The sequence below is a fragment of the Phyllobates terribilis genome, unplaced genomic scaffold, assembly GCF_046119375.1.
Source record: "Phyllobates terribilis strain yellow unplaced genomic scaffold, ASM4611937v1 Scaffold_3__8_contigs__length_932513732, whole genome shotgun sequence".
Classification (NCBI taxonomy): domain Eukaryota; kingdom Metazoa; phylum Chordata; class Amphibia; order Anura; family Dendrobatidae; genus Phyllobates; species Phyllobates terribilis.
In genome coordinates this window covers 640,672,540-640,744,628 of record NW_027362763.1, presented here as the reverse complement: position 1 = coordinate 640,744,628, position 72,089 = coordinate 640,672,540, and positions in this window count along the sequence as shown.

The window sequence follows — 72,089 nt, the reverse complement described above, 5'->3', positions numbered from 1 at the left end:
TGATCATGAGGCAATCCATCTCCTTAGCTTTCTGCTCCTTGGAATGCAAACGCATGTATGTAGTAGCAGCTAGGCCTGAGGTGGTCAGCGTTTTGGCGCATATCCTATCTCCTCCGAGGATTGCTGGATGTTTTCCTGCTACTATCCAAGTTCTATGACTCCCGTTAAAACAAAGCTTCAGGTGATGAATGATGGATGAGGTGGTGGCAAAGGAGAAAGAGCAGGAGGAGCAAGGGCCATTCCCATCAATATCAGACCAACCACACATGTCTTGTAGGATATGTTTCTGTAGCAAAAGGAGCGGTTCGGCTACACAGTTATAGGGCATACAGTGAGTGCAATGCTTACCAAAAATTTCGAGGCACTACAATGCCCCTTGGAAGTGACATGGAGGTCAGAGGGCCTTAACTAAACTGTTTTTTCCATTTATAGCAACTGGATCTCCTGTGCACTGTTGGCCTAAGCAGTAAATGGAAGGCTTTCCAAAAATTATGAGGAACTGCAATGCCCCTTGAAACAGACCTGGATTACAGCGTACTAAAAACCTTCTACCTATTATTTGGGAGTGGGTTTCACTTAGTGTTCGCCTATGCATTGAAAAGCAAAAGCTGACTAAAATTAGGAGGAAATGCAATGCCCGTTGGAAGAGTTGTGGAGGTAAGAGATAATTAAAAACAACATTTCAATGCCCCTTGGAAGAGCTGTGGAGTTCAGAGTGGTTTAACAAGATGGTTTTAATGCCCCTTGGAAGAGACGTGCAGGTCACAGTAGCTTAACAAGACGCTTTTAATGCCCCTTGGAAGAATGGTGAAGGTTACAGTGGAATAAAAACACAATATCAATGCCCCTTGGAAGAGACGTGGAGGTGACAGTAGCTTAACAAGACAGTTTTAATGCCCCTTGGAAGAGTGGTGAAGGTTACAGTGGAATAAAAAGACAATATAAATGCCCCGTGGAAGAGACGTGGAGGTGACAGTAGCTTAACAAGACAGTTTTAATGCCCCTTGGAAGAGTGGTGAAGGTTGCAGTGGAATAAAAAAACAATATCAATGCCCCTTGGAATAGACGTGGAGGTCACAGTAGCTTAACAAGATGGTTTTAATGCCCCTTGGAAGAGACGTGCAGGTCACAGTAGCTTAACAAGACGCTTTTAATGCCCCTTGGAAGAGTGGTGAAGGTTACAGTGGAATAATAAGACAATATCAATGCCCCTTGGAAGATATGTGGAGGTCGCAGTAGCTTAACAAGACGCTTTTAATGCCCCTTGGAAGAGTGGTGGAGGTCGCAGTGGAATAAAAAGACAATATCAATGCCCCGTGGAAGAGACGTGGAGGTCACAGTAGCTTAACAAGCTTTCTGGTTCAGCTCGTACCAGCGACTGCATAGCTGAGAAATGAGCCAAATTGCCAGACTGCAGCTGCTGGGCCACAAAGACAGCTACATCTGAATGCTTTTATACCAGCAAACATCATTGTAATCATCTGCTTTGGGCCCTGGAGCTTCAAGTTGAGTGCGTTGAGGTGTTCTGTGACATCTGTTAGAAACGCAAAGTCAGATAGAAAAGCTGGGAAGGAAAGTTGGAAAACGTCTTTATCTTTCAGTGCCATAAAAAGCGCAATCTCCTGTCTCAAAGCAAAAAATCTTTTCAACCCTCTTCCCCGTCTCAACCATCTGACCTCGGTATGATACAGCAAGTGTGATGAACCTGTAGCCGCCATCTTGGTAATGATAAATCATATCCAGGGATGGCCACACTTCAGCAGCCCCCACCCTTGGGACCTTCTGTTAAAACGTCAACTAGATAGTTTCCCCCCATCCAGGCTCCTGTAAGATAAGAAGCCTACTTAACACTTGAATGCTAGGAGCTTCAAAGACTTCGAGAGGAAACACAGCCAGCAGGGGGGGGTGCTTCGTCTATCTGTACCTGACCATTTGTCCCATAGGACTAGTTTCTTTGTCTGTCACAAGCATGGAGGCATAAGATATAGAAACATGAAAAGTACACGCATGTTGCGTGGGATGGGCCAATAAAAAAATATCACGGCGTCCCGGAGCCATTGCGCACACAAGCCTCCGCGGTAGACGTTTGTACGTGCTCTGGAAGCCAAGATATAGCGCTGAGCCATTCCTGAGGACCGTATGGTATCACAATTGATATCAAAAGGTCGGTTACGGCGACCCGAATCCATGGGAACCCCTGGGGGTATCATGAGACCATCCCAGAAGAAGTTATTGGGTTCCATAGAATTTGGGCTTCTGATCGAAGTTAGACCTGAGGGTGGAGACTGAGCCAGCTGACCTCACCAGCAGTGGGCGGGACGGGGCAGGTAAGATAGCAGGACAGACAAGAGACAAGTCAGTCTTGACCCAAGAGTGGTGTGCTGAACATCTGAGCACCAGCTGAGGCCACCAAGGGGAGGAGCAGTTTGACCATGCGGTGGTAGGCCTCAGCCTGTAACAAAGAACCGTGCCTGCGATCGCAGAATCCTCTCCCTGCGTCACAAGAGAATCAAGAAACCGGTAACTGATATGCTGTGGTGATTCTGTGTGTTGTATTCCATTGTTGTATAGTTTAGCCTGACCTTATACCTGTGTATATTTAGTTGTATATCGTGTATCTAGTGTATTATTATAATCAATTACCTCAAGTAATTGTGGGCCTGCCTTTTATTCTGCATAACGAACGCACGTCCGTGTGAGCTCGGCTCAAGCCAAAAACGCTACCCAGGGTTGGTTCCTGACCCGATATAGGCCCATTCACGGACTGGGCGTATATCTAAAATAGGGACTGGTGGCAGCATACCAACTGGGGATTGGGGAAGGCTGGTAGTGACGGTCGGAGGTTCAGATATATATATTCCTGGCGCGGCCAAGGAAGATATATATACCGCCCTCACTACAGAGGGCCCCGATACCCAGTAGGTTACAGGACAGTCTCCCTGGCGACCGCTTATCCTAGGTGCAGTTCCTTGACTGACCTGAGGCTAAGAGGGCGCTAGCGAGTTGTGCTGTGTAGTGACGTTACGGTTTAGTGACGTTGAAGGGATAACACACTACCGTGTTCCCTGCGCTGGTTGCAGCTACCTGGCACTACTTTCTCTAGGTGCAGTACCTTGACTGACCTGAGAGGTAAGGGGGCGCCAGAGAGCTGCACCCACCGGCCGGCTTTCATCACATTGGTGGCAGAGCGGTGGGATTGCAGAATAATAGTGTTGTGGGACCCCTACTCCCAGGCACTAAAGACTGCCAGTGGTAACTTCCACTGCTGGAGTCTTAAGGTCAGCCCAACGTTAGACGGTCAGGCTAAAAGTATAACAAGGTGTGTGCAAACTCAGGGTTGCAGCGGTGTCGGTTACCAAGATGGCAGACGGCACCAGGAGCAAGACCCTGCAAGAGGCTAATGCTACGGTCCGTGTGGCAGGAGGGGAGGACATTGTTACTCATGGCGAGGAGGAGTCCAGCCCGGGCACCTCAGGGAGCCAGTCCCCAGTATACGGTCCCGCAGTGGGCTGCCCACCACCTACCCAGCCCAGCCTGTCCAGATCACAAGCCCTTTTACAAGCGGCTATGGCAAGTCTCCAGTCTCATGGCGATGCCGTCTACAAAACCCTCCTGGCAGCATCAGAGAAGGCAGCGGAGGAGGAGCGTGCAGAGCGGGCTGCGGAGCGGGCTGCGGAGCGGGCTGCGGAGCGTGAAGCTGCAGAGCGCCGGGAGGTTGCGGAGCGTGCAGAGCGAGCTGCGGAGCGCCAGCACCAACTGGACCTGGCCCAGCGGGGGCTTCCGCTAGAGCAACCAACCCATCAGGAGACCGAGTCGTCCAAAGTCCGAGCTGAGGACTTCCCTCTACTGGAGAAGGATGGGGACCTGGACTCCTTTCTGGTGGCATTTGAACGGACCTGTCTTCAGCACCATCTGGCCCGGGATCAGTGGGCCAGATACCTGACCCCCCGTTTGAGGGGTAAGTCCCTGGATGCCTTGGGGGACTTACCTGCCGGGGAGGTACAGAACTACGACTGCATCAAGCGGGCCCTGATCCGGCAGTACAACCTCACTCCCGAGTCGTACCGCCAGAAGTTCCGGAGCCTGCTGCGTGGCCCCAAGGACACCTGGACCGATCATATGCGGGCGCTGTTGAGAGCCGCAGAGCACTGGACCTCGGGTCTAGCGCTTACTACCCGCCAGGAGGTCCAGGAACTGTTCGTCACGGAGCAGTTCTTGTGGAACTGCCCAGAGGACCTCCGACAGTTCCTCCGTGACCGAAAACCAACAGGGGCTTCTGCTACAGCCGCCCTGGCAGACGAGTATGCCAATAACAGGGCGCCTGAGCTGAAGAAGTCTGCCAGCAGCACCTGGAGAGGGGGTAAGCCCAGTCATGCCCCCGTTTCCCCGGCCCCTAGAACACAAGGGGTGTATCCCCCTGTTGCCCTCTCCAGGCAAGGACCAGACGTAAGACGTTGTCATCTATGCAACAAACCAGGACACTTTAGGGCTGAGTGTCCCCAGCGCCAAAAGACCCCATCCCAGTCCCAGAGAGCGCCCAATGTTTTGTGTGTGGGAGGGGGTGGTGGTAGGTCCCTGGACAACATCCAACCCGTCACCATAGGCCGTTCTGCGGTCATGGGACTGCGGGACACTGGCGCTGAACGAACACTGGTACGGCCTGAGGTGGTGTCCCCCCAGGACTTGGTACCAGGAAAGACTCTTTCCGTCTCCGGGGTTGGAGGCGTGGAGCCGGCACTTCCCGTTGCCATGGTGTATTTGGACTGGGGTGCCGGAAGGGGGATGCGGGAGGTGGGAGTAACGCCAAATATTCCCGCAAATGTTTTATTAGGGACCGACTTGGGGCGTCTAGTATCGCAGTATGTACCCTCTGAACCCCCAAGTTCGGCCCCCCAAGAGTGTATTGATTTGTCTGCTGCTAATGCCAACCATGTTGTATGTAGTGTGTGTCCTGCTGAGGAGGAGGGAGTGAAACCTGAGGGTAACACCTGCACAGACACAACACAAACAGGGTTAGTGAAAGCAGGTGGGGAGTGTGGGGATGCCCGCAGAGGTGCTCAGCCGGCGTGCCGTGACCTCTTGTCCTCCGGTGAGGGAGGGGGCGGGCAGGATTCTGTAGAGGGAAGCTCAGGGATGGAGAGGGGGGCAGCTACCGGCAGTGTAGGGCTCCCAGGGGTATCCAGGCTGCTGAGTATAGGCCCACTGCAGGGGGAGGAACAGGCCATGGGAGGTGGGGGTGTCCCAAGAGAGGAGCCGCCAGGTAAGACCCCAGGGCAGGAGTTCCCCACATCCGAGATGTCCAAAGGCCTAGGAAGCCTGCCTGATCGGGCGGCTTGGTCAGAAACAGAGGGGAAGCAGGCACTACCCACGGTCACAGCGGTCATAGCCGCTGTCACCAGGAGTGGGAGCGCCGGAGCCCAAGGAGCCTTGCAGAGGTCCGACGGCTTCCCCACTTCTGACCAAGTGTCTGCCGGGTCAGACAGCGGCCAGGTGACATGCCCGGAGGGGCTGACGGAGGATGTGGCAGTTTCGTCGATTCTGGCCACATCAAGTCAGGAATTTCAGGCTGCGTTGGAAGCAGACGACAGCCTGAAAGCTCTCAAGGAACAGGCGGCACAGCCTCCCATGGAGTCAGATTGCGAGCGTGTGGTCTGGGACCAGGGACGGCTGTACCGGGTAACGGTCCAGCAGGGTTCACCGGAGGCGTGGCCCAGGGACCGACAGTTAGTGGTACCCTATCCGTTCAGGGCGGAATTGTTGCGGATCGCACACGAGATTCCGATGGCCGGACACCTAGGGATCGCTAAAACCAAGGCCAGGATAGCTCAGCATTTCTACTGGCCTGGGATGGGAGCCGCGGTGGGTGCCTACTGCCGTTCGTGTGACACCTGTCAGAGGGTGGGGAAGGCGGGGCCGCGCCCCAAAGCCCCACTGGTAACTCTGCCAATCATCGAAGAGCCTTTCTCGAGGGTCGCTGTGGATCTTATTGGACCTCTGTCCACTCCCAGCCACTCCGGGAAATGCTTCATACTCACGGTAGTGGACTATGCCACCCGGTACCCGGAAGCGGTAGCTTTGTCGTCCATTCGGGCCGACAAGGTGGCTACCGCCTTACTGGAGATCTTCTCCAGAGTGGGTTTCCCCCAAGAAATGCTCACCGACCGAGGGACCCAGTTCATGTCGCGGCTGATGGAGTCCCTCTGTAAGCAAATGCAGGTGCAACATCTGGTGGCCAGCCCGTATCACCCACAGACTAATGGCCTGTGTGAGCGGTTCAATGGCACCTTAAAGCAGATGCTTAAGATGTTGGTCGACTCCCACGGGAGAGACTGGGAGCGTTACCTCCCACACCTCCTATTTGCTTACCGGGAGGTTCCGCAGGCCTCAACGGGGTTCTCCCCCTTTGAGCTCCTGTACGGGCGACGGGTACGGGGCCCCCTGGCTCTGGTGAAGGAAGCATGGGAAGGGGATTTGGCCACCCCCGAGGTGTCGGTCATCGAGTATGTCGTGCGCCACCGGGACAGGATGATGGCCTTGGCAAAGCTGGTGCAGGACAATATGGCCCAGGCCCAGGCCGACCAGAAGCGGTGGTACGACCAGAATGCTTGTGAGAGGACCTACCAGGTGGGTCAAAAGGTGTGGGTACTGGTCCCCGTACCACAGAACAAGCTTCAGGCAGCCTGGGAAGGTCCCTACTTCGTGCACCAGAAACTCAATGCCGTCACCTATCTGGTCACCCTGGATCACGCCCGTGGAAGGAGGAAGGCCTTCCACGTGAACATGATGAAGGCTCATCAGGAGCGGGAAGCGACTGCCCACCCAGTGTGCAACCTTCCCGAGGAAGGAGAGGTAGAAACCCTCCTGGATCTGCTCACCCAAGCCAAGGCGGGTGGGTCCATCGAGGATGTGGGGGTTGGCCACCAGCTCACGGAGGACCAACGGTCCCAGCTGGGGACCACCCTGCACCCCTTCCGGGGGCTGTTCAGCAGCCTGCCCGGAAGGACTGAGATGGCTGTCCACGACGTGGACACTGGCGATCACCCGCCGATCCGGCGTTCAGCATATCGGGTCTCTTTCGAGGTGCAGGGAAACATGCGCCAAGAGATAGACGAGATGCTGAAGCTGGGGGTGATCCAGGCATCCAGCAGCGCGTGGGCCTCGCCTGTAGTCCTCGTACCAAAGAAGGACCGAACTACACGGTTCTGCGTGGACTACCGGGGGCTCAACGCTGTAACGGCCACCGATGCGTTCCCCATACCACGCATCGATGACCTGCTCGATCGGATGGCCGGGGCTAAGTACCTGACCATCATGGATCTGAGCCGGGGGTACTGGCAGATTCCTCTGACCCCCGCGGCAAGGGAACGCTCTGCCTTTATCACCCCTTTTGGACTGTACGAGTCCACAGTGATGCCATTCGGCATGAAGAATGCCCCTGCCACTTTTCAGCGGATGGTCAATACGCTGCTTGAGGGACTTGAAGGGTACGCGGCTGCGTACTTGGACGATATTGCAGTCTTCAGTCCCACTTGGGAGGATCACCTAGAGCACCTGCGGCAGGTGCTCGGTCGGATCCACCGGGCAGGCTTGACCATCAAGCCGGAAAAGTGCCAGCTGGGCATGAGTGAGGTCCTCTACCTGGGTCACCGGGTAGGCGGGGGGGTTCTGAAGCCAGAACCGGGGAAAGTGGATGCCATCGCATCCTGGCCCACTCCTAGGACCAAAAAGCAGGTGATGTCCTTCTTGGGGACCGCCGGGTACTATAGGAGGTTCGTCCCACACTATAGCACCCTGGCCAAGCCCCTGACGGACCTCACCAAGAAGAAGCTGCCCGTCGCAGTCGACTGGACAGTCGCCTGCGAGACAGCTTTCGGGGCACTCAAGGCCGCCCTAAGTAGCTCCCCTGTACTGCAAGCTGCCGACTTCGACCGGCCGTTTGTGGTACAGACCGACGCCAGTGACTTTGGCCTCGGTGCTGTGCTAAGTCAGGTCAACACGACAGGCCAGGAACATCCTGTCTTGTACCTGAGCAGGAAGCTACTGCCCCGGGAGGTGGCTTACTCCACGGTGGAAAAAGAATGCCTGGCAATTGTATGGGCCCTGCAGCGTCTGCAGCCCTACTTGTACGGGAGCCATTTCACCGTGGAGACGGACCACAACCCCCTCAGCTGGTTACACACGGTCTCTGGGTCGAATGGCAGGTTGCTACGCTGGAGCCTCGCTCTCCAGCAGTACCACTTCTCCATTCGCCACAGAAGAGGCCGTGACCACGGTAACGCTGACGGGTTATCCCGGCAAGGGGAGGGTGCAGAAGGACGCACGGGGGAACACAGGAATGTGCTACCCCCTCGCGCCCTCGTATAGGGGGAGGTGTGATGAACCTGTAGCCGCCATCTTGGTAATGATAAATCATATCCAGGGATGGCCACACTTCAGCAGCCCCCACCCTTGGGACCTTCTGTTAAAACGTCAACTAGATAGTTTCCCCCCATCCAGGCTCCTGTAAGATAAGAAGCCTACTTAACACTTGAATGCTAGGAGCTTCAAAGACTTCGAGAGGAAACACAGCCAGCAGGGGGGGGTGCTTCGTCTATCTGTACCTGACCATTTGTCCCATAGGACTAGTTTCTTTGTCTGTCACAAGCATGGAGGCATAAGATATAGAAACATGAAAAGTACACGCATGTTGCGTGGGATGGGCCAATAAAAAAATATCACGGCGTCCCGGAGCCATTGCGCACACAAGCCTCCGCGGTAGACGTTTGTACGTGCTCTGGAAGCCAAGATATAGCGCTGAGCCATTCCTGAGGACCGTATGGTATCACAATTGATATCAAAAGGTCGGTTACGGCGACCCGAATCCATGGGAACCCCTGGGGGTATCATGAGACCATCCCAGAAGAAGTTATTGGGTTCCATAGAATTTGGGCTTCTGATCGAAGTTAGACCTGAGGGTGGAGACTGAGCCAGCTGACCTCACCAGCAGTGGGCGGGACGGGGCAGGTAAGATAGCAGGACAGACAAGAGACAAGTCAGTCTTGACCCAAGAGTGGTGTGCTGAACATCTGAGCACCAGCTGAGGCCACCAAGGGGAGGAGCAGTTTGACCATGCGGTGGTAGGCCTCAGCCTGTAACAAAGAACCGTGCCTGCGATCGCAGAATCCTCTCCCTGCGTCACAAGAGAATCAAGAAACCGGTAACTGATATGCTGTGGTGATTCTGTGTGTTGTATTCCATTGTTGTATAGTTTAGCCTGACCTTATACCTGTGTATATTTAGTTGTATATCGTGTATCTAGTGTATTATTATAATCAATTACCTCAAGTAATTGTGGGCCTGCCTTTTATTCTGCATAACGAACGCACGTCCGTGTGAGCTCGGCTCAAGCCAAAAACGCTACCCAGGGTTGGTTCCTGACCCGATATAGGCCCATTCACGGACTGGGCGTATATCTAAAATAGGGACTGGTGGCAGCATACCAACTGGGGATTGGGGAAGGCTGGTAGTGACGGTCGGAGGTTCAGATATATATATTCCTGGCGCGGCCAAGGAAGATATATATACCGCCCTCACTACAGAGGGCCCCGATACCCAGTAGGTTACAGGACAGTCTCCCTGGCGACCGCTTATCCTAGGTGCAGTTCCTTGACTGACCTGAGGCTAAGAGGGCGCTAGCGAGTTGTGCTGTGTAGTGACGTTACGGTTTAGTGACGTTGAAGGGATAACACACTACCGTGTTCCCTGCGCTGGTTGCAGCTACCTGGCACTACTTTCTCTAGGTGCAGTACCTTGACTGACCTGAGAGGTAAGGGGGCGCCAGAGAGCTGCACCCACCGGCCGGCTTTCATCACAGCAAGTCTCCATATTCACTGTCCATATCAGACAGGAATGAAGTGAACGGCCTATGGTTAAGACCTCTTGCCCGTATAAAGTTGCCAGTCTTAACCACAAAGTCCATAATTTCTTTAATTTGTAGACTTTTTCCGCACAGCGCCCCCTGATGCAGAATGCAGTGTATAGCACTAAAAGGACCTGACAATGAACGCTGGCCTCGTTTTGCTTTCAATAATCCCAATGTTTTCAGAACCCATTGCTGGTGCACCATCCGCTACCACAGACAGCAGTTTATCCCATGGCAGTCCTGCTGGGTTCATACAACCTTCAAGGTCTTTACAAATGTCACCACCGGTCGTTGTGCCTTTCATTGGTAATAAATCCAATAATTCCTGGGTTATGTTTAGGTTTTCATCACCCCCAGGAATGAACACAGCACAGTATGAAGCATCTGTTACCCCGGGGGTCTCGCCAAGCGCTATGGAAGATGCTTCAAAGCTTTGCGCTGCTGTAATCAGTTAGTGATGAGCGTCACTGGCAGAGTCACTGATTCTACTAGGAACAGGATTCGCCCACAAGCTTAGACCTTCAAACAGTTTCTTCTGTCCGGACAAATAATGTCACTTGCTTTTATAAAACAGTCTTTAATAAACCGGCCCTCAGTAAATGGTGGTGAATGTTTGGCTCTCATGTCAGACAATGTTATTTTGATGGCCTATCATTAGGACAGGTGATGGATATCTGATGGGTGGGATGTAACATCCAGCCCCCCCACTGATCAGCAGTTCCCGGTGCCCGTGGTATGTGCTCACTTGCAGAGGGAACTACACAGCTCCATCATCTGCATAGTGGCCACGGCCGGGCACTTCATAGCCACTCTTATTGAATAGGCCTAGATTTGCATTACCCAGTTGCAGCCATTATTAAGGATAGGCCATCAATATAAAAGCAATGGACAATCCCTTTAAGTCCTGCAGAATCTCTTTATGTAGTTTCTCACCATAGCAATACCATCCATGTCAATATTAAAGAGAACCTGTAATGTCAGAAAACGCTATTTACCTGGAGATATAGGGTCAATCTGCAGGTAAATATCTTTACAATGCTACATGGCCGTCTGACTGTAAGTGCGGCTACCAGGAAAGAAGTAACTTATTTCCTCCCGGGAGCTCTGGGCTTTCAGTCATAGGAGAAGTTACATTCATGGCTCACAGCGCTGCTCACTATACTGTGTGGCTGTAAGCACGCCCCAGAGAAGATTTCCTCCGCACAGATGCGCTGCACATTGAGCTGGCAATCCAAGTGCTGGAGCGTGCTTACAGCAACTACTCATAGTGGAGTAAGCCGGCTTAAGCAACTCCTTGCATGACTGAAAGCCCATGGCTCTTGGAAGAAATATAGTTTAGTTTCTGCCAGTAGCTGAACTTTTAGTAAAGTTCTAGTAAAGTTTTAGTAAAGTTTTAGTTAGCGCTGTTCCCAAAGGCTGGGTCTTGAATGCTGCCCTCATCATGGTTCCCTATCGCCGCTGCGATCAGCACCAGCAGGGACAATGATGAGGGTAGTAGTGTCTGATATCGCAGTGTCCACCTGTAAAAATAAGAATAAAAATAATCAAATTCATATACTCACCTCTCCTAGGTGTCCCCCGCTATAATCCTCTGACCGCTGATGCTGATAACCCGGGGAGAATGAGTGGCTCCGGAGCTGCGCTCAGTGAGTGACAGGACACGGCTCCTGAGCTCAGCTCCAGAGGCACTCATTCTCCCCGACTGCTCGGGTCAGAGGATTACACCGGGGGACATCTAGGAGAGGTGAGTGTATGGATATTATTATTTTATTCTTAGTTTTCCACAAGGACACAGCGGGAGCAGACACTACTACTACCCTCATCCTTGTCCCTGTTGGTGCTGATTGCAGAGAAGGAAAGGAATCATGATGAGGGCAGCGCTCACACCTGGCGCTTGGGAACAGCGCTAACTGTACGCTGATTCCCAGGAGCCAGTATGTGTGATCCTGATGCGGCACATGGGCCGCACACGGATGCAACATGTAAAACGCACACGGACACGGATATCTTCAGTAATGGAAATATATGTGAAACCGGCCTAAAGAACAGGTATTGTGCTGTTTTTTGGTGGAGATTATAGGAATCTACAGTACGTTTAATAAAGTCAGTTTTATTCATCAAAAAGCTGCAAAATCAGTGTTTTCCCACTTTCTTATTGCTATGGGTGAAAAACGCTGCAAAAACGCTTTTGTTCAATGCCCCCGTTGGGGCATACGTTTGAACCTACAAGAAAAAGGGATACGGATAAATGTGCCTACAGGGCCATAGACTGTAATGATGCCGGCAGAGCAAACGTGCGCTCTGCATAATTTTCGTGAGTGCACATGTGGCGCCCCTGATGGTTCAGTCGCCACAGGGGTACTGCACCTCAGATAGAGGTGTGGTATCTCCTCTTTCAGGTAAGGATGGAGTACTACCCAGGACCCCAACCACACACTCAGCACTACACCACTCCAGTTCTGTAGGGGGCCTAAATGCGCCATAGTGCCGCCCCGGTCCTGAATGGAGGAGTTGGGGGGAAACAAAGTGAGGGGGAACCAAGTAGTGAGTGAGGGTGGAGGAAGCACTTACTTAGCACATTAGCATTTTCTATATAACTGGAGGCCATCTTAAGTTCAAGGTCTTTGGTTGTGGGTCTTCAGTCGGGGTCCAGCTAAGCCTGTAGCTGGCTGAAGGTCCACGGTCCCTGGTCTCAAGCCTCGAGACAGGGAGCGGGGCAGAGTATTACTGGCTCTGTCTCAGGTCAGGGTCCATGCAAGAAGGCCCGCGAGGGGTGACCGGTCCCCGATTATCTGACTTTGCACTTCATGTCTTTGTCGGAAAAGTCCGGAGGCTTAGTGGATCCCAGGGGGACACGGACGGAGTGGAGTCGCCACCTGTATGCCCTAATCTGAATTTATCCAGAGGGAATCGACCTTACGCCACGTTCTCACCACAAGTCACCAAAAGGGCACCCAGTCGGTCCGGAAACTACACGTTACCCACTAGGGACATCGCAGTACCTACACGGGACTCAGTGGGGGACACAAGGCGGGAGAAGACGAGGGAGGAGAGGAACACACTAGAGAGGGGTCCTGACAGGTGCTCCTGATCTACTTGGAAAGTGCTGAACCCCTTCCTGGTGGCCGCAGCTCGCCGTGTGAAAGCAGAAAGAAGCTTTGCAGCTGATAAATCATCAAAGTGAGTAAAGACTCGGATGACTTCAACTACCGCCTCTGCCTATTCTTTCTTCCGCAGCACTGCACCCGCCATCGCTCTACATCTCACTACACTGCCCTGAGGCCCCGCTCCACCTGTGGGGAGCCGCACCAACTAAGCTGCCAGAACACCGGCCTCAGAGGACTGAAGCAGCACTGGTGATCCTCACCGGACACCACAGGTGGCGTAGTCGAACATTACAACCCCCCCTTTTTAGTGACAACCCTGGGCCACGGACCGGGCCACGGCCACGACGACATCACCCCACACCCTCTACTGGCCCAGCACCGAGTATTCCCCATTGTCCAGGGAGGGCGTCACACACGCCTACAGGAGGCGGACACTCAGAAATAATAGACTGCATCTGAAAGTCCGCTTCCAGTAAGTGTACACTTCCGAAAATAATGCCAGCAGAACGCACGTTCACTCTGTCAGCACCATTACAGTATATGGCCCCATAGGCACATATGTCTGATCCCGTTTTGTGGGGGGTCTGGACATATCCCCCGACGGGGACATTGAGCGTAATGTGAAAGCACAGTAAGCCAGGGATATGGTACAGATTTACAGTTTGGATCATTTCATATGGGAAGATACCACAAAGGTGTACTTTTTTTTTCACTTTAAAGTTTAGTAGCAGAATACTTTTATTTCATACTTTATTTAGATTTATTTTTTACGTAGCTTTAACTTTTACTTTACAGTCACTGATCTAATATCCTGCAATACTTCAGTACTGCAGAATATTAGGTCTGTCTGTTTTATATTGACAGTTCACATGTAGGACCCTGCATATTCCAGGCCCCAAAGATGGCTAACCTAAAGCCATTACTTGGCCTCAGGTTACCATAGGCTTAAGAGTAAGCCCTTCCCCTGCAATAGCCATCTAGATTCCGCTGTCACAATTGATGGCGGTATCTAAGGGGTTAAAAAGTATTGGTTATTACGCTGCATTGTGACATCATCACTTACCTTATATGGAAGCTGGCAGTGATGTCACACTGGTGAGTGATGTCACAATAGAGCGGAACCTATAAACATTCCGTCCCATCTCACACCGGTCAGACTTGGTATTTGTTCGTCTTCTGACAGCACTTACTTAGATCTTCTTCTTGTGGATTAGCGGTTTACTTGTGGATTAGCGAATTATTTGCGATTTCCTTGTGGATTAGCGGTTTACTTTTGGATTAGTGGATTACATCTGGATTATCGAACTACTTCTGGATTATCGGATTATTTCTGGATTTTCTTGAAGTCATTGACTGAGGACTTCTCCATCTCGAGGTAAATCTATTCTGTGCTGGTAATTATAAGACTGCTCGTTTTTATCCCATCATTATTTTTTCCATATTATTATTTCCAAGACCCGTAACGTTATCATTTTTCGGGATCTGGGGCCGGGTGAGGGATTATTTTTTGTGCACGGAGCGGTCATTTTTAATTATTTCGGGGGTAGATACAATGTTTTGATCGCCTCTAGTTGCATTTTATTGCAATATTTCGGTGGCCAAAATAACGTAATTCTGGAGTTTGGATTTTTTTCTCGTTTCGCCGTTTACTGATCTGATTACTTAATATTTTGATAGATTGAACATTTCTTAACGCGATGATACCAAATATGTGTATTTTTTTTTATGAGCCGGCGATCTCAGGAGATTCACAATGAAAGGCACGGGGGTCTTCTGCAGACTCCGGTTTGTCATGACAGCCCACTGATGCCCTGCGATCACGTGACAACATCGCTGATGTGAACGTTGATAGATAGATGGAGATTATAAGGTGGGAGGGGGGATAAAGAGCAAAAATGCCTTCATCTCTTGCTGTACTGTACGTATATATGTGAACCCGCTCCACATGTACAGCGCTCTGGAATTACCAGGGTGGTCCGCTCTACAAGTCTGCAGTCACTCTATGATTCTCCGCCAGTGGGCGAGTGACTAGTGCTGGACTAGTCTTGTCTCTGGCGATGGTTTCCCGCTCGCTCTTCATTGTACATAATGTACCTTGCAGCAATTGTGCTGGCAGACTGCAGTTCATGCTCCCGGGGTTTGGGCCGGAGAAATCAGGTGACAGGTTCCCTTTAGAAATAAAGAATAGTAATAATAATGGCAGCCAGCTATTTACTGTGTATGGGGCATGGCAAGCTGCTCAACGTATTATGACCCCATGTATTATAGCATCAATATATCTTCATCTCCTTCAGATCTTCCTCCTGACTCTGTCTGGTCAAGGACCACAGAGGGGACGTCAGTCACCACCGTGCATCAGCTGAGAAGAGACCTTCAGCGTGTACAGGACACAGCAGAGAGCCGGACATCTTTAGGGTGAGTGTCAGGGATGTACCCCATAGCAGAAGTTCTAATTGGGTCCCCCGCAACAAAAAAATAAATAATAATATTCGTCTGGGTCACAGAAGAGCATATCTCACAACTTTCCAGCCTGTACAAAGTACATTTCCTCCTACTAAAGACATATATACCCGTTTAATTGCACCCATAAGGTACGATACCCACAAAAGTGCCTCACAAACACTGTATGATATCCCCCACAGTGAAATCCACCACAGTACCCTCCACACACACAGTATGATGACCCTTCTGCACCCCTCCCCTCAAATACCCTGGAAAGGTATGGTGACCCCAACACAGTATGATCCCCCAACTGTGACCCTCACAGAGCCCTCCATGCAGTATAATGGGCCTACATACAGAATAATGGCCTCACACCTCACCACACTGTATAATGGCCCATACTATCCCTCCAAACAGTATAATGGCCCCCACACAGTATGATGAACCCCATACAAACCTTCCCACTGTGTAAATGCTAGCATACAGTATAATGGCTTCAACATAACCCTCCATAAAGTATAAATGCTCTCACATAGCCCTACAAATATTATAATGGCCCCACATAGCCCTCCAAATATTATAATGGCCCCCACATAGCCCTTCAAATAATATAATATTATAGCCCTGCATATAGTATAACCACTCGGCATAGTTATCATATGGTATTATGCACTCCCATACAGTATAATGCATACAGTATACCATCCATACAGTATAGTATCCCATACAGTATAAACCAATTCCCATAGTCCTCCATACAGTATAATACACTCCCCATAGTCCTCCATATATTATAATGCATTCTCCATATTCCTCCATACAGTATAATGCACTCCACATACTCATCCATATAGTATAATGCACCCCTCATAGTCCTCCATACAGTATAATGCACCCCATGGTCCTCCATACAGTATAATGCACCCCATAGTCCTCCATACAGTATAATGCACTCCTCATAGTCCTCCATACAGTATAGTCACTCTCCATATTCATCCATACAGTATAATACACTCTCCATAGTCCTCCATATAGTATAATAAACTCCTCACAGTCCCCCATACAGTATAATGCACTCCTCATAATCCTCCATATAGTGTAATGCTCTCCTCATAGTCCTCAATACAGAATAATGCACACCTCATAGTCCTCCATACAGTACAATGCACTCCTCATAGTCCTCCATACAGTGTAATTCACTCCTCATAGTCCTCCATATAGTATAATACACTCCCCATGGTCCTCCATACAGTATAATGCATTCCCAATAGTCCTCCATACAGTATAATGCCCTCCACATAGTCCTCCATACAGTATAATACACTCCCCATGGTCCTCCATATATTATAATACACTCCTCATAGTCCTCCACACAGTATAATTCATTCCTCATAGTCCTCCATACAGTATAATGCATTCCCCATAGTCCTCCATATAGTATAATGAACTCCTCATAGTCATCCATATAGTATAATGCCCTCCCCATAGTCCTCCATACAGTATAATGCACCCAATGGTCCTCCATACAGTATAATGCACTCCATAGTGCTCCATACAGTATAATGCACCCATGGTCCTCCATACAGTATAATGCACCCCATAGTCCTCCATACAGCATAATACACTCCCCATAGTCCTCCATACAGTATAATACACTCCCCATGGTCCTCCATACAGTATAATGCATTCCCCATGGTCCTACATACAGTATAATGCTCTCCTCATAGTCTTCCATACAGTGTAATGCACTCCCTATAGTCCTCCATACAGAATAATACACTACCCATAGAACTCCATACAGTATAATGCACCCGATGGTCCTCCATACAGTATAATGCACCCCATAGTGCTCCATACAGTATAATGCACCCCATGGTCCTCCATACAGTATAATGCACCCCATAGTCCTCCATACAGCATAATACACTCCCCATAGTCCTCCATACAGTATAATACACTCCCCATGGTCCTCCATACAGTATAATGCATTCCCCATGGTCCTCCATACAGTATAATACACTCCCCATATTCCTCCATATAGTATAATGAACTCCTCATAGTCATCCATATAGTATAATGCCCTCCCCATAGTCCTCCATACAGTATAATGCATTCCCCATAGTCCTCCATATAGTATAATGAACTCCTCATAGTCATCCATATAGTATAATGCCCTCCCCATAGTCCTCCATACAGTATAATGCACCCAATGGTCCTCCATACAGTATAATGCACTCCATAGTGCTCCATACAGTATAATGCACCCCATGGTCCTCCATACAGTATAATGCACCCCATAGTCCTCCATACAGCATAATACACTCCCCATAGTCCTCCATACAGTATAATACACTCCCCATGGTCCTCCATACAGTATAATGCATTCCCCATGGTCCTACATACAGTATAATGCTCTCCTCATAGTCTTCCATACAGTGTAATGCACTCCCTATAGTCCTCCATACAGAATAATGCACTACCCATAGAACTCCATACAGTATAATGCACCCGATGGTCCTCCATACAGTATAATGCACCCCATAGTGCTCCATACAGTATAATGCACCCCATGGTCCTCCATACAGTATAATGCACCCCATAGTCCTCCATACAGCATAATACACTCCCCATAGTCCTCCATACAGTATAATACACTCCCCATGGTCCTCCATACAGTATAATGCATTCCCCATGGTCCTCCATACAGTATAATACACTCCCCATATTCCTCCATATAGTATAATGCACTCCACATAGTCCTCCATACAGTATAATACACTCCTCATAGTTCTCCATATAGTATAATGCACTCACCATAGTCCTCCATAAAGTATAATAAAGTCCCCATAGTCCTCCATACAGTATAATACACTTCCAATAGTCCTCTATGTAGTATAATGCCCTCCACATAGTAGTCCATATAGTATAATGCATTCCCCATAGTCCTCCATACAGTATAACGCATCCCACATAGTCCTCCATATAGTATAATGAACCCTATAGTCCTCCAAACAGTATAATGAACTCCCCATAGTCCACCATACAGTATAATGAACTCCCCCTAGACCTCCACTTCAGTATAATGCACCCCCCATAGACCTCTATATAGTATAATGCATTCCCCATAGTCCTCCATATATTATAATGTGCCGCATAGTCCCCCATACAGTATACTGCTCTCCTCATAGTCCTCCATATCTCATTTTCACAAGGGTAACAGGAGCAACAGTACCCAACAATTAGTGGTACAATTTCTCCTGAGTGCAGTGATCTCCCATATGTGGGCAGAATCTACTCTATGGCCACGCGGCCGGGCTCCAGAGGGAAGGAGCACGATTTGACATTTGGACCTTGTTTTTAAATGGAATAGTTTGCAAAGTTCATTTGCAGATGCCCTAAGTGCCAGAACAGCAGAATCCCCCCTCATGTGACCCCATTAAGGACATTACACCCTTCTGGGAATTCATCTACAGTGTAGTGACAATTTTGACTCCATTGGTTCTTTTTCATAAACAAGAGCGTAGTGGATATTACACAACGTATTATGACCCCATGTATTATAGCATCAATATGTCTTCATCCCCTTCAGATCTTCCTCCTGACTCTGTCTGGTCAAGGACCACAGAGGGGACGTCAGTCACCACCGTGAATCAGCTGAGAAGAGACCTTCAGCGTGTACAGGACACAGCAGAGAGCCGGACATCTTTAGGGTGAGTATAATGGCGGAGGTGCTGGGCTCCTGTGTCCCTCTTACTTAGACTGATTAGATAAGTGGAGGAGGTCGGACCATGGCTGTTGGCACCAAGTATTATGGCACATGGTACCACTTATTGTGGTACATGACACCATTTGTTATGGCATGATGTAAAATGGCATCAATATGTCTTCATCTTCTTCAGATCTTCCTCCTGACTCTGTCTGGTCAAGGACCACAGAGGGGACGTCAGTCACCACCGTCCATCAGCTGAGAAGAGACCTTCAGCGTGTACAGGACACAGCAGAGAGCCGGACATCTTTAGGGTGAGTATAATGGCGGAGGTGCTGGCTGTTGGCACCGACCATTGATTTAGGCCAGGATTGTACAAGCCAACTTATGGCATTTAACGACTATCATTCGGTTACTTGTTGGCTGATTGTGTCACTTAATTGCCTATTTGAGCATTTCTTATTGCTGCAAAATACTGACCAAATACTGGACGTGTGAACGTGGCTTAAAGCTGACAATTATTTGGTTCAGATCTAAAATAAAACCTGTGTCAAGTTGTGTTTTGTGCTGATGGGGTCTACCATCGCTGTACACACAGGACTGGGGGAAATAAAATGGTAAAATCTAATCTGTGACTTGGATTATAGGTTGGAATAACACTCTACTGCTCGGAACTTATCACACTTTTCCTTCTGGAGCAGTGAAAACGCTACTTTAAAGTTTGTTTTTGGCTAAGAAACCTGATTTCCATTGTGGAATTCACCAGCTATTACTGTAAGTATTCTGAGGTTAATAGAACAAACATTTCCTGCTGAAAAATAAAAGAATAAAATCTGACCAATCTATTCTTCATTTTAGGGTGGATAAACTACTACAGAGCTGAAATCTTGACAAGAAGATCCCTGTCTATTACTAAGATATCAGCTGAATTCTTTATTGCTACTATTGACATCACATGTAAAAGTAGTTAAAGGGTAACTATAATATTGTGTAACATTTAAGCATAAGTGGCAATGTGTGCACTTGATGGGAGGAATAGCGCTCATTGATCATTTTACCACTGATTGATACAATTTGTTGAAGGTTCAGTTCCCATGTAAAGTAAATACTTTCTATATATTTGGCTGTTTCAGGTTGTCCTGCTTTATCTTCTCATCCCTGCTACTTATTTTGACTGTTACAAGGAACATATCTTGTTAGATGTAAGTGTTTTACTTTACTCAAATGTGAAATAAATCAAAGCCGAGCTGTAAAAATGCCATTGCCTTCTATTTCCAGACAATCTTTTCCTTATACAAGGTTTGGCCTATAACCAATACATGCATGCCTGGGTTTAAGAGGACCTGTTGATTATTTTAGCTTTTTTCTTGTTTTTATGGTGGGGGTGATGTAGGTGCCCTTTCAGACTTTTGCTATGGGCTCCATGATTTCTATGGACGCCCTTGCACATATCTACTTTACATTTGCATCATTCTTAAAAAAAATTCTTTGTTAGGAAGTTAGAAGGGTTAAAAGTTTAGCAGCAATTTTTCATTTTTTTAATGAAATTGACAAAACCTAGATTTTTCGGGACCATTTCACCTTTGAAGTAACTTAGAGGGGCCTATATGTCAGGAAAACCAGCAAACAAGACCCAATTTTAAAATCTGCACCCTTGATTGTATTCAACACCACATTCAGAAAGCTTGTTAACCCTTTAGAAAGAAATGAAAAATGACATTTTCTGTGTAACATAGATGTTGCTTTAGTCCTAAACTTCTCATTTTCACAAGGGTAACAGGAGAAACTGGAAGCCACAATGAGTGGTACAATTTCTCCTGAGTGCAGTGATCTCCCATATGTGGGCAGAATCTACTCTATGGTAACGCGGCCGGGCTCCAGAGGGAAGGAGCACGATGTGATTTTTGGAGCAGGTTTTCTACTGGAATAGTTTGCAGAGGCCCTAAGTGCCAGAACAGCAGAATCCTCCTTCAAGTGACCCCATTTAGACATTACACATCTCTAGAAATTCATCTACTGTGAAGAAACAACTTTGACTCTATGGGTTATTTTTCAGTGGATATTGCAGAGTAAAAATTGCAAATAGTGTTGTGCTGGTACATTGTAGCGCCCAATACATTGTATCCAGCTTGTGCTTCTGGAGACTCGCACTCCGTAAATTACCTGGGCTCCCCCCACTAGAGTAATGCCAAAAAGTGATAAACCGCGGATTAGTAACTACTGACGGGTTCTGATCTCTAATTACAATATGCAGATTGTTCTTTCCATATCATTAAGTCCAGTAAGTTTTGTGTTGTCCTCCCATAAGGAGGTGAACAGATCACTGTATCGGCATTAGTATCCTTGTACCGATCCTGCCAAAAACCAACATTACAAAAGGAGTCTGCTCTTAGCTCAAACTTCAGAAATGCCACATAGTGATGTGTAATGGAATAAGAAGGCCGAGGGCTTACCTTACCCTGCACGGTGAAGCCCCCTGTGCCAATGGGTAATGGATGTAACGAAAACCCACAGCATCCATTGGTTTTCAATATGGCGTTGGCTGCATCCTCATCTGTTCTCCAGCTGTAATGTGAAATATCATTTTATTATTTGCATTTATATTGTAGAAATAATGATAATTTACCTTCAATTAATGAATGTTAATTCCATTGATAATTTACATGACATTTCTTCTAACATAATATTCCTTTCTTGGCAGATTTCCTCTGATTACATGATGAAGCATTCCAGCATGGCATCCAGCGATCAACATAAAGACCTGTTGGCCTTGCTGGATCTGCTCGCTGTCCCACTCCTGGAGGACACTATTCCAGGCATTGTCACATCATATGAGCCTGAAGAAATGAAGACCATGACCAGCGTGCTTATAGAACATCTGCATGATCTGGATGGACAGGATTTGGTGAATGCCCTCCTGTTCTTGGCAACCGTAACATCTGCCAGAGCGGACGCTGAGAACTTTCTGACTGATGAGCTGATTGATGAGACCTACTGTCTCATGCTCAATGCAGAAAGTGAGAGACATCAGGGAATAACTGGTGCAGCTATGACGCTCCTGGCTAACATTGCTGTATACCGCTCTGAAGACATCATGGAGCTCTTGGAAATCGATGAGGAGCATCTACAGAGCAGCGAACTGAAAACACTGGATCTGATTTCCACCAAAACCATCAGAGTTTGGAATGAGATAAGTGCAGCGCAGAATATACTGACAGTGGATGACTTGATTGTCCATACACAACACCAAGCTGGACTATCTGACAGCTTTGATTTTTATTATCATCTTCTGCACCCTAGCTATGGGTTCATTAACCATCAGGATGACTCTCATGTCCTCCAAGACACAGACACAACCCAGGCTGCGATGTGTCGTTACATTACTTGTGTCTTAACTGATGAGGAAAGGAAAAAGGTCATCCATTACCTGCTTATAGCAATGAGATCGGCTGTAAGAACCAGCAAACTCATCAGCATCATGTTCTTCTCGGAGCTCCTACTTCATCCTGAGCTCCTGGAGGGAAAAATGGCAAAAGACTTGATCTTATTCATGGCTTCAAAGATGGACAGCTCGGACGAGCTTGAGGTCTGTCTTGCTGTAGAAGCCATGGGAAATGCTAGTATAGGTGCACCAAGACAGGTGCATCAACTGAAAGACGTCATCTATGGCTGCCTTTACAGTAAACTAACGGATCATAGGAAGCTAAAAGTTGTCATCAAAAGCTTACAAGCCCTATCAAAGTTTGTCATACTGCTGAAAAGATCAAAACTTGGCAGGAAATTTGGGAAGATTGTCAATCGTTGTACTGACTACCTAAACGCCCCAAACCCACTGATCCGCACATACTCTACTTCACTATTTGCAGATCTCGCCCAGAACTGCAACAGGGACAAGAGAGGCTTCAGTCACCACGTCAGGAGATGCCTGCCTGACTTACTGATAAAGTTACACAGCAAAGACCAGCAGGTTAAGGCATCCGGTATTGCAGCCTTGTTGCATTGTCTGCCTTACATCGGATGTAACAACGTAGAAGAACTGTTATGTGCTGATGGCGAAAAGTCCTGCAAAATATATGAGCAACTTGGGCAAAAAGAACCTGCCCTTCTGGTGAAGATGATGATCCACAGTACCGAAATGCTGTATATGGTAGACGAGGTAGACGCTGTCCTGAAACACCTCACTATGATCAGAGACGCGTTACCCTATGAAGAACTCTATCCGTCAAAATTAGAAGACGTGTTTAAAGGGTTGAGGAGACTCACAAGTCAAATCTATAATCCAGTGGTGCAGGAGGCAAGTAACCGTGCCGTGGACATCCTGGCCACCAAGTGGAAAAGTATTGGAACTGTTAAAGTAGTTAAAGTTGGAACACGCAGTAACGAGATCTATGAACCACTGAAAAGAGTGGAAGTCATATTTTACGAGACTTCAGTGTGAAACATCTATCAATGGACATCCTGTGCACAAAGTGGAGAAGTACTGGGACTGTAAGCAGGATGGAGAAAACTTGATAGTCCCCAAATGTATATTTTTTTAGATAAATATTATAAAAAATACTCTTTGTTTGTTTTATTGCTGATAGTAACTAGCTATGTCTTCTACATTTCGAAACTGTACCTATATCATAGAGATGAGCGAATAAATTGGAGTGGAATTCTACTTGAATTTTACAAAAATCCACATTCACCAAAATGTAGAGTGTTTGTAATTTGCTTCCAAGCGGATTCAGCAAAATTTATTTTCAGAAGCATAAAAGGCCATCAAAATGTAAAAAAATTAATACCGGCTCCTCCGCTCCTCATCGTAACCTGTCCGGTCGTCTTCAGATCACCGACGGTCTTCAGAGCGTGCACGCAAATCAGGAAATCAATTTCAGATCAGTTGTGGATCAGGCAACAGTCACCCTTGGAGATCCGATGTTAGCAGGTCCCTGGTAGCAGAATTTATTCAATGTATGGAGCTGGAACAGCACAACTCCATTGTGTAATGGTTGTTCAAATGCTGAGGGACCTGATAACCTAGCTCTATCACTAGCCCTATATCTGACCCTGTACCTTACCCTAACTCTAACCCAACCCTAGCTAGGGGTAGAAAAGGGGTGTGTGTGTAAGAACAGAAAATAATGAATACAGACGAGCAGATTACATTTACATTTACCAGCTTCACCAAACTTCTCCAAGACATTTGATTTCATCCAAATCAATGGCACTTCAAATCCCCTAGATGCCCTGATAAAACATCTATGACAGTCCTCACTATTCTCCTCCCAGCTGTGGTGTCACACACTATCTGTACAGTTTTTCAGTGTTTTATGGCTTTTTCTCCGTATCTGGATGGCTAGGCTGTGAGCTGTGATGTCTTCTCACTATGCATACGTCTTGTACGTACAGAAGTGTTGCACAACCAAGAAAACTTGTTGATTGCTGTGGATCCAACCTAACCATAAACCTAGATGGGTGGAAGAATAGCGAGTGAGGAAAGAGTGTCCTACAATCTGATGGCTAGTTACAATATGCAGATTGTTCTTGCCATATAATTAGGGCCAGTAAGTTTTGTGGTGTTGCCCTTCAATAAGGCAGTGAACAGCGCCCTGCACTGGCATTAGTATCCTCGTACGGATACTGCCGAAAACCAACACTAAAGTAGGTGTCTACACTTAGCTCTAACTTCAGCAATGCCACATAGTGATGTGTAATGGCATAAAAAGGCCAATCCACTTCAGGGCTTACCTTCCGGAGAAGCCCCCTATCTCACTAGAGATGGCAGACAAAGGTAAGCAGCAGCGTATTTCACAACACATTGCAGTATCAGACTTTTTAGGCTAACTAAATTGTTTCAACAGTCTAAAAATTATCCCTTTTTTGGGGGTTGGGGGGGAAGAAAAGATGCAGGTCTTGCTGTCGTTTATAGACAGGTGGTGAAACTGGAAGTGTCCGTGGCATTTTCACATCGTTGGCCTGCCAACCAGAAGTGAAAAATTGAAATTGATATATCACAAAAGAACAATAGTTACAGAGTATTTGACAAGCAATTGTATAATAGTGATATATGAATTAGAATACAATAAAATAATAAATCAGTTCGGAGTCTAAAGTGCAAACTGGTTCTAGTGGGGGGAAGGGGCAAGCACAGTATTGGCAGGAACACTCTCTGGAAATTGATGTGGCTTCCTGGGCGTTGACTTAGGCCACTGCTCCTTCTTGTTAGACGCACAACCCTCACAAAGTCTTTTAACGCTCTCTGGACTGCTCTTGTGTCGGGGGACCACCTCTGGTCTGCAGCCCTCCCTCTAACCATGCCTGGTACTGTATGTCTGTGCAGGAAGTGATGACCCATCTCACAAGTCTCCTTCAATCACTGCCCCATGTTAGAGTCTCTGACTGGGTGTTCTCAGGGCTTTTTGGTGCTTGACCATCGACGAGTGTCCCTTTGGTCCACACCGGTGGGGGCTGGTCTCAGACTGTTGACCGCCGTTGTCTGGGGTGGAAACCTTGACTGGCGTAGTTCAGGTCTTCAGTGCTTGACTGGCGTAGCTTTGGTCTTCAGTGCTTGACTGTTGTCGTCTAGGTCCGGGCCTGACTGGTACCCACTGCTGCGGCCTACTATCTCGGCCGCTGGAGCTGCAGCAAGAGCGTCTGCCACCTCTCTTGGTGCCAAATCTCCTTCCGATTTGGCACGATGACTTTTTATATCGAAGGCCGGTTTCGTCACTCACACCTGATAAATGGTACTGCCTAATTCTGTCACCTGTGCATCTCTTCTCTTTAGAAATAGTTCCGCAGGGTTTCTTCGAGTCCAGATGCTGCACGGTATATACTCCATTCTCCTACACAGGGACAAAAAAGAACCATCCCTATCTTTTAATAGTGCACATGTATGTGCCTTTCCTAAACCCACATAACAATTAAAGCAGGCCACTGGACATATAGTGGACCCTTCTCAACGCACCCAAAATGGGCCTTTTGTCATCTGCTCTTTTTTGACCTGGCACAACCAAAATCCAACAGAATCTACAATAAACAGAGCATCTTCACCCAATAGAACCCCCTATTTAACTGAAGATGGTGACACCAATTCCCTTTATGCTATGTTAATGAATTACCGATGATATCCTGGCTACATCACATCCTACCCATTCCAGAAATGAACTGAACACTTCAAACAAGGCACATGAAATTCAGCAGCCCTTTGGAAGACACCTACAGTATCCACAAAATAAGCATTGTTATGAGAAGATCAAGAAGCTCACTGGGTGAGGTGGATCCTCTAAGCCCAAGGTCCAGGTGGACACATGGGCCAATGGCATGGTGTAACATACCTGGCGGCGTCCTTGCATGGTGGTCCATCTCCCACTGTGCAAGAGCGCGCACTTGATCTCCAGTCCAGAATGTCTCTCTGGCTTCCCTCCATGCTGTCTGTTTGTGTCTGTTTCTGCTGCTTAAGGGCGGCGCCCGATCACTTCCTGCTTTTTGTACCTGCTGTGGGTCACACCCCTTGTGCGTCCTCAGCCTATTGCTGTCTGTCACCTGGTATATAGCTCAGCTGCTCCCATCTATCCCTGCCTGAGCATAGTGTTTCATTCAGTGTGTGCTTTCACTCTGAAGATGCCAGGTCCCGTTCTTTGTCTCCTGTCTTGCGGTATCAGTTCCCGTGTCTGAACTGAGTCCTGTCTATGTCTCCTGCCTTGCGGTATCAGTTCCCGTGTCTGAGCTGAGTCCTGTCTTTGTCTCTTGCCTTGCGGTATCAGTTCCCGTGTCTGAACTGAGTCCTGTCTGTGTACTCTTGCCTGCTGCCTTTCCTGGAGGCTGTATTTCCAGGCCTGTCTGAACACGCTCCTAGCCTGTTCCTCCCGCCTTCTAGGGGCCGATTACCTAGATCCGTTCCTGTATCTTGTCTGTCCTGTCTGAACACGCTCCTAGCCTGTTCCTCCCGCCTTCTAGGGGCCGATTACCTAGATCCGTTCCTGTATCTTGTCTGTCCTGTCTGAACACGCTCCTTGCCTGTTCGTCCCGCCTCTCTGGGGGCCGATTACCCAGACCTGCTCCTGTATCTTGTCTGTTCTGTCTGAACACGCTCCTTGCCTGTTCGTCCCGCCTCTCTGGGGGCCGTATTCCCAGACCCGCTCCTGTGTCCCGCTCCTGTGTCGGTCTCGTCCGTACACTCAGTTCCAGTCTGTACTCTCTCCTATCTTTCATCTGTCTTTTCTCTATGTCCGTTCCTTTCCTTTTTCTGCAGAGTCTGAACTCGTACTTAACTCCTGCCTGTTGTCTCTGTACTCCCGTTTGTGAGTTTGTGGTCCACTCGCTACTTCACTGCAAGTACCCTGTGGGTGTCTGGCTCTGCCTTTCCCTTCCTGTCTGTTCCGTGTGAACAGAGCCCTGTCCCCCCTACTCAGCCTTGCCTGCTCTGACTCCTTTGCTCACTGCTCCGGCGGTTCTAGCCTGCTCTGACTCCTTTGCTCATCGCTCCGGCGGTTCTAGCCTGCTCTGACTCCTTTGCTCACCGCTCCGGCGGTTCTAGTCTGCTCTGACTCCTTTGCTTACCGCTCCGGCGGTTCTAGCCTGCTCTGACTCCTTTGCTCACTGCTCCGGCAGCCTTGCTCCGCTCTGACCCTTTTGCTCGCTGCTCCGGCAGTCTCGCTCCACTCTTGCTCACCGCTCCAGGCGGCCTCGTCCTGCTTTACTCTTGCTCACTGCTCCAGCAGTCTCGCTCAGCTTTGATCCTTTGTTCACCGCTCCTGGCGGCCTTGTCCTGCTCTACTCTTGCTCACCACTCCAGGCGGCCTTGTCCTGCCCTGTTCTCGCTCACCTCTCTGGGCGGCCTCACTCTGCTGTGTTTGTCCGCCACATCTGTGGCTCTGTTCCTGAGTCCCAGTGTGTACTTGGTCCTATCCCGCCAGTGTCCCTACCTGCTAGTGCCTCCCTGTCTGCACTCTAGCTGTGCTTGCCTGTACCCCTCTGCCTGTATTGTTCCTGAGTCCCAGTGTGTACTGGGTCCTATCCCGCCTGTGTTCCTACCTGCTAGTGCCTCCCTGTCTGCACTCTAGCTGTGCTTGCCTATACCCCCCTGCCTGCTTACCCGCCTGCCTGCATACCAGTCGTGCCTGCCTATACCCACCAGTCTGTGTGCCAGCCTACCAGTCTGTTCCTGTATTCCCCTGTGTGGGTCAACAGCCGTGTCCGGGGTCTGTCCTGGAGTAGCACCTGGTCCCTTTGCTCGGTTCCTCCTTGGTGCACTGGCGTCGTATGCCGTCGTGCGACCCTGGTCGGATCCGGTGAATACCTAGTTAAGCCCCTCCAGGCATTCACTCTCCGGCACGGTCCAGTGGAATCACTACAATCACACGCACACGCCGCTCAGCCCGGGCGTGTGCATAACACATGGGTTCAGCATTTTAGTGAGTAGAGGGACTGGAAACAGTAGGTAGACAGGTGGAATGCTGGAAACCAAAGGCAAGCAGGAAACTGTAGACAGGAAACTGTAGGCAGGCAGGTGGCTGCCAAGAAACCGCAGACAGTCAGAGAGCGTCAGGTAAAAGCAGGAAGGCAGACAACAGGAAACCGCACACAGGTGGAGGACGTCAGGAAACTGCAGCGAGGTGATGTCAGGAAACCGCACACAGGCGGAGGACGTCAGGAAACTGCATGCAGGCGGAGGACATCAGAAAACCACAGTCAGGCAGGCGGATATCAGGAAACTGCAGGCAGGCGACGTACAGGAGACGATATGTAGCAAACCAAGTGTTAGAACCTTGCTCTTAGGTTTTTTCTATTGCTGGTCACATGACCTTGTTGGCCTATTTAATCCTGCTCCGCCCTTCTGGCTTTGCTGGACTTCATTGTATTACTACTCTTTAGCTAGCCTGTGCTCTGTATCTAACTCTGTTAGTTTGCTTGGTCTACGGACCTCTGTGTTCTATATATTTTGTTTGTTCGTCTGTCTGCTACTATTTCTGTTAGGAGGTGTCCCATTTTCCTCCCAGTCCTTAGTACTTGTAGGGATCCCTTCCCCACATCTATAGGTCTCCGTACAGACTAGCTTAGGACTTTAGCAGATCTGATCGCAGGATCAGGTCCCCTGTTACATCGTAGGGATAAAGCTGAGTTCTATCGTAGGGACAGATCTCCTCTCTTTCCTTAGCTCTGGTAGCAGAACATAACAGTAAGTCCAGCCTGCAAATTCTCTAAGGAAAGATTTTTCTGTTCCATCATGGTGTCGGTTCAGGATTTGGCTCATCGCCTGCAGGGACTCTCTCTGGAGGTGGCCGAGCTCCATCAGCACGTGAGTAACTGTACTGGAGCACATTTCTTGGAGCCTAAGGTACGTTTGCCGGATTTATTTTTTGGTGAACACCGAGAATTTTTTTCATTTAAAAATGCTTGCTTATTATATTTTTGTTTGAGACCCAAGTCCTCTGGGGATGAATCCCAGCGCATAGGGTTCATAATGTCACTTTTGCGCAAAGAGCCTCAGGAGTGGGCCTTTTCTTTGCAACCTAGTGATACATGCTTCAGATCAGTGGATAGTTTTTTTTCTGCTTTGGGGCTATTATATGATGATCCTGACCGTGTCTCATCAACTGAGACTGAGTTAAGACGTTTGAGACAGGGATCAGGTAATGTGGAAAAATATTGTACTCATTTCCGTCGGTGGTCTACTCAAACAGGGTGGAACGATTCTGCTCTGAAAAGTCTGTTTCTTGCTGGGCTCAATGAAAGGGTTAAAGACCTGCTAATTGCTTATCCTACACCTGAAGATTTGCAACAGGCTATGCAATTAGCTATACGGGTGGATAGGAGACTGCGTGCAAGGGTTAATGAGAGCAAATCCTCTGCTATGTCAGTTTCTGGTTATGAGAATGTGTGTACTAACAGTGGTGAATCGATGGAGATTGGAGCGATGGCACCTCGCTCTCAAGAAAAGGACCGCAGATTCTCTGAAGGCTTGTGTTTCTATTGCGGAAAATCTGGTCATTTGATTAAAGGCTGTGAGCTTCGTATGAAGAAAGAAAAAAAAATGGTCAGTCATGCCCGTATTGCCTGTTTAAATTCCAAGGGTGTATTTTTAGCTGCTTCCACGATTGCTCAGGAAAAATTAATGGAATTTCGGGTGTTTGTTGATTGTGGGTCTACTCTGAATGTAATTGATGGGGGATTCTTGGAAAGACTCAATTTAAAACCCGAACCTTTATCATCCCCCATTGCTGTGGTTTCTGTCGATGGCTCCCCTTTGAAGAATGTTACTCTCAAGGTCTGTGAATTTCCTCTCACTATTAATGGTGTTCACCATGAGAAATTGGATTTGGTAGTCTTGAATAACTTGCCTTCTCCGGTGGTCTTGGGATTGCCCTGGTTAAAATTGCACAATCCTGTACTGGATTGGTCTACCAATGAAATTAAATCCTGGAGCCATAAATGTTATGACAAGTGTTGTAACGGGCGTATTGCAGCTGTGGATAGGGGGGAATTGCCTGTTCCTATTCAGGATTTTTGGAGAGTTTTTTCTGAGAAGGAATCGCAGGTTTTGCTTCCCCATAGAGACTATGATTGTTCTATTAAATTTGTCCCTGGAGCGACTCTTCCTAAAAGTCGTTTATTTAACCTTACTATTCCTGAGAGGAAGGCTTTGGAGGAATACATACAGACAAGTTTGGCCGCCGGTCACATTAGGCCCTCTAAGTCTCCTGTGGCGGTTGGATTTTTTTTTGTAAAAAAAAAGGACGGCGGTTTACGTCCTTGTCTGGATTTTTGTGAGATTAACAAAATTACTGTACGCAATCCTTACCCACTGCCATTGATTCCTGATCTGTTTAACCAGTTAGTGGGGGCCAAGTGGTTCTCTAAAATTGACCTTCAGGGGGCATACAATCTGTAGCGCATGAAGGAGGGTGATGAATGGAAGACTGCTTTTAACACTCCTGTGGGTCATTTTGAGAATCTGGTTATGCCTTTTGGTCTTACTAATGCTCCTGCATTTTTTCAGAATCTTATTAATGACATCCTTAGACCTTTGATCGGCAAAAATGTGGTTGTGTATTTGGATGACATTTTGATTTATTCGCCGGATCTGGAGTCTCATTGGCGGAGCGTACGTGAGGTATTACAGTTATTAATGGACAATTCGCTTTTTGCTAAGCTGGAGAAATGTGAGTTCGCTGTACAGAGAATTAGTTTTTTGGGCTATATTATCTCCAGCGAAGGTTTTGAGATGGACCCGGTTAAAGTTCAAGCTGTGCAGGAATGGCCTAGGCCTATTGGTTTGAAATCGATACAGAGGTTTTTGGGTTTCGCCAATTATTACAGAAAATTCATAAAAAAAATTTCTATTATTGTCAAACCTCTGACCGATCTCACCAGGAAAGGTGCTGATGCGGTTCAGTGGTCTTCTGAGGCCATTGAAGCTTTTGTGTATCTCAAGGAGAGGTTCACCTCTGCTCCCATCCTTATGCAGCCTGATGTGACTAAGCCGTTTTTGGTTGAGGTTGATGCTTCCTCTGTGGGGGTTGGCGCAGTATTGTCTCAGGATAACGGGGATGGACTACATCCCTGTGCCTTTTTTTCAAAAAAAAATTTTTCGGAGACTGAACTGAATTACGATATTGGTAATCGGGAATTATTGGCTATTAAACTCGCATTTGAACACTGGCGCCACCTCTTGGAAGGTGCGGAATTTCCCGTTCAGGTTTTTACGGATCATAAAAATCTGATATATCTTGATGCTGCCAAGCGCCTGAATGCCCGTCAGGCTAGGTGGGCACTGTTTTTCTCGCGGTTTAATTTCTCTGTTACTTACATCCCAGGTACTAAGAATGTTAAGGCGGATGCCTTGTCTCGCAGTTTTTCTCCCATAGTCGGTGCTGAGAAAGAGGAGAACAATTTACAAGAAGGTGTTGTGATAGCTGCTTTGGACTCCGTTTTGGAAGATGAGATTCTTAAAGCACAGGAGAATGCCCCATCTAACACTCCTCACGGGAGGTTGTTTGTGCCTGGGACCTTTAGGAGAGATTTGTTTGTTGAGTGTCACGAATCTCGGTTGGCAGGTCATCCCGGAATCTCTGAGACCAAGAGACTGGTGGGTCGCAGTTTTTGGTGGCCTGGATGGCAGAAGGAAGTCATTAAGTGGGTGCGTCAATGTACTATATGTGCTAGATCTAAGTCCTCACATACTCCTGCTGCGGGGTTACTTTGTCCTTTGGAGGTTCCCAGTGCTCCTTGGACACATTTGGCTATGGACTTTATAACTGACCTTCCCCCCTCTGAGGGTTTTACTGTCATCTGGGTGGTCGTGGACCGTTTTAGCAAGATGTGTCACTTGGTTCCCTTCGTCAAACTGCCCTGCGCTAAAACTCTCGCTAAGGCCTTTGTCAAGGAAATTGTCAGACTTCATGGCGTTCCTACTGACATTGTTTCTGATAGGGGACCTCAGTTCGTGGCTCGTTTTTGGCGTGCCTTTTGTGACAGGTTGGGAGTTCATTTGTCGTTCTCATCCGGATATCATCCTGAATCTAATGGCCAGACAGAAAGGAAAAACCAGGATGTTGAGCAGTTCTTGCGTTGTTTTGTGGCAGACAATCAAGAGGGGTGGTCTGAGTTTCTGCCACTTGCTGAATTTGCTCTGAACAATCATACATCTTCTTCTGCTGGTTGTTCGCCTTTTTTTTGTTGTTCTGGGAGACATCCGTCGTTTGGGTCGTTCTCCAAGTTGGGATCTGCCGTGCCTGAGGAGGAGAATTTTTCCGGTGATTTGGAGAGAGTTTGGATGGATGTGCGTGGTAATCTTCAGGAGGCCAACAGAAAATCTAAAGACTACTTTGATAGGAAACGACAGGAGGTTTTGTTCGCTGTTGGTGACATGGTTTGGTTGTCCTCTAGGAATCTGCGGTTGAGGATTCCTTCTAAGAAATTGGGTCCCAAGTTTGTAGGGCCCTTTAAGGTGCTTCAGGTTGTCAACCAATCTGCTGTTAGGTTGGAGGTTCCTACCTCCTGGAGAATTAATCCGGTGTTTCATGTCTCTCTGTTGAAAAAAGCTGTTGTATCGGATTGTGACGCCTCTGCCTCTGTTCCTCCGGTGGTGGAGGACGGGGAATATGAAATTTCTCGCATCCTTAACTCTAGACGGTATAGAGGTAGTTTGCAGTATCTCGTGGCCTGGAAAGGTTTCGGACCCGAGGATAACTCTTGGGTGAGGTCGGATGATGTTTCCGCATCCAGACTTATCAGAGCGTTTCACAGGAGATTTCCTGATAAGCCCGGGCCTAGGGGATCCGGAGGATCCTCTTAGAAGAGGGGGTACTGTTAGAACCTTGCTCTTAGGTTTTTTCTATTGCTGGTCACATGACCTTGTTGGCCTATTTAATCCTGCTCCGCCCTTCTGGCTTTGCTGGACTTCATTGTATTACTACTCTTTAGCTAGCCTGTGCTCTGTATCTAACTCTGTTAGTTTGCTTGGTCTATGGACCTCTGTGTTCTATATATTTTGTTTGTTCGTCTGTCTGCTACTATTTCTGTTAGGAGGTGTCCCATTTTCCTCCCAGTCCTTAGTACTTGTAGGGATCCCTTCCCCACATCTATAGGTCTCCGTACAGACTAGCTTAGGACTTTAGCAGGTCTGATCGCAGGATCAGGTCCCCTGTTACATCGTAGGGATAAAGCTGAGTTCTATCGTAGGGACAGATCTCCTCTCTTTCCTTAGCTCTGGTAGCAGAACATAACACCAAGGTCCAGCAACACAGAAGTCTTAATGCAGTACTGACTCGCCCCCTGGGCCATGTGGGGAACCCGGAACCGGACCTTTTGTGGGATGCTGGGGGTTGTAGTCTCCACGTGGCGGTGACCCGGTCCCGTGGCTCAGGGTGGTCAAACCAAATGGGAGTCTATTTATGGTGTTTGTTATTATTTATAAATTGTCCGACTACGCCACCCGTGGATTGCGGTCAGGATGAACCGCCGCTCAGGGCAGACCGCTGAGGCTGGTGTTGTGGGTGCAGCAGAGTGTAGTACAACTCCCCACGGGAGGAGTGTAGCCTCAGGGCAGTGTATGCGGAGGATGGGGGTGATGGTGCAGGAGTAGCAGTGACGACACAGAGTCAGTGATGCAGTCCAGGGTCTTTACTCACAGTTCTTATTATCCAGACCACTTCTGCAGGTAACGGCTGCCCACGTCGTACTGTGCTCACCAGGTGAGGGGCCCGGCCGACTCCCAGGTATCTCCGGAGTGTTTCACAGGACCCCCTTTGTGTGTCTTTTCTCTAGCCTGTCATACCCCGCCAGTGACATCGCTTCTGTCCAGCTGCCTCGGGCCTTCTCGGGCAAACGCAGGTGCCGTTTCCCTGACCCTATGTGGTGCCTTCCTAGCGGGTGTAGCGAGGGGCTGCGCCACTTGAAATGTTGCATCCTCCGGTTTCTAGCTGAGGTTAGTTCCCCGCCTCCAGTAGTTTCGGGGACCGGTCTCCCCCTTGGCCTGACCCCTCTACACAGGTAGATACGGGCGTATGGTAGCTACCAGCCGGTCCACACCCCTTGGGTCCCTTCTTTCCTCTGTGTTCCTGGAGCCTCTTCCGCTCCCCTTCCTTCTTCCCTCCTCCTTCAGGCCCAGTCCTCCTGACAGAGCCTGCCTGTGGAGCAGAGCACATGCAAGAGCCCTGCTCCCTGTCTTCTCTCGGTCTTGGGCCTCTCAGGCTAGGCCCGCCTCCTGGAGCAGAGCTCCACAGAACCCTGCTCCTGCTCTTTTCCTCCTCTGACTGGCTACCCTCCTAAGATGGCCCCCACCTTTTATCTGCTTCTCTGTGTCTGAGCTCAGGTGACCTGCACCCAATGAGCTCCTTCCTGTGCTCCCAGAAACCGCCCCCTTACTGCTCCTACACCACTGGGTTCTCTTCCCCCTCCCCACTCCAGCCAGGGACATGGTCAGTTGTGCCCGCAGCTGGGAGCACGGTCGAGCTGTCCCCCGGAAATGGGGTGTAATGCATGCAGGTGTCGAGGTCCTGAGCCACACTCCATCCTTACCTGAGAGTGAGATATCGCACATCTGGTTGAGATGCAGTACCTCTGTAGCAACCGAGCCCTCGGGGTGCTACAGTACCAAGACACAAGGGTGGGTCTCAGTGAGCCTTATATACAGTACAGTAGGACCGGGCTGATGCTCACATGGGAGCACACCAGGCCATCTGCAAAGCCTGGAGCACAGCAGAATTTAGCGGACCAGAGTGAGGAAAGCAAAGTACGGATCTGGGACAAGTACATAACAACCACACTTTCTCAGAGTTCATTGAGGATGAGTCATCTTCTGCAGAAATCAACTGCTTGTCTGCTACAAACTGCTTTACTATCATGCCTCCTAAGCTTGATCCAGCGAAACTGTCACAAATTGGGGGAGCTGTCCAGCAGTCCTCGGAGGTCGGAAGTAAGTTCCAGCTTCAACAGTATTTGTGTTCCCTTGAAACACATACAATTTATTATGTTGGTTGAGCAGGGAGTCATCAGATTTCTTCTCCATAGGTCACCATACATTTCTTTACTACTTCTACTTTTCCATCACCTAATTTAACAGGGCGGGCAGGACCTTTTCCTGTGGTACCTCTGTGCAATTTAGCAATCTCCACCCCTCCCTAACTATATGTAGGCCCGCTCTTTCCTACAAACACTCCCCTCTAAACACCCCTTAAACATTTAAGGTCAAACAACTTACACCCCTTAAAAGCTATTTTAATTAACCTCTGCTTTGCCCTAAAAACTTGATTCCTGGGTCACTACTAGTGATGAGTGAGCACTAAAATGCTCAGGTATTCATTGCTCGGGTTCAGCAAATTGGAATGCTCGAGAGCTCGGTCCGAGTAACGAGCCCAATGTAAGTCTATGGGAAACTCCAGCATTTTTCTAGCGGCCGCCCCCCCACCAGCGGTCTGCAGAGGGCCTAAAAATTGTCCAAATCAATGGGAGCAGTGGTCAAATGACATGGGAACAACATGGGGAAGACCCCTGGGAGCATCTCTGACTCCCAGGTCACTGCTGTCAACAATGTGGTCAGAGTATTACGCCACTTTTACGGACTCACAATAAAACATACAAAAACGAAACCAAAATGGATTGTTCTGGAAAAAAACGTTAAGGAACATCCTTTCCGGGGTAAAGACTTCCATATAAAGCAAAATAAATAACCCCCCAAAATAATGCTCCTCCACACCCTTGGGCTATATTCACACGTAGCTTTTTTGCACTTTTGCATTGCTTTCAATGGTGAAAATGCATTCACTGGGAATTGTCATTTTAACATTTTATTACCTTACCTGACCATGTGGTGTGTGAGGCATCATCAGACACATCCTGTTTCATTTATTGAGGGACTCTGAAAGTCACAAACACTATTTTTACAGCCTCACTATTCTTAAAGGGCCAGCAGTCGGCTATGCTTTGTTGTTCCCATTATTAAAACCCCTTTCCGATGTGGCCAGTAACAGTATGCACCACGTCAGAAAGGCAGGTTCAGCGGGGGCTCCGGCGATGAACCGGACACACTCCGGCGGTGAACCGCACTGAACCGGGCACATGTCAGCTGATTCTTACAGCTGACATGTGCCTGCAACAGCCGCGGGTGGAATCACGATCCACTCGCTGCTGTTAGCCAGCTAAATGCCGCTGTCAATCTCAGACAGTGGCAATTAACAGCGCCACTCCGGAAGCGCGGCCTTAGCCCGGCCCATCAGTGACCCTGTCACGTGATCGCTGGTCACTGATGAGTGCGTATGGCAACCCCGAGTCTGCAGCAGACCCCTGTGGTTGTCATGAAAAGATTGCTATGAGCGCCACCTAGTGGTTGGCGCTCATAGCACAGGAGCATTTCTCTTGCATACAGGCGATCTGCTATCACCTGTGTGCAGTAGAAGCAATCAGAAAACTGCAGCTTCTAGTCTCCTATGGACACTATTGAAGCATGCAGAAAGTGTAAAAAAAGTTTTTAAAAATATAACAAAAATAAAAAAATATAAAACTTTAAATCACCCCCCTTTTATCCCATTCAAAATAAAATAATAATAAAAAAAACAACATACACATATTTGGTATCGAATTCTGAATCGCCCAATCTATCAATATAAAAAAAGAATTAATCCGATCGGTAAACGGCGTAGCGATAAAAAAAATTCCAAACGCCAGAATTACGTTTTTTTGGTCGCCGCAACATTGCAGTAAAATACAATTAAGGGCGATCAAAACATCGGATTTATCCCAAAATGGTATCAATAAAAATAGCCCGGTGCACAAAAAATAAGCGCTCACCCGGCCCCAGATCAGGAAACGCTACGGGTCTCGGAAAATGCCGCCATTCTTTTATATTTTTATTAAGCAAACTTTGGATTTTTTTTCACCACTTAAATAAAAAAGGGCCTACACATGTTTGGTGTCTACGAACTCGTAATGTCCTGGAGAATAATAATGGCCGGTCAGTTTTAGGATTCAGTGAACGTGGTAAAAAAAACAACTAAAAACAACTGTGGAATTGCATTTTTTTGCAATTTCACCACACTTGGAATTTTTTTCCCGTTTTCCAGTACACGATATGGTAAAACCTGTGATGAAGTTTAAAAGAACAACTCGTCCCGCAAAAAATAAGCCCTCACATGGCCATATTGAATGAAAAATAAAAAAGTTCTGGCTCTGGGAAGAAGTAAAGCAAAAAACGAAAATGCAAAAATGGAAATTGCTCCGGTCATGATGGGGTTAAAGAGTGGGTCTCCTATAGGGGTAATGCCCATGCAGTGACTGACTGCAAGGGCTGGCGAAATTTAAGAAAAAGCCCACTAACAATTTAAAGACACATACAGCTGGGCCACAGTAACGAGTACAACATGTTCCCATTAGACAGGAGAGAATCTGCTATCCAGGTATAGGTATGCAGTGAGTCCAACGGCTGCCAAAATTTAGGAAAAACCCTACTAACAAGTTAAAGACACATAGAGCTGAGCCACAGTAACAACATTTTCCCATTAGAAAGGAGAGGGTCTGCTATCCAGTTATAGGGTATACAGTGAGTCCAACGACTGTCAAACTTTAGGAAAAACTCCACTAACAATTTAAAGACACAAAGAGCTAGGCCACAGTAACTTTAATGCTGTGCTGGTGGCACAGGAGAATAGAGACTGTTCTGCATCTCTTAAAGGGCAAGCGGTCCCAATGGCACCAAGTTGGATTGGAGCTAGCCAGTCCGGCCACAACTGTCCTTGTGTTTTCCTGAACTTTCCTTACTGCAAAAATGAGTAGCACACTTACTTAAAGGGACAGTTCCAGCAAAATAGAGGGAGGGGGAAAACTGTCAGGATGAGCCATGGATCGTGCCGGGTCTCTGCTCCAGGACTGTCGGAGCAGGAATTGTTGGCCAGCGGGCCTGTGATGGATATTTGTTCTTGTCAGTCCCAGGAGCAAGGGGACCGGGGTCAGACAGACCCATGTTCAAAGGAACTTGAATACTTGTACTGAGTCCATTCCAGCGGGGGGGGCTATGGTCAGTCGAACCCATTTGGTTCTTCGGATGACCCAATGTGCATGCCAGGTCAAAGGACTTTGCCCTTGTGCATATGGGCAATTACTGAAGTGGGCCAAAATGGCCAGTCTTAAGAAAAAGGCTTGAACTCTGTGTTCCAGGGTCCCAACCAGAGAAATTGGACGAAGAGTGTATTAACCTGTTGTGCATTTTATATAAACATGTGTGTTAAGTGTTTTGAAACGTGCATTGGTGTTTTACAGGTGTCGTTATGGTTGGGACGACCATATTTTAGGAGGGAGAAATGTAAGAGGGTGTTCGGGATGGTTATGTACCTCTTCCCTCTTTGTGCACATGATGTCTTACTTTATGTTTATATATGAGCATATATAAGACCTTGAGTCTGATGGGTTAAGAGACAGCTAGAGGTTATGCATGAGAGTACATATGTGGGCCTTATAGTAGTTGAAACAGTTAATAGTCTTGTGAGCTGCTCCATTGTGGAAGAGGCAGTTGTAGCAAAGAACAGATAGACTTCCTGGTGGCAGGCAGTTCAAGTTGAGTGAGGGAAAGTGATTAGTAAGGACCTGTCAGGAGGACACAGGAGAAAGTACAGGAGTAGGGTGTGTGTGTGTCACATTCTGGGAGTTTTTGGACAACCTTATTTGGAAGGTGAATTTGAGCAGTCTAAACAGAGGGGACAACAAGAACAGATGTACATGGAGAGGTCAATTTGGGAACTTCACCTTACGTGCCGAGACAGGACAACCACATCAGGAAGGTGGATCCAAGAAGGTCAGGCAGTGGGACAGAGAATCAAGTTACCCATAGGGATGGCGCATTCGGCGTTAATCTTCATATCCAAATCTGTGTCTGTGTCTTTCATCACTGGTAAATTGCCGCTGTATGTGAAGAGATTACAAAAAGACTGTATCACTTGTTACTCCCTGTATGTGACTGTTGCTGCAAGTAAAGAAGGTTTTACGTTTTTAAGATGGTCTAGTTTTCTCCTTCTGAAGGCTAAAAGAGTCGACACCCGGGACGGCGGGTCAGAAGTGAGTATGGAGGTCTTCTCTACAGAAGCACCAGAGCACACACACACACCCAGGGATTCTCAGAGTCCCCATAGTCTGTAGCGGGCCAGGGTGAAGATCCAAACACTGAAACTGACATGCCAGTCGCCACCAACTACCACCCTTCGCCCCGTTACATAGCCGTGGTGTACTTTAAAATGTCTTGGTGTTGTTTTCAATTGTGTGAGGTCATCTATTTCAAGAGCGTTTTTTATGTCTCTCACATGTTTTCTAATCCAAGTTTTTAATTGTCTGGAAGTCAGACCAGCATACATGAGTTGACAAGGGCAGATTATGCAGTAGACCACACCCACAGTGTTGCAAGTAATATTTTGGGTCATTTTGAAAACAGTACCCCCATCATTGGACTTAAAATCAAAAGTCCTAAGCATGTTGGGGCATGAAATACAGTCCATGCAGGGAAAAAAAAACACTGGGGTCCTTTTGATCCAAATGCCTTATCTAGCTTGAAGCCTTCGTAGTAGCTGTGCACCAGGATGTCCTTCAGATTTTTTGCTCTTTTATATGTCAAAGAGGGGTCTAGACTGATACATTTAGACAAGTCCTGATCTGTCTTCAAAATAGGCCAATACTTGTTCAAGGCCTTTTTCCTGCTGAAACTTTTGTCATTAAAGGTAGTAAAGGAGGGGGCTGGAGACAGCACAGCTAGGGGGAAGCCACTCATGATTGGCCTGGAGGTTTCACCTTTTTTAAAAGAGGCTGTCGTGGGGATTGGATAGTGGGAAGTTGGGGGTGGGCAGTGGGAGAGTCGGATATATAGGGAAAAGTGCGGGAAAACCGCCATTCCCTGAGGAGCAGCAGAGAGAATTACCTGGAGAAATGGAGTCCGTAGAATCATTGATGGGCCAGATGAGAGACGTCGCCCGGTCATGCAGCGATGGATTGCTGGAGGCCCAGCTGTCTGCTCTGCTGGGAGCAGCCGAAAATCTGGAGGCGCCGTCAGGAGCGAGGAGAAGGAGCAGGAGGACCAAGCTCCCGGAGAGACTGTCACCGGAGGTAACCACGGGCAACAGGCGCAGGCTCCGGAGCCCCTGCGGGAAGCGAGCGTGATGGTGCGGTCTCATCCCGCAGCGCTCGCCCCGGCAGGAATCCACCTAGCCGGCCTGCTGGCGCTGCACAGCGTGGAGCGCGGCCCGCACCGGAAGTCAGGGCCGCGCCGGAAGTGAGGGCCGCATCGGATGTGCGGCCTGCGGGATCAGCGTTGCCGGGGCCGGAGGTCCAGGCCCCGGCATGCACACCGCAGCTGGGCCGCACAGGCCAGCTAATATTCGCGGTGGGGGCCAAACTTCCAGTAGAAGGAACAGGAGGATCGAGGGAGCAGCACAGCAAGCGGCAGGCACCACTGGCGATGCTCCTGTTGGGGTGCCTGCTGGGAGGAGCACCATGACACCAAGGAGGCAGGCATCTGCGGGCAGGCAGCAGTCCAGGTTACCCCTGCTGCCTGGCTCACATGGACGACGTGGAAGGGAAGGAGCGGCGGGCAGCGACACTCTGCAGCCTGGCAGTGTTCATTCCGTCAGCACGGACAAGGCCCGTGCATCTGGGTCTGGTAGTCGAAGGAGGCCCAGAGCTGCATCCAGGAGTGCAAGGATGTCCGGCGGGAGACGATTCTCGGTGAGGAACCTGTCTGCATCATCCGTGGCTGTTCAGGTCCCCCCTGGTGACGTGGAGGCCAGGGGCGCGGGCCTTGAGCAGCGAACGGACTCAGAAGGATCTGATTCCAGCGGCGACCGTGACGGAAAAACACATCGTCAGGACTCAGGAATTCCGGCTGGCGGGGACACAGCACCTGCGCAGCTGCGTGAGAATGATTCTATGTCTGTTTTTTCGCCTGCAGGGGCTGTTTTGCTAGGGGGCGGAAGTGGTCAGTTTGCAGGGCCAGGGGGGAGGAATTTTAGCACGATGAATATGTCGAAATTTTCTCCCTCCTTCCCTTGGAGAAGTTTAATTTAGACAAAGGGAAGAAGGATGATAGCAAAAAGGAAGAGGAGGAGAAGCGCAGGTGGCGCCTGATCTCTCAGACTTTTGTAAATTGGCTTCAAGCATTTGCTATATTGGCCGGGGTCATTGGGGAAAAGTTTCCTGAAAATTGCTCGGGTTTATTCTGTAACTTAGACTCTATTGGTGAAGCACATCGTACTTATGGGGGACAAACATTGCTGAGGTACGACAAGCAATTCAGGCAAAGGAAGGCGGTACGGCCTGAGATTAAGTGGGACCAGAAGGATATTGGCCTTTGGTTAAAAGTGATGGCCCCGGCTAGATACAGGCAGTCCTTTCACGGGAGCGGAGGAAGAGGGAGTGAATTGTCAGGATGGGGGGGGGAGTCAGGGAGCACAGGGAGGAAAAGAGAAGTCTGGAACGTGCTGGCAATTTAATGATGGCCAGTGCAAATATGGGAACGGCTGTAAGTTCAAACATGTTTGTTCCCATTGCAATGGGAGCTCCCATGGGGCAGAAAAATGCTTCAAAAAAGGAAAAGGAAAGATGTCTGTGGGTACCAGTCAAGGGGGTGACTCCAGTGAATCTGCTAGGGATTGCCCCCCTTCTAAGTAGATATCCTGATCAATTGTGTGGCGCCCTGCTGCACAATGGTGCTACAGATCCCAGATGGGTGCATGGATGGACTTCTCCACAAGAGGCCCTCACAGCAAACACACACCTCCACCCTACCACCTCAGACCACCAGAGGGAGCCCGGATAGGGACGTATATATACGGAGGGTGGAGTTAGGCAGGCAGTGAAGTTCCTGCTCAGAAGCAGAGAAGAACAGAGCTTAGACAGCCAGAACAGAACAGAGTGAGTTCGAGAGAGAGTTCAGCAGTAGAGCAGGAAGCTCCTGCAAGTTCCTCTAGTGCAGTTCCTCTAGTGAGAGAGTCTAGAGTGGAGCTCAGTTCAGTCAGTGAGCTCAAGTTAGTGAGCTTAAGGTTTGCCGACGCCATAAGAGCGGTGAAGCGCAGCGTGCCTGCTGCTAGTGTGTAGCCTAGTGAGGGCCCTGAGTGAGGCCGAAGGCAAGTGGAGTGATTAACATAAGGGGGCAGAGGAGCTTTACCAGCTCACCCCAAAAAAAGCACATACCAGACACCGGGTCCGCGTCTACAGGGCCCTATATCCCCTGTAGAAAGAATCGGAATCCCTGGAAGACTTCAGGTCCCAGGTTCACCAGAAGCTGATACGTACCAGAGCCAGGAGTCACGGAGGCCCCGCAAGCTGGGAGAATGATCTCCAACAAAAGGCCCTACTACAAGGTCAGCCGGTGCAAGACAGAGACCAAGTTAGACTTAGTCCAGGCAGGTCAGAAACTTAATAAAGAAAGGCAAGGAACAGGAGGCCCTATACCCTCTTACTGGGGAGAGTCCTGATATGCAGCCTTCACCCTACAGTGCCGCGGATCATGCCTGAAACACCACCAGTAAAGGTACTGAAGTGAACTACCGTGTGTGTCCCTGTTCTTACTCTGACCCGGCTGGGTCCCCTCTGGCCTGCATCACTACACCTATGCTGCCCTGAGGCCTACTTCACCTGTGGGGAGTAATACCAACTAAGCTGCCTGAACACCGGCCTCAGAGGACTGTTGCAGCGCTGGTGATCCTCACCAGACACCATAGGTGGCGTCACAAACATTTTCCTATTCCATCCAAACTTTTCTCCCTTTTTAAAAGAGACCCCAGGGTACGGGCCCGGGAGCCGACTACCGCGACATCCCCCAAGACCAGGCATCAAGGCCCGGGCGCCGAGTCATCCCCATCCCCTGGGTGTGTCAATTGCAGGTCAGGATTATTAGTGATGGTTTTTTTGAGGGTTTCAGGATCCTGCCTCCTGACCATAAGGTTTATTTTTCTGTTAAGAATTTGAGGTCTGCTTTATTGCATCCAGAGGTTGTCAGTGTTAAGTTGTCAAAGGAAGTGGAGTTAGGTCGTATGGCGGGGCTGTTTGATAGTCTACCGGTTGAAGGTGTGATCATTTCTCCTTTGGGGGTAGTGCCTAAAGAAGGAGCCGAATAAATTTCGCCTGATTCAGCATTTGTCGTACCCAAAAGGTTGTTCGGTCAATGACGGTATCGCGCCAGAATAATGTTCAATTGAATACACATCATTTGATGCGGCGGTGTCATGGGTTCGCTGGTACGGGTCTGGGTCATTGTTAGCGAAAACAGACATCAAATCAGCTTTTAGGTTACTTCCGGTTCACCCGGCTAGCATTCTGTTATTGGGTTGTTTTTGGAACAAAGGTTATTACCTGGATAGGTGTTTGCCTATGGATTGTTCGATTTCATGTTCATTGTTTGAAACTTTCGGTACTTTTCTGGTATGGGCGGTCAGGGACGTTGCAGGTGTGCAGTCCGTTATTCATTACATGGATGACTTTTTGTTCACAGGTCCCCCAGATCCGTTTGTTTGTGGTAATTTGTTAGCAGCCATGGTGTGGGTTGTGGAACGTTTTGGGGTTCCTTTGGCTAAAGAGAAAACTGAAGGTCCTTGTACTGTATTGAGTTTTTTGGGAATACTGATTGATGCGGAACGTATGGAGTGTCGATTGCCCGAGGATAAATTGTTGTTGGTCAGGCAGGAGGTTGAGCGATTAGGTGAATTGCGTAAGGTGACATTGAAGGAGCTGCAGTCGCTGCTAGGGAGATTGAACTTTGCTTGTAGAATTATGCCTATGGGCAGAATATTTTGTCGTAGGCTGTCATGGGCGACAGCCGGCGTGCGGGCATTGCATCATTTCATTCGTTTGAATAGAGAGCACAGGGAGGGAGTTTTTTGAATCAGAGAGTTAGGTTCCACTGTGATAACATGGGTGTGGTGGCAGTGATTAACAGCTTGTCGGCCTCCTCTCCTCCGGTTATTAAGCTGATCAGGGAACTGGTACTCCGGTGTTTGGCGTTGAATGCATGGATTTCGGCGGTGCACATGCCAGGTGTCCAAAATTCTATAGCGGATGCTTTGTCTCGTTTCCAGTGGGAGCGTTTTCGTGCACTGGCACCAGAGGCAGAAGTCGCAGGAATGGAATGCCCTTCACACTTGTGGCAGCTTATTACGGACGAGCTGGAAGATTGATCCAGGAGTCAGTGGCGAGTTCAACCTGGTCTTCTTACGAGGCATCGTGGCGAGTATGGCAAAGCAGGGTGTCACATTGGGGGGCGGTAGAGAGTGACAAGGATAGGATGCTGGCGGTCTTGTTTTTGGTTGGTAAGGCTGCGGAGTTAGGGTGGTCGGCACCTAGAATTAGTAAAATTGTTGCTGGGCTTGCATTTGGTTTCAAGTTGCAGGTATTGACTGATGTTGGTGTAAGCCCTGCCCTGGGAGATGGCGGACTCGGAGCCGGGTCCTATGTTGTTGATGGGGTGCAGCAGTGGCCCGGACCAGCTCCGTGCCCAGGGCCGTCACACTAAAAAAAGGGATGGTACGGGCTTATCCGGGTTGAGTGGCTGATCTCGACTACGCCACCTGTGGCACCTGGTGAAGGCCATCAGCGCTGCTGCAGTCCTCTGAGGCTGGATGTTATGGCAGCCGTCGTTGTTACTACTCCCCACAGGCGGAGCAGGGCCTCAGGGCAGAAAGACAGGATGAAGGGGGTAGTAGTCTAGGAGTTCTGGTGCTGCGTAGTGCGGTGTAGTGCAGAATAAAGAGTCCGGAGGCCATAGGGGTTAACTTCCAGGGTGTTTACTCACGTTGAAGAGTACAGCTGCAAGGCTTCTCCCTGCTCCTCGCGGAGTTCTGCGGTCACCAGGAACGAGAGTCCAACAACCTCCGAGTAATACAAGTGTTTAATCAGGACCCCGCACCAGAGTGTTCCTAGACTTCAGACTGGGTCATTTCCTGTCTGTGTGTGAGTAGATAGGCCGGGTCTCCCTCTGAACTTCTCTCAGAAACAGGGTATGGGTGGCAGCTTCGCTCCTTCCATTACCTGGTGGGATCCTCAGGGCCTACCGGACTTTCCCGACCAGAACGTGGAGTAGCAAGGTCGGGTGTTGGGGGCCGGTACCCCTCTTGCAGCCAGAATCCCTCTGAATAGATCCGAATAGTGAGGACAGGTGGCGTACACTGCTCCGTCTGCATCCTCCCTGGGATCCATTTGCGGTGGAGCTACACTCTTAAGCTCCGGGCCTTCTTGGTCATGATCCTTGACCGGGTTGAGACATACATTATCTGCAACCTGACCCAAGGCCAAGGTGCGAGGGCTGTGTCTCCATCCGCTGCAGGTCCACACAGGATCCACGTTCAGGGTGGGAGATCACAGTAGAGGACAGTCAAAGAACCATTGCAAAGGACTGATTGCAAGAGACCAATGACCAAGATGGCTGTGTATTAAATATGAATTATTAAGTGTCACTAAATGTGAGTCCTCCACCCTCACCCACTAAATGGTTCCCCTATCTCTTGGTTCCCCAGTCTCCCTGTAACCAGGAGGGCAGCACCTAGTGCATACTAGCCCCCTCTGGTGGGAGAAGTGTGGTGTTGGATGTGGAGGTTGGGTCCTGACCATCACACTGTTCTTACCTCAGAGGAGGAACACTACACCCCATTACAGAAGTGCAGCATCCCTGTGGCGGTCGAACCCTCAGGGGCGCCACATTACGAAATCCTTTTTGGTCAAGCAGGCACTTAGAGGTTTTCGAAAAGGTAGCAAGAGTTTGGATAAGCGTAGGCCAGTCACGTTTAGTATGTTGGAAAGGTTAGGTCTTGTTTTGGAAAGGATTTGTTGTTCTACTTTCGAGGCGGCTCTGTTTAAGTTAGATTTTTCCTTAGCTTTTTTCGGGGAGATGAGAGTAGGCGAGTTGGTCACTCCCAGCCAGAATAGGGTGGGAGGTTTATTAGCAGAAGACATGAGTTACTGGGCCTGGGGTATCGATTTTTGGATTAGACGTGCAAAGACTGATCAGTTGGGTAGAGGTAAGCGCGTTGTCTTAGGTAGAGTGGACGGGGCTCTGATGTGTCCAAGAAGGTGCTTGGAGGTTTATTGGCAAGTGTGGTCAGGTAGATCCGGGCCACCGTTATGCCATTGCGACGGGTCTTTTCTTTCCAGGTTCCAGTTTATAGCCGTCCTAAAAAAGGGGGTGCAGGAGTTGGGCCTTAGCCCAGGTGTTTATGGTTCACATTCTTTTAGAATTGGCGCAGCGTCTGAGGCTGATAGGCGCGGCTTGGGGGCGGAGGTGATAAAGCGGATTGGTAGGTGGAGTTCGGACTGTTATTTGACGTATATTCGGCATTAAATACCCCAGGACTTTGTTATTTGCGAGTTGTTGAATAGTTGTTGAATATGCTTGTTTATTATTCTTTTAGGTGGCGTTACCTTGTTAGCCTGGATTTTCGGACATTCATATGTGCATTGGGGGGCGCTGTGTGCTGAAGTAAGGCGTGATGGTAGGCAATTGGGCTTTCCGAGGGGACAAGTGGTTATCAGGTGACTAGGTTTTAGGGGGATGGTATGGAGCCGGTTTATGTCTGAGTTTCATAAAGCGGCGAGATTGGACAGAACACCTGATATTCTGGTTGTGCATTTGGGAGGGAACGATTTGGGGGCAAGGTCCATGAGAGAGGTAATTCGGGATATCCGTTTTGATTTTTTGAGATTGTGGACTTCGTTCCCGGGGGTTCTGACGGTTTGGTCAGATATAGTGCCTAGGAAGAAATGGCGGGCGGTCAGATCAGAAAAAGGTATAAATAGAGCAAGAGTAAAATTAAATAGGGCCGTGTCCAGCTTTGTTTCAAGGAATGGTGGGATAAGTGTTAGGCACTTTGAGTTGGAATCGGGGGTTGGTAATTTTTGGTTAGAGGACTAATCGGTATCGATCTTTGGGTCCTTGCAATACAGGAGGAGATTGAAAGGGCATTGGTGGCTTTGGGGCACTCACGTGCCTAAGGTTTCAGGGCTGTGCGTGGTTGGCGGGGGGTGGGGTTTTAGAGTTGATTTAAAGCCAGATCTATTAGCTCCAAGAACCCTCACTCCATATATATGTATATATATATATATATATTTATTTCATTGTTATTTTGATTGTTATGTGGCGCCCCTGAGGGTTCAGTCGCCACTGGGGTACTGCACCTCAGAATGAGGTGTGGTATCTCTTCTTCCAGGTAAGGATGGAGTACCACTCAGGACCCCAAACACACACACTCAACACTACACCACTCCAGTTCTGAAGGGGGCCTAAAGCACCATAGTGCTGCCCCAGGCCTGAATGGAGATTTGGGGGGAACCAAAGTGAGGGGGAACCACGTAGTGAGTGAGGGTGGGGGAAGCACTTACCTAAGCACTTTACTAGAATTCTATATAACTGGAGGCCATCTTTATAGCGAGGTCTTTGGTTGTGGGTCTTTGGACGGTAGTCAGCACAAGGCTGCAGGCGGCTGAGGGTCCACGGTCCCCGGTCTCAGGCCTCGAGACGGGGAGTGGGGCAGAGTTATTACCGGCTCTGTCCCCGATCAGGGTCCTGAGCAGAGAAGGCCCAGGAGGGTAACAGAGGAGATAGGCTCCACAGGTGAAAGGATCCCAGGGGGATACGGAAGGAGCGGAGTTGCCACCTGTATGCCTTATTCTGGCCTAGCCAGAGGGACTCTGCCGCAAGAGGGGTAACCGGTCCCCGACTATCTGACTTTATATTTCACGTCTCTGTCGGAAAAATCTGGAGGCTTATGTGGATCCCAGGGGGATACGGATGGAGCGGAGTCGCCACCTGTATGCCCTAATCTGAGTTTATCCAGAGGGACCCGGCCTTACGCCACAATCTCACCACAAGTCACCAAACAAAGGGCACCAAGTCGGTCCGGGAACTACACGTTACCCACAAGGGACATCGCAGTACCCGTGCGGGACTTAGTGGGGGACTCAAGGCGGGAGAAGTTGACCAAGAGAGGAACACACTAGAGCGGGGTCCTGGCAGGTGCTTCTGAACTACCTGGAAAGTGCTAAACCCCACCCTGGCAGCCGCAGCTCGCCGTGTGACAGCAGAGAGAAGCTCTGAGCTGACTAATCAACAAAGTGAGTAAAGACTTGGATGACTTCAACCACCGCCTCTGTCTGTTCTTTCCTCCGCGGCACCTCACCCGCCATTTGTCTACACTCTCTAACTAAGCTGCCTTGAGGCCTCGCTCCACCTGTGGGGAGTCGCACCAACTAAGCTGCCAGAACACCGGCCTCAGTGGACTATCGCAGCGCTGGTGATCCTCACCAGACACCGCAGGTGGCGTCACGAACATTCCGCTATCCCACACAGTAATCATCATCTCCCCCGCTCTTTATTGACCACCCTGGGCCACGGGGCGCGGGCCAGCTGCTGTGATCTTCCCCCAAGAACCTAAAAGAGGGCCCGTCACCCGAGTAACCCCCACTGCCCCGGGGGCGCGTCAGTTATTGGTTGTTTGTTAATAAACGGCCGCTGTGGCCAAATTTATCCAACGAATAACAGGTTATAGCATTTTTATTTTGGGACGGGATCAAGGGAACCCTGGGTATGATGGGAAAAGGTAAGCCATCAGGTAAGAAACCATATTGGCCGTAACAGGTCATAAATCTTACCTCTGTTGTTGCAACGCGTATCCTATCTATAGACTTCAGTGCAGAGAAATCCATCCACCCCCTTGGAAATCCTTATGTCCAGGAAGTCAATGGTGGTCTGACTGTATGAGGAGGTAAAAAGAAAACCAATACAGCTAAACGGAGGTCTTTTTTTTTTAAATTTAACAACTCTTTATTTCATACATAATTAAAAACAGCAACAATAAAAAGGCATGAAATATTACAGTAATGGGCATCAAGTGGCGTGACCAATAAACACTATGTCTTTATTCACACACAGGACGCATAACATATACAATATATCTAAAGTGCATGGTGCTGGGAAAATACTAACATTTCACCACCTAGTGGTGATAGTTATACACAACAGCCAACCAAAGTTTATTTAAATAAATCACACAGGAATCAATGTTTTTACCACAGATTTTTATGCACTATTGCCGTCCTATCAACTGTCATACTGATGGTGTAACATGGGCATTGGAAAAATACAAAATCTAGAAGAATAATAGTAATATAGTAAATCTACGCCCAGGGAGCACCATCAGAACGCACAGATCCTCATGCATAATCTATAACATAATTACCCAAGAAAGGGAGAAATGGTCAGACACACAGAAAATGTCCCCCTTAACGTGCGTTTCGCACGAGCTTCTTCAAAAAGGGAAGTGAAGAGGGAAAGGAAGCCCAGACTCTAGGGAAAGGGGTAAGTGGAGACCTCCTAGCTGATAGAATATCACCCTGTCTCCCCTAACATTCCTATATTGGCTCTTCACCAATCGCTGCACGTGTTCCTCGCCCTGTCTTTTCCTGGCGTTTGACTAAGGCTAGAGAAGGGAGGAGATGAGCACTAGTCGATCCCCCTGAATACTAAAGACAACTAGGGAGGACAAACAGGGGGAAATTGCTTAGCTTTAGATGACTCCAGACAAATGCGCACACATCCTCAGCACCAGAGAGGAAGAAGTACTGCTCTTGCTAAAGCCTTCACAAGGGGTAATGAATATCGCCAGCACCTCCCTCTGGAACACAGCAGGTATTTATACACCCAGGCCAGGGTGCTAATTAGTCAGAGGAAGGTAACAGCTGGGTCCTAGAGATAGCCTCTAAGAAGGTGTCTGCAATGCCAAACGGAGAGATCTCCTGCAACCCACTGCAGGGCGACTGTCGGTCACTTCTGACACACCCCTGACAGTAGGCCCCCTCTACGACTGGCCTTCGGACACTCAGGATAGATTGTGCGGGTGCGAGAGTGGTGGAAGGGAGGTCACAGAGCAAAAGCTGGTAGTAAAATAGGCAGGAGATGATGAGGGCATGCACTGGTGTTTTTTTAGATGCATGGTTGAGGAATGTGCGGATCCCCGAGATACTTTGGAGTTGGAGTCAGCAGCAAGTGGAAAAGGCTTGGATCTGAAGGACAGATCAGAGTAAAGCTTGTGGGACTGGGGAGAGTGGGCAGCCATTCACTTTGATGGATAGGTCAGTTGGGGGGGGATGAATGAGATGGTGGAAAGACGATGCATTCGGTTTTATCCATGTTAACTTTTACAAATCTAGCAGAGAAGAAAGATGAAATACAGGACACACATTGTGGAATTCTGGTTAGTAAGGAGGTAATATCAGGTCCAGAGAGGTAGATCTGTGTGTCATCAGCATAGAGATGATACTGAAAGCCATGAGGCCATGAACTGTCCCAGGCCGAAGGTGTAGATGGAGAAGAGCCTGGGTCCCAGAACATTACCCGTGCCCTCCCCAGTGCACCTACTGGGATGAACCACCTAAAAACAAACACGTGGACAATTGAATGTGGCCAGGGACGGTACGGAGCCAGTCCACAGCTTGTCAGTCAGAGTTGTATTTCACCACAGCCATATTCTTTAGCTTGGTGAAAGGACTTGGGAAACCGTATCTACTCCAGCTGTCATTTCTCCCAGGAAGTCCTCTAATGCAGTTTCTTGCATTAGCAATGGCAGTCCTTCCAACATCAGCTCACACTTCTCGTTGGTGCTTAGCCACAGAGAAAGATCTTTTTTTTTTTTTACGCCTTGAGTTTAATCACTATAGAGTTGGACAATGGCCTGATCTGCAATGCGTTTTGAGAAATAACGTGCATAAGCAAAGCCACGGATTAGGCCACTGAAGGTCATTAAGCAAAACTCATACAGCTTTCCCACAGACTGAAAGAGGGGTTTCAAGGATTCCAAGACAAGTAAGACTTCCCTGTCCTCCCCAAGAGGACGACTGTCCATGTTCTCCTCCTCATCCTCCTCCTCCTCATTATCACCTAATCCGCACTGAGATTAGCTGAGGCTGGGCTGCATAGTTCCTTGCTCCGCCTGCAATGCCTCCTCTTTAACTGTGAGCAGCGAGCGTTTCAGTAGACAGAGAAGCGAGATGGTGACGCTAGTTATGGCATCATCGCCACTCACCATCTTGGTGGAGTCCTCAAAGTGTTGGTGGACGGCACAGATGTCAAACATCCATGCCCACTCATCAGCTCTTATGTGCGGAGGCTGACCTGAATGCCGATGGGCGTGTTGAAGCTGGTACTCAACAACTGCCCTTTGTTGCTGACAAATCCTTCCCAACATCTGTAACGTTGATTTCCAACATGAGGTGACATCGCACAACAGTCGGTCAGCTGGAAGCTGCAATTTCTGCTGAAGCACTGCCAGGGTGGCGGAAGCTATAACTGACTTTCTCAAATGGGCACACATGCGTTGTAGTTTCACAAGCATCTGTGGCAGATGTGTGAGGTTTTCAGAAATCGCTGAACCACATTTAGCACTCTCTCATTGGTTTATATACCATGGTACTAAGAAAACCAATTTCGATTCTATCTTCAGTACCCCTGTGACAAAAATATCTGCAGCAAAAAATTAATTTCACTAGAGTAGAACTAGTATAATGGTGACCAACAACTCTTCTACTGCAGCCAAACTCAATGGAGACCCAATCAGGATACTCCACATTTACAAAAAATAGTGGCAGATACCAGCAAAGTGGCATCAATGTCACTACAGTACAAATAGCATAATTAGGACCGACACCCCTTCAACTACAGCCAACCCAGTAGATGGAGACACAATCAGGACTGTTCACATTTAAGAAAATTAGGGCTTAAGACCCTTCCGTGGCCTACAGATTGGAGTTGCTGGAGTTCATCCCTTTAGCCTTGTCATGTGTAGGAGTAAACAATCTTTTACGTGACAGCAACTGCGGTACCGAGGGCTGGCTGCAGCGCTGAGAGAAAGTGGAGTACGGTGAAACGCACAAACGGCTAGACCGTGAGTGAGGTGCAGGCGGAGATTTTTCGGTGGATTGAGAAACATGTGGTGTGCTCAGTTACACAAACAAAGCAGGCATGTCTGCTTCTGTTACAGCTGGAGGACTCTCACTTAGCCTGACTGAAGCGACTATACAACCACAGTTTCTGCAGTCGGAGACCTGCGTGACAATACTTGGTGTAGTAACAGAGGAGGAGGAGGAAACAGCAGATGTATTTGATGGGGCGGCTGATGCTTGTCTATTGAAAACCAATTTTGAGTTCATCATGTTTGTGTACCCCTTTGTGGAGAGCAATATCAGCACCAAATAATTGATTTCACTACAGTATAACTATACAAACGGATGGAGACCCAAACCTCTTCCACTACAGCCAACCAATAGATGGAGACCCAATCTGGATACTCCACATTTCCAAAAATTATTGGCAGACACTAACAATGTGTAATCAATTTCACTAGAGTAGAAATAGTGTAAATAAGACCTACACCTCTTCCAGTACAGCCAACCCAGGAGATGGAGACCTAACCAGGACTGTTCACATTTCCCTAAATTAGGGCCTAACACCACCAAAGTGGCATCAATTTCACTAGAGTATAAGTATTGCAAAGGAAACCAAAACCTCTTCCTCTACAGCCAACCCAATAGATGGAGACCCAATCAGGATTCTCCACATTTCCAAAAATTAGCGGCAGACACCAGCAAAATGGCATCAATTTCACTACAGTAGAAATAGTGTAAACAAGACCCACACCTCTTCCAGTATAGACAACCCAAGAGATGGAGACCTAACCAGGAGTGTTCACATTTCCCTAAATTAGGGCCTAACACCATAAAAGTGGCATCAATTTCATCAGAGTACAAATCGTTTAATGGAGACCCAAAGCTCTTCCACTACAGCTAACCCAATAGATGTGACCCAATCAGGATTCTCCACATTTCCAAAAATTAGTGGCAGACTCCAGCAAAATGGCATCAATTTCACTAGAGTAGAAATAGTGTAAATAAGACCCACACCTCTTCCAGTACAGCCAACCCAGGAGATGGAGACCTAACCAGGACTGTTCACATTTCCCTTAATGAGGGCCTAACACCACCGAAGTGGCTTAAATTTCACTAGAGTATAAGTATTGCAAACGAGACCAAAACCTCTTCCACTACAGCCAACCCAATAAATAGAGACCCAATCAGTATTCTCCACATTTCCAAAAATTAGTGGCAGACAACATCGATGCGGCATCAATTTCATCAGACTACAAGTAGTTTAACGGAGACCCAAACCTCTCCCACTAGAGCCAACTCAATGGATGGAGACTAGTGTTGAGCGAGCACTAAAATGCTCGGGTGCTCGAAGCTCGGGCCGAGCTCACCGTGATACTCGGGTGCTTGACCCGTACAACGAGCCCAATGTTAGTCTATGGGAGACCCGAGCATTTTTGCAGAGGCACCCCCGGCAGTCTGTAGAAAGCCTAAAAAGTGCCCAAAACGATAGTGACAGTGCTCAAATGACATGGGGACAGCATAGGGATTGCCCCAGGAAGCATTTCTGACCCCCAGGTCACTGCTGTCAACAACGTGGTCAGAGATATTAAGCCACTTTTACGGGCTCACAATAAAACATTCCAAAAATGAAAGTGAAACGGTTTTCCTGTGAAATATGTAAAGGAACTTCCTTTCCAGGGTAAAGACTTGTGTATAAGGTAAAATAAATAACCAAAAACAAAAATACTCCTCCACACCTTGGGCTATGTTCACAAGTAGCATTTTTTATGCGTTTTTGCACTTTTGTATTGCTTTCAACCGTGACAAATGCATTCACCGGGAAATGTCATTTTAACATTTTACAATCTTATCTGGCCATGTGCTGTGTGACACATGCATACAGTGCTGAAAAGACTTGGGAACAGCATGGGGAAGAACCCTGGAAGCATCTCTGACAACCAGGTCACTGCCTAAAAGTGTGCCCATCAGAAGTGATCCTTGCCGCATCAAAAGATGTAGACTTGCAACTATCTCCGTGCAAGTCCTTGTCCCAGGGCAGTGTTCAATTGTACCTCACCCATTCCTTGCAATGCAAGTGCAAGTATGCAGCCTGCCACCCACCCCCAGGCTGCAATACCATACTGCTTGCTTGCATTTGAAATTGGGCCTTTTAGACATGTGAAGGCGGAATCTGGCCACCACATCATGGCTGCGTCGGCAGCCTGGTATCCATACTCGGTCCCCAGCCGCCCTGCGGCCGGGTGCCCACACACAGTCCCCAGCCACCTGGGGGCGGCCGGGTGTCCATAAACTGTCCCCAGCCGTCCCTATTTGTCCCGGTGCATCTTATACACAAGCGCGCATACCAAAACATTACCTGTGCCCTCCCCAGTGCATTTAGTGGGAAGGACAGCCTAACCACAAACACGTGGACAAGTGAATGTGGCCAGGGATGGTCCATCTCACTGACGCCTTCACACTGGGTTAATATTGTGGAAGCTGGGACACAGTTGGACACTGGGATGCAACACATCCTCCAGACATAGAGGATTGCAGGTCCTGGGTCAATCAGGCTTCAACACAAAGTTCAGAAGGTAGACAGAAGCAGTGGTCGGCCTCCTACACAACGTGTAAATTATTCATGATCATGAGGCAATCCATCTCCTTAGCTTTCTGCTCCTTGGAATGCAAACGCATGTATGTAGTAGCAGCTAGGCCTGAGGTGGTCAGCGTTTTGGCGCATATCCTACCTCCTCTGAGGATTGCTGGATGTTTTCCTGCTACTATCCAAGTTCTATGACTCCCGTTAAAACAAAGCTTCAGGTGATGAATGATGGATGAGGTGGTGGCAAAGGAGAAAGAGCAGGAGGAGCAAGGGCCATTCACATCAATATCAGACCAACCACACATGTCTTGTAGGATATGTTTCTGTAGCAAAAGGAGCGGTTCGGCTACACAGTTATAGGGCATACAGTGAGTGCAATGCTTACCAAAAATTTCGAGGCACTACAATGCCCCTTGGAAGTGACATGGAGGTCAGAGGGCCTTAAGTAAACCGTTTTTTCCATTTATAGCAACTGGATCTCCTGTGCACTGTTGGCCTAAGCAGTAAATGGAAGGCTTTCCAAAAATTATGAGGAACTGCAATGCCCCTTGAAACAGACCTGGATTACAGCGTACTAAAAACCTTCTACCTATTATTTGGGAGTGGGTCTCACTTAGTGTTCGCCTATGCATTGAAAAGCAAAAGCTGACTAAAATTAGGAGGAAATGCAATGCCCGTTGGAAGAGTTGTGGAGGTAAGAGATAATTAAAAACAACATTTCAATGCCCCTTGGAAGAGCTGTGGAGTTCAGAGTGGTTTAACAAGATGGTTTTAATGCCCCTTGGAAGAGACGTGCAGGTCACAGTAGCTTAACAAGACGCTTTTAATGCCCCTTGGAAGAATGGTGAAGGTTACAGTGGAATAAAAACACAATATCAATGCCCCTTGGAAGAGACGTGGAGGTGACAGTAGCTTAACAAGACAGTTTTAATGCCCCTTGGAAGAGTGGTGAAGGTTACAGTGGAATAAAAAGACAATATAAATGCCCCGTGGAAGAGACGTGGAGGTGACAGTAGCTTAACAAGACAGTTTTAATGCCCCTTGGAAGAGTGGTGAAGGTTGCAGTGGAATAAAAAAACAATATCAATGCCCCTTGGAATAGACGTGGAGGTCACAGTAGCTTAACAAGACGGTTTTAATGCCCCTTGGAAGAGACGTGCAGGTCACAGTAGCTTAACAAGACGCTTTTAATGCCCCTTGGAAGAGTGGTGAAGGTTACAGTGGAATAATAAGACAATATCAATGCCCCTTGGAAGATATGTGGAGGTCGCAGTAGCTTAACAAGACGCTTTTAATGCCCCTTGGAAGAGTGGTGGAGGTCGCAGTGGAATAAAAAGACAATATCAATGCCCCTTGGAAGAGACGTGGAGGTCACAGTGGAATAAAAAGACAATATCAATGCCCCGTGGAAGAGACGTGGAGGTCACAGTAGCTTAACAAGCTTTCTGGTTCAGCTCGTACCAGCGACTGCATAGCTGAGAAATGAGCCAAATTGCCAGACTGCAGCTGCTGGGCCACAAAGACAGCTACATCTGAATGCTTTTATACCAGCAATCATCATTGTAATCATCTGCTTTGGGCCCTGGAGCTTCAAGTTGAGTGCGTTGAGGTGTTCTGTGACATCTGTTAGAAACGCAAAGTCAGATAGAAAAGCTGGGAAGGAAAGTTGGAAAACTTCTTTATCTTTCAGTGCCATAAAAAGCGCAATCTCCTGTCTCAAAGCAAAAAATCTTTTCAACCCTCTTCCCCGTCTCAACCATCTGACCTCGGTATGATACAGCAAGTCTCCATATTCACTGTCCATATCAGACAGGAATGAAGTGAACGGCCTATGGTTAAGACCTCTTGCCCGTATAAAGTTGCCAGTCTTAACCACAAAGTCCATAATTTCTTTAATTTGTAGACTTTTTCCGCACAGCGCCCCCTGATGCAGAATGCAGTGTATAGCACTAAAAGGACCTGACAATGAACGCTGGCCTCGTTTTGCTTTCAATTATCCCAATGTTTTCAGAACCCATTGCTGGTGCACCATCCGCTACCACAGACAGCAGTTTATCCCATGGCAGTCCTGCTGGGTTCATACAACCTTCAAGGTCTTTACAAATGTCACCACCGGTCGTTGTGCCTTTCATTGGTAATAAATCCAATAATTCCTGGGTTATGTTTAGGTTTTCATCACCCCCAGGAATGAACACAGCACAGTATGAAGCATCTGTTACCCCGGGGGTCTCGCCAAGCGCTATGGAAGATGCTTCAAAGCTTTGCGCTGCTGTAATCAGTTAGTGATGAGCGTCACTGGCAGAGTCACTGATTCTACTAGGAACAGGATTCGCCCACAAGCTTAGACCTTCAAACAGTTTCTTCTGTCCGGACAAATAATGTCACTTGCTTTTATAAAACAGTCTTTAATAAACCGGCCCTCAGTAAATGGTGGTGAATGTTTGGCTCTCATGTCAGACAATGTTATTTTGATGGCCTATCATTAGGACAGGTGATGGATATCTGATGGGTGGGATGTAACATCCAGCCCCCCCACTGATCAGCAGTTCCCGGTGCCCGTGGTATGTGCTCACTTGCAGAGGGAACTACACAGCTCCATCATCTGCATAGTGGCCACGGCCGGGCACTTCATAGCCACTCTTATTGAATAGGCCTAGATTTGCATTACCCAGTTGCAGCCATTATTAAGGATAGGCCATCAATATAAAAGCAATGGACAATCCCTTTAAGTCCTGCAGAATTTCTTTATGTAGTTTCTCACCATAGCAATACCATCCATGTCAATATTAAAGAGAACCTGTAATGTCAGAAAACGCTATTTACCTGGAGATATAGGGTCAATCTGCAGGTAAATATCTTTACAATGCTACATGGCCGTCTGACTGTAAGTGCGGCTACCAGGAAAGAAGTAACTTATTTCCTCCCGGGAGCTCTGGGCTTTCAGTCATAGGAGAAGTTACATTCATGGGTCACAGCGCTGCTCACTATACTGTGTGGCTGTAAGCACGCCCCAGAGAAGATTTCCTCCGCACAGATGCGCTGCACATTGAGCTGGCAATCCAAGTGCTGGAGCGTGCTTACAGCAACTACTCATAGTGGAGTAAGCCGGCTTAAGCAACTCCTTGCATGACTGAAAGCCCATGGCTCTTGGAAGAAATATAGTTTAGTTTCTGACAGTAGCTGAACTTTTAGTAAAGTTCTAGTAAAGTTTTAGTAAAGTTTTAGTTAGCGCTGTTCCCAAAGGCTGGGTCTTGAATGCTGCCCTCATCATGGTTCCCTATCGCCGCTGCGATCAGCACCAGCAGGGACAATGATGAGGGTAGTAGTGTCTGATATCGCAGTGTCCACCTGTAAAAATAAGAATAAAAATAATCAAATTCATATACTCACCTCTCCTAGGTGTCCCCCGCTATAATCCTCTGACCGCTGATGCTGATAACCCGGGGAGAATGAGTGGCTCCGGAGCTGCGCTCAGTGAGTGACAGGACACGGCTCCTGAGCTCAGCTCCAGAGCCACTCATTCTCCCCGACTCCTCGGGGCCAGAGGATTACACCGGGGGACATCTAGGAGAGGTGAGTGTATGGATATTATTATTTTATTCTTAGTTTTCCACAAGGACACAGCGGGAGCAGACACTACTACTACCCTCATCCTTGTCCCTGTTGGTGCTGATAGCAGAGAAGGAAAGGAATCATGATGAGGGCAGCGCTCACACCTGGCGCTTGGGAACAGCGCTAACTGTACGCTGATTCCCAGGAGCCAGTATATGTGATCCTGATGCGGCACATGGGCCGCACACGGATGCAACATGTAAAACGCACACGGACACGGATATCTTCAGTAATGGAAATATATGTGAAACCGGCCTAAAGAACAGGTATTGTGCTGTTTTTTGGTGGAGATTATAGGAATCTACAGTACGTTTAATAAAGTCAGTTTTATTCATCAAAAAGCTGCAAAATCAGTGTTTTCCCACTTTCTTATTGCTATGGGTGAAAAACGCTGGAAAAACGCTTTTGTTCAATGCCCCCGTTGGGGCATACGTTTGAACCTACAAGAAAAAGGGATACGGATAAATGTGCCTACAGGGCCATAGACTGTAATGATGCCGGCAGAGCAAACGTGCGCTCTGCATAATTTTCGTGAGTGCACATGTGGCGCCCCTGATGGTTCAGTCGCCACAGGGGTACTGCACCTCAGATAGAGGTGTGGTATCTCCTCTTTCAGGTAAGGATGGAGTACTACCCAGGACCCCAACCACACACTCAGCACTACACCACTCCAGTTCTGTAGGGGGCCTAAATGCGCCATAGTGCCGCCCCGGTCCTGAATGGAGGAGTTGGGGGGAAACAAAGTGAGGGGGAACCAAGTAGTGAGTGAGGGTGGAGGAAGCACTTACTTAGCACATTAGCATTTTCTATATAACTGGAGGCCATCTTAAGTTCAAGGTCTTTGGTTGTGGGTCTTCAGTCGGGGTCCAGCTGAGCCTGTAGCTGGCTGAAGGTCCACGGTCCCTGGTCTCAAGCCTCGAGACAGGGAGCGGGGCAGAGTATTACTGGCTCTGTCTCAGGTCAGGGTCCATGCAAGAAGGCCCGTGAGGGGTGACCGGTCCCCGATTATCTGACTTGTACTTCATGTCTTTGTCGGAAAAGTCCGGAGGATTAGTGGATCCCAGGGGGATACGGACGGAGTGGAGTCGCCACCTGTATGCCCTAATCTGAATTTATCCAGAGGGAATCGACCTTACGCCACGTTCTCACCACAAGTCACCAAAAGGGCACCCAGTCGGTCCGGAAACTACACGTTACCCACTAGGGACATCGCAGTACCTACACGGGACTCAGTGGGGGACACAAGGCGGGAGAAGACGAGGGAGGAGAGGAACACACTAGAGAGGGGTCCTGACAGGTGCTCCTGATCTACTTGGAAAGTGCTGAACCCCTTCCTGGTGGCCGCAGCTCGCCGTGTGAAAGCAGAAAGAAGCTTTGCAGCTGATAAATCATCAAAGTGAGTAAAGACTCGGATGACTTCAACTACCGCCTCTGCCTATTCTTTCTTCCGCAGCACTGCACCCGCCATCGCTCTACATCTCACTACACTGCCCTGAGGCCCCGCTCCACCTGTGGGGAGCCGCACCAACTAAGCTGCCAGAACACCGGCCTCAGAGGACTGAAGCAGCACTGGTGATCCTCACCGGACACCACAGGTGGCGTAATCGAACATTACAACCCCTCCCTTTTTAGTGACAGCCCTGGGCCACGGACCGGGCCACGGCCATGACGACATCACCCCACACCATCTACTGGCCCAGCACCGAGTATTCCCCATTGTCCAGGGAGGGCGTCACACACGCCTACAGGAGGCGGACACTCAGACATAATAGACTGCATCTGAAAGTCCGCTTCCAGTAAGTGTACACTTCCGAAAATAATGCCAGCAGAACGCACGTTCACTCTGTCAGCACCATTACAGTATATGGCCCCATAGGCACATATGTCTGAATCCCGTTTTGTGGGGGGTCTGGACATATCCCCCGACGGGGACATTGAGCGTAATGTGAAAGCACAGTAAGCCAGGGATATGGTACAGATTTACAGTTTGGATCATTTCATATGGGAAGATACCACAAAGGTGTACTTTTTTTTTCACTTTCAAGTTTAGTAGCAGAATACTTTTATTTCATACTTTATTTAGATTTATTTTTTACGTAGCTTTAACTTTTACTTTACAGTCACTGATCTAATATCCTGCAATACTTCAGTACTGCAGAATATTAGGTCTGTCTGTTTTATATTGACAGTTCACATGTAGGACCCTGCATATTCCAGGCCCCAAAGATGGCTAACCTAAAGCCATTACTTGGCCTCAGGTTACCATAGGCTTAAGAGTAAGCCCTTCCCCTGCAATAGCCATCTAGATTCCGCTGTCACAATTGATGGCGGTATCTAAGGGGTTAAAAAGTATTGGTTATTACGCTGCATTGTGACATCATCACTTACCTTATATGGAAGCTGGCAGTGATGTCACACTGGTGAGTGATGTCACAATAGAGCGGAGCCTATAAACATTCCGTCCCATCTCACACCGGTCAGACTTGGTATTTGTTCGTCTTCTGACAGCACTTACTTAGATCTTCTTCTTGTGGATTAGCGATTTACTTGTGGATTAGCGAATTATTTGCGATTTCCTTGTGGATTAGCGGTTTACTTTTGGATTAGTGGATTACATCTGGATTATTGAATTACATCTGGATTATCGGATTATTTCTGGATTTTCTTGAAGTCATTGACTGAGGACTTCTCCATTTGGAGGTAAATCTATTCTGTGCTGTTAATTATAAGACTGCTCGTTTTTATCCCATCATTATTTTTTCCATATTATTATTTCCAAGACCCGTAACGTTATCATTTTTCGGGATCTGGGGCCGGGTGAGGGATTATTTTTTGTGCACGGAGCGGTCATTTTTCATTATTTCGGGGGTAGATACAATGTTTTGATCGCCTCTAGTTGCATTTTATTGCAATATTGCGGTGGCCAAAATAACGTAATTCTGGCGTTTGGATTTTTTTCTCGTTTCGCCGTTTACTGATCTGATTACTTAATATTTTGATAGATTGAACATTTCTTAACGCGATGATACCAAATATGTGCATTTTTTTTTTATGAGCCGGCGATCTCAGGAGATTCACAATGAAAGGCACGGGGGTCTTCTGCAGACTCCGGTTTGTCATGACAGCCCACTGATGCCCTGCGATCACGAGACAACATCGCTGATGTGAACGTTGATAGATAGATGGAGATTATAAGGTGGGAGGGGGGATAAAGAGCAAAAATGCCTTCATCTCTTGCTGTACTGTACGTATATATGTGAACCCTCTCCACATGTACAGCACTCTGGGATTACCAGGGTGGTCCGCTCTACAAGTCTGCAGTCACTCTATGATTCTCCGCCAGTGGGCGAGTGACTAGTGCTGGACTAGTCTTGTCTCTGGCGATGGTTTCCCGCTCGCTCTTCATTGTACATAATGTACCTTGCAGCAATTGTGCTGGCAGACTGCAGTTCATGCTCCCGGGGTTTGGGCCGGAGAAATCAGGTGACAGGTTCCCTTTAGAAATAAAGAATAGTAATAATAATGGCAGCCAGCTATTTACTGTGTATGGGGCATGGCAAGCTGCTCAACGTATTATGACCCCATGTATTATAGCATCAATATGTCTTCATCTCCTTCAGATCTTCCTCCTGACTCTGTCTGGTCAAGGACCACAGAGGGGACGTCAGTCACCACCGTGCATCAGCTGAGAAGAGACCTTCAGCGTGTACAGGACGCAGCAGAGAGCCGGACATCTTTAGGGTGAGTGTCAGGGATGTACCCCATAGCAGAAGTTCTAATTGGGTCCCTTCCAACAAAAAAATAAATAATAATATTCGTCTGGGTCACAGAAGAGCATATCTCACAACTTTCCAGCCTGTACAAAGTACATTTCCTCCTACTAAAGACATATATTCCCGTTTAATTGCACCCATAAGGTACGATACCCACAAAAGTGCCTCACAAACACTGTATGATATCCCCCACAGTGAAATCCACCACAGTACCCTCCACACACACAGTATGATGACCCTTCTGCACCCCTCCCCTCAAATACCCTGGAAAGGTATGGTGACCCCAACACAGTATGATCCCCCAACTGTGACCCTCACACAGCCCTCCATGCAGTGTAATGGGCCTACATACAGAATAATGGCTTCACACCTCACCACACTGTATAATGGCCCACACTAGCCCTCCAAACAGTATAATGGCCCCCACACAGTATGATTCCCCAACTGTGACCCTCACAGAGCCCTCCATGCAGTGTAATGGGCCTACATGAAGAATAATGGCCTCACACCTCACCACACTGTATAATGGCCCACACTAGCCCTCCAAACAGTATAATGGCCCCCACACAGTATGATGGACCCCATACAAACCTTCCCACTGTGTAAATGCTTGCATACAGTATTATGGCTTCAACATAACCCTCCATAAAGTATAAATGCTCTCACATAGCCCTACAAATATTATAATGGCCCCACATAGCCCTCCAAATATTATAATGGCCCCCACATAGCCCTTCAAATAATATAATATTATAGCCCTGCATATAGTATAACCACTCTGCATAGTTATCATATGGTATTATGCACTCCCATACAGTATAATGCATACAGTATACCATCCATACAGTATAGTATCCCATACAGTATAAACCAATTCCCATAGTCTTCCATACAGTATAATACACTCCCCATAGTCCTCCATATATTATAATGCATTCTCCATATTCCTCCATACAGTATAATGCACTCCACATACTCCTCCATATAGTATAATGCACCCCTCATAGTCCTCCATACAGTATAATGCACCCCATGGTCCTCCATACAGTATAATGCACCCCATAGTCCTCCATACAGTATAATGCACTCCTCATAGTCCTCCATACAGTATAGTCACTCTCCATATTCATCCATACAGTATAATACACTCTCCATAGTCCTCCATATAGTATAATAAACTCCTCACAGTCCCCCATACAGTATAATGCACTCCTCATAATCCTCCATATAGTGTAATGCTCTCCTCATAGTCCTCAATACAGAATAATGCACCCCTCATAGTCCTCCATACAGTACAATGCACTCCTCATAGTCCTCCATATAGTGTAATTCACTCCTCATAGTCCTCCATATAGTATAATACACTCCCCATGGTCCTCCATACAGTATAATGCATTCCCAATAGTCCTCCATACAGTATAATGCTCTCCACATAGTCCTCCATACAGTATAATACACTCCCCATGGTCCTCCATATATTATAATAAACTCCCCATAGTCCTCCATACAGTATAATTCATTCCTCATAGTCCTCCATACAGTATAATGCATTCCCCATAGTCCTCCATATAGTATAATGAACTCCTCATAGTCATCCATATAGTATAATGCCCTCCCCATAGTCCTCCATACAGTATAATGCACCCAATGGTCCTCCATACAGTATAATGCACTCCATAGTGCTCCATACAGTATAATGCACCCCATGGTCCTCCATACAGTATAATGCACCCCATAGTCCTCCATACAGCATAATACACTCCCCATAGTCCTCCATACAGTATAATACACTCCCCATGGTCCTCCATACAGTATAATGCATTCCCCATGGTCCTACATACAGTATAATGCTCTCCTCATAGTCTTCCATACAGTGTAATGCACTCCCTATAGTCCTCCATACAGAATAATGCACTACCCATAGAACTCAATACAGTATAATGCACCAGATGGTCCTCCATACGGTATAATGCACCCCATAGTGCTCCATACAGTATAATGCACCCCATGGTCCTCCATACAGTATAATGCACCCCATAGTCCTCCATACAGCATAATACACTCCCCATAGTCCTCCATACAGTATAATACACTCCCCATGGTCCTCCATACAGTATAATGCATTCCCCATGGTCCTCCATACAGTATAATACACTCCCCATATTCCTCCATATAGTATAATGCACTCCACATAGTCCTCCATACAGTATAATACACTCCTCATAGTTCTCCATATAGTATAATGCACTCACCATAGTCCTCCATAAAGTATAATACAGTCCCCATAGTCCTCCATACAGTATAATACACTTCCAATAGTCCTCTATGTAGTATAATGCCCTCCACATAGTAGTCCATATAGTATAATGCATTCCCCATAGTCCTCCATACAGTATAACGCATCCCACATAGTCCTCCATATAGTATAATGAACCCCATAGTCCTCCAAACAGTATAATGAACTCCCCATAGTCCACCATACAGTATAATGAACTCCCCCTAGACCTCCACTTCAGTATAATGCACCCCCCATAGACCTCTATATAGTATAATGCATTCCCCATAGTCCTCCATATATTATAATGTGCCGCATAGTCCCCCATACAGTATACTGCTCTCCTCATAGTCCTCCATATCTCATTTTCACAAGGGTAACAGGAGCAACAGTACCCAACAATTAGTGGTACAATTTCTCCTGAGTGCAGTGATCTCCCATATGTGGGCAGAATCTACTCTATGGCCACGCGGCCGGGCTCCAGAGGGAAGGAGCACGATTTGACATTTGGACCTCGTTTTTAAATGGAATAGTTTGCAAAGTTCATTTGCAGATGCCCTAAGTGCCAGAACAGCAGAATCCCCCCTCATGTGACCCCATTAAGGACATTACACCCTTCTGGGAATTCATCTACAGTGTAGTGACAATTTTGACTCCATTGGTTCTTTTTCATAAACAAGAGCGTAGTGGATATTACACAACGTATTATGACCCCATGTATTATAGCATCAATATGTCTTCATCCCCTTCAGATCTTCCTCCTGACTCTGTCTGGTCAAGGACCACAGAGGGGACGTCAGTCACCACTGTGCATCAGCTGAGAAGAGACCTTCAGCGTGTACAGGACACAGCAGAGAGCCGGACATCTTTAGGGTGAGTATAATGGCGGAGGTGCTGGGCTCCTGTGTCCCTCTTACTTAGACTGATTAGATAAGTGGAGGAGGTCGGACCATGGCTGTTGGCACCAAGTATTATGGCACATGGTACCACTTATTGTGGTACATGACACCATTTGGTATGGCATGATGTAAAATGGCATCAATATGTCTTCATCTTCTTCAGATCTTCCTCCTGACTCTGTCTGGTCAAGGACCACAGAGGGGACGTCAGTCACCACCGTCCATCAGCTGAGAAGAGACCTTCAGCGTGTACAGGACACAGCAGAGAGCCGGACATCTTTAGGGTGAGTATAATGGCGGAGGTTCTGGCTGTTGGCACCGACCATTGATTTAGGCCGGGGTTGTACAAGCCAACTTATGGCATTTAATGACTATCATTCGGTTACTTGTTGGCTGATTGTGTCACTTAATTGCCTATTTGAGCATTTATTATTGCTTTAAAATACTGACCAAATACTGGACGTGTGAACGTGGCTTAAAGCTGAAAATTATTTGGTTTAGATGTAAAATAAAACCTGTGTCAAGTTGTGGTTTGTGCTGATGGGGTCTACCATCGCTGTACACACAGGACTGGGGACAATAAAATGGTAAAATCTAATCTGTGACTTGGATTATAGGTTGGAATAACACTCTACTGCTCGGAACTTATCACACTTTTCCTTCTGGAGCAGTGAAAACGCTACTTTAAAGTTTGTTTTTGGCTAAGAAACCTGATTTCCATTGTGGAATTCACCAGCTATTACTGTAAGTATTCTGAGGTTAATAGAACAAACATTTCCTGCTGAAAAATAAAAGAATAAAATCTGACCAATCTATTCTTCATTTTAGGGTGGATAAACTACTACAGAGCTGAAATCTTGACAAGAAGATCCCTGTCTATTACTAAGATATCAGATGAATTCTTTATTGCTACTATTGACATCACATGTAAAAGTAGTTAAAGGGTAACTATAATATTGTGTAACATTTAAGCATAAGTGGCAATGTGTGCACTTGATGGGAGGAATAGCGCTCATTGATCATTTTATCACTGATTGATACAATTTGTTGAAGGTTCAGTTCCCATGTAAAGTAAATACTTTCTATATATTTGGCTGTTTCAGGTTGTCCTGCTTTATCTTCTCATCCCTGCTACTTATTTTGACTGTTACAAGGAACATATCTTGTTAGATGTAAGTGTTTTACTTTACTCAAATGTGAAAAAAATCAAAGCCGAGCTGTAAAAATGCCATTGCCTTCTATTTCCAGACAATCTTTTCCTTATACAAGGTTTGGCCTATAACCAATACATGCATGCCTGGGTTTAAGAGGACCTGTTGATTATTTTAGCTTTTTTCTTGTTTTTATGGTGGGGGTGATGTAGGTGCCCTTTCAGACTTTTGCTATGGGCTCCATGATTTCTATGGACGCCCTTGCACATATCTACTTTACATTTGCATCATTCTAAAAAAAAATTCTTTGTTAGGAAGTTAGAAGGGTTAAAAGTTTAGCAGCAATTTTTCATTTTTTTAATGAAATTGACAAAACCTAGATTTTTCGGGACCATTTCACCTTTGAAGTAACTTAGAGGGGCCTATATGTCAGGAAAACCAGCAAACAAGACCCAATTTTAAAATCTGCACCCTTGATTGTATTCAAAACCACCTTCAGAAAGCTTGTTAACCCTTTAGAAAGAAATGAAAAATGACATTTTCTGTGTAACATAGATGTTGCTTTAGTCCTAAACTTCTCATTTTCACAAGGGTAACAGGAGAAACTGGAAGCCACAATGAGTGGTACAATTTCTCCTGAGTGCAGTGATCTCCCATATGTGGGCAGAATCTACTCTATGGTAACGCGGCCGGGCTCCAGAGGGAAGGAGCACGATGTGATTTTTGGAGCAGGTTTTCTACTGGAATAGTTTGCAGAGGCCCTAAGTGCCAGAACAGCAGAATCCTCCTTCAAGTGACCCCATTTAGACATTACACATCTCTAGAAATTCATCTACTGTGAAGAAACAACTTTGACTCTATGGGTTATTTTTCAGTGGATATTGCAGAGTAAAAATTGCAAATAGTGTTGTGCTGGTACATTGTAGCGCCCAATACATTGTATCCAGCTTGTGCTTCTGGAGACACGCACTCCGTAAATTACCTGGGCTCCCCCCACTAGAGTAATGCCAAAAAGTGATAAACCGCAGATTAGTAACTACTGACGGGTTCTGATCTCTAATTACAATATGCAGATTGTTCTTTCCATATCATTAAGTCCAGTAAGTTTTGTGTTGTCCTCCCATAAGGAGGTGAACAGATCACTGTATCGGCATTAGTATCCTTGTACCGATCCTGCCAAAAACCAACATTACAAAAGGAGTCTGCTCTTAGCTCAAACTTCAGAAATGCCACATAGTGATGTGTAATGGAATAAGAAGGCCGAGGGCTTACCTTACCCTGCACGGTGAAGCCCCCTGTGCCAATGGGTAATGGATGTAACGAAAACCCACAGCATCCATTGGTTTTCAAAATGGCGTTGGCTGCATCCTCCTCTGTTCTCCAGCTGTAATGTGAAATATCATTTTATTATTTGCATTTATATTGTAGAAATAATGATAATTTACCTTCAATTAATGAATGTTAATTCCATTGATAATTTACATGACATTTCTTCTAACATAATATTCCTTTCTTGGCAGATTTCCTCTGATTACATGATGAAGCATTCCAGCATGGCATCCAGCGATCAACATAAAGACCTGTTGGCCTTGCTGGATCTGCTCGCTGTCCCACTCCTGGAGGACACTATTCCAGGCATTGTCACATCATATGAGCCTGAAGAAATGAAGACCATGACCAGCGTGCTTATAGAACATCTGCATGATCTGGATGGACAGGATTTGGTGAATGCCCTCCTGTTCTTGGCAACCGTAACATCTCCCAGAGCGGACGCTGAGAACTTTCTGACTGATGAGCTGATTGATGAGACCTACTGTCTCATGCTCAATGCAGAAAGTGAGAGACATCAGGGAATAACTGGTGCAGCTATGACGCTCCTGGCTAACATTGCTGTATACCGCTCTGAAGACATCATGGAGCTCTTGGAAATCGATGAGGAGCATCTACAGAGCAGCGAACTGAAAACACTGGATCTGATTTCCACCAAAACCATCAGAGTTTGGAATGAGATAAGTGCAGCGCAGAATATACTGACAGTGGATGACTTGATTGTCCATACACAACACCAAGCTGGACCATCTGACAGCTTTGATTTTTATTATCATCTTCTGCACCCTAGCTATGGGTTCATTAACCATCAGGATGACTCTCATGTCCTCCAAGACACAGACACAACCCAGGCTGCGATGTGTCGTTACATTACTTGTGTCTTAACTGATGAGGAAAGGAAAAAGGTCATCCATTACCTGCTTATAGCAATGAGATCTGCTGTAAGAACCAGCAAACTCATCAGCATCATGTTCTTCTCGGAGCTCCTACTTCATCCTGAGCTCCTGGAGGGAAAAATGGCAAAAGACTTGATCTTATTCATGGCTTCAAAGATGGACAGCTCGGACGAGCTTGAGGTCTGTCTTGCTGTAGAAGCTATGGGAAATGCTAGTATAGGTGCACCAAGACAGGTGCATCAACTGAAAGACGTCATCTATGGCTGCCTTTACAGTAAACTAACGGATCATAGGAAGCTAAAAGTTGTCATCAAAAGCTTACAAGCCCTATCAAAGTTTGTCATACTGCTGAAAAGATCAAAACTTGGCAGGAAATTTGGGAAGATTGTCAATCGTTGTACTGACTACCTAAACGCCCCAAACCCACTGATCCGCACATACTCTACTTCACTATTTGCAGATCTCGCCCAGAACTGCAACAGGGACAAGAGAGGCTTCAGTCACCACGTCAGGAGATGCCTGCCTGACTTACTGATAAAGTTACACAGCAAAGACCAGCAGGTTAAGGCATCCGGTATTGCAGCCTTGTTGCATTGTCTGCCTTACATCGGATGTAACAACGTAGAAGAACTGTTATGTGCTGATGGCGAAAAGTCCTGCAAAATATATGAGCAACTTGGGCAAAAAGAACCTGCCCTTCTGGTGAAGATGATGATCCACAGTACCGAAATGCTGTATATGGTAGACGAGGTAGACGCTGTCCTGAAACACCTCACTATGATCAGAGACGCGTTACCCTATGAAGAACTCTATCCGTCAAAATTAGAAGACGTGTTTAAAGGGTTGAGGAGACTCACAAGTCAAATCTATAATCCAGTGGTGCAGGAGGCAAGTAACCGTGCCGTGGACATCCTGGCCACCAAGTGGAAAAGTATTGGAACTGTTAAAGTAGTTAAAGTTGGAACACGCAGTAACGAGATCTATGAACCACTGAAAAGAGTGGAAGTCATATTTTACGAGACTTCAGTGTGAAACATCTATCAATGGACATCCTGAGCACAAAGTGGAGAAGTACTGGGACTGTAAGCAGGATGGAGAAAACTTGATAGTCCCCAAATGTATATTTTTTTAGATAAATATTATAAAAAATACTCTTTGTTTGTTTTATTGCTGATAGTAACTAGCTATGTCTTCTACATTTCGAAACTGTACCTATATCATAGAGATGAGCGAATAAAATGGAGTGGAATTCTACTTGAATTTTACAAAAATCCACATTCACCAAAATGTAGAGTGTTTGTAATTTGCTTCCAAGCGGATTCAGCAAAATTTATTTTCAGAAGCATAAAAGGCCATCAAAATGTAAAAAAATTAATACCGGCTCCTCCGCTCCTCATCGTAACCTGTCCGGTCGTCTTCAGATCACCGACGGTCTTCAGAGCGTGCACGCAAATCAGGAAATCAATTTCAGATCAGTTGTGGATCAGGCAACAGTCACCCTTGGAGATCCGATGTTAGCAGGTCCCTGGTAGCAGAATTTATTCAATGTATGGAGCTGGAACAGCACAACTCCATTGTGTAATGGTTGTTCAAATGCTGAGGGACCTGATAACCTAGCTCTATCACTAGCCCTATATCTGACCCTGTACCTTACCCTAACTCTAACCCAACCCTAGCTAGGGGTAGAAAAGGGGTGTGTGTGTAAGAACATAAAATAATGAATACAGACGAGCAGATTACATTTACATTTACCAGCTTCACCAAACTTCTCCAAGACATTTGATTTCATCCAAATCAATGGCACTTCAAATCCCCTAGATGCCCTGATAAAACATCTATGACAGTCCTCACTATTCTCCTCCCAGCTGTGCTGTCACACACTATCTGTACAGTTCTTCAGTGTTTTATGGCTTTTTCTCCGTATCTGGATGGCTAGGCTGTGAGCTGTGATGTCTTCTCACTATGCATACGTCTTGTACGTACAGAAGTGTTGCACAACCAAGAAAACTTGTTGATTGCTGTGGATCCAACCTAACCATAAACCTAGATGGGCGGAAGAATAGCGAGTGAGGAAAGAGTGTCCTACAATCTGATGGCTAGTTACAATATGCAGATTGTTCTTGCCATATAATTAGGGCCAGTAAGTTTTGTGGTGTTGCCCTTCAATAAGGCAGTGAACAGCGCCCTGCACTGGCATTAGTATCCTCGTACGGATACTGCCGAAAACCAACACTAAAGTAGGTGTCTACACTTAGCTCTAACTTCAGCAATGCCACATAGTGATGTGTAATGGCATAAAAAGGCCAATCCACTTCAGGGCTTACCTTCCGGAGAAGCCCCCTATCTCACTAGAGATGGCAGACAAAGGTAAGCAGCAGCGTATTTCACAACACATTGCAGTATCAGACTTTTTAGGCTAACTAAATTGTTTCAACAGTCTAAAAATTATCCCTTTTTTGGGGGTTGGGGGGGAAGAAAAGATGCAGGTCTTGCTGTCGTTTATAGACAGGTGGTGAAACTGGAAGTAGCCGTGGCATTTTCACATCGTTAAGTGTAATAATTATCCCTGTTTGAGTGGCTTTGCCCTTTTCTAAATGAATGAGCGATGTCCAAATAATTTCTATTTAATAGGGAGACAAAACAGGTGTACTGTGATGTTTTAATTGCGAAAAAAAAAATGGCCTGCCAACCAGAAGTGAAAAATTGAAATTGACATATCACAAAAGAACAATAGTTACAGAGTATTTGACAAGCAATTGTATAATAGTGATATATGAATTAGAATACAATAAAATAATAAATCAGTTCGGAGTCTAAAGTGCAAACTGGTTCTAGTGGGGGGAAGGGGCAAGCACAGTATTGGCAGGAACACTCTCTGGAAATTGATGTGGCTTCCTGGGCGTTGACTTAAGCCACTGCTCCTTCTTGTTAGACGCACAACCCTCACAAAGTCTTTTAACGCTCTCTGGACTGCTCTTGTGTCGGGGGACCACCTCTGGTCTGCAGCCCTCCCTCTAACCATGCATGGTACTGTAT